Source organism: Meles meles, chromosome X, assembly GCF_922984935.1.
Source record: "Meles meles chromosome X, mMelMel3.1 paternal haplotype, whole genome shotgun sequence".
In the NCBI taxonomy this organism is placed as follows: domain Eukaryota; kingdom Metazoa; phylum Chordata; class Mammalia; order Carnivora; family Mustelidae; genus Meles; species Meles meles.
The window spans coordinates 11,340,215-11,412,303 of record NC_060087.1 but is presented as its reverse complement, the minus strand read 5'-3'; positions in this window follow the sequence as shown (position 1 = coordinate 11,412,303).

The window sequence follows — 72,089 nt, the reverse complement described above, 5'->3', positions numbered from 1 at the left end:
CTTTTCTGAGAATTAGAGAGACCCATATGTTGGGAGAGGATGAAGTCGGGGAGAGCAGGCCTCTCTGGGGAAAGCTTTGGTTTTGCAATTCACAAAGGGTAAAGGAGCCTTGCTACAATGTTAGCTCCGACGTTAGAATTTAAGCACATTCCACTGGCAGAAAGTATAACTCTTACAAGGGCCATTTAGAGCAGTCTACTCAGAGCAATCATGTTTAATTCATTTTAAATATTAATAATGTCTGATTTTGCTAAGGCCTTCTGCCCAAGTTTCCTTGCCTGATGAAACTACCCAATTTTAGGGTCCACAGGGACAACTAAAATACAGTGTGTTGAATGCTGCAAGAAGGTTACATGTAGAGAGCAGGAAGTACAGAAACCATGATGCAGCAGAGAAGATTGAAATATACATATATTTTTATTCTGGACTATCTTAATGTTATCATATAACTTGCTTATAATTTATATTACATTTAAAAAAAGATTTTATTCACGTATTTATTTGAGAGACAGAGAGGGAGCATGAGCCAAGAGAGGGGCAGAAGGGGAGGGCAAAGGAGGAGGAAGAATCTCAAGCAGATTCCTCGCTGAGCACAGAACCCAGTGCGGGGCTCGATCTCAGGACCTGAGATCATGACCAGAGCTGAAATCAAGAGCTGGATGCTTAACTGACTGAGCCACCCCGGCGCTCCTATATTGCAATTTTAAAGAGACATTGGTTTTAATATTTACTCTTTTGTGTATGTGCTACAAAATTTTTTATTAAGTTTCTCATTTTAATTCCGGTATTGTTAACATGCGATGTTATATTAGTTTCAGGCATATAAGACAGTGATTCAGCAATTCAATACATTTCTCAGTGCTCATCATGACAGGTGTACCCTTTAATCCCCATCACCTATTAGACTTTAGGTTTTTTTTTTTAGACTTTACTTTTAGAGCAATTTTAGGTTCACAGAAAAATTGAGCAGTGGGTACAGAGATTTCCCATAAACCCCTGGCCCACACATGCACAGCCTCCCCCATTAGCAACACCCCCCACCAGAGTGGGACATTTGTTAGGGCTGATGAACCTACACTGACACATCATTATTGCCCAGAGTCCATAATTTACATCACAGTTCAACTTTGCTTTTGGACATACGCCTAATGAAATATGTCCATCATCACAGTATCATACAGAGTATTTTCAACGCTGTAAAAATCCTCTGTGCTCTACCTAGTCATCCCTCTTTCCCTTCTAACCCCTAGCAACCGCTGATCTTTTCATGGTCTCCATAGTTTTGCCTTTCCCAGAACATCAGGTAGTTGGAATCATCCAGTATGCAGTCTTTTCAGATTGGCTTCTTTCACTTAGTAATGTGCATTGAGGGTTCACCATGCCTTTTCACAGCTTGATAGTTCATTTCCTTTAGTGCTGATGTCTAACTCAAAAGGTCGTTATGAGGATGAAATGACATAATCCAAATGTGCCAAGCATATGGAGAATGTTCGGTAAAAGTTGTTATAATTATAGTTCACACGGAAGATTTTAGTGGGCTGGGATATATATATATACTCTGGGGGTTGAGGGATTCTGTATTTTATTTATACACTGCATATATATACATATACTAATTTTGCTTATTAAAAAAGGAAAATCTGTATTTTATCTCCTTGGCTCAGCTCAGGCTCTGGGGTTCATTTTAACGACAGCGACTTCTCTTTAATCAGATGATTTGGAATCTTCACAATAGAAAAGAGGCTCTTTTACTGATGTGGGCATCTTAAAATACATGTGCATATACCTATAAAATCAAGATTCATAAGTGACAACGAACCCCTGAATTTTCTTTGAGATTTTGAGTAGCAGTGAGAGTTCATCAAGCATCTGTTGCTGAGAGGGCATGGCAGGACGCCTGGACAACTGTGGGAAGGAGGAGAGTACGTGGGAAAACCAGTCAGTTCTTATAAAGAAATGTTTCATGGGTTGTATAAGCAAAGTAGCTCATATTAGAGGCAGAAACTACTGTCTTTCAAGATAAATGAGGATCAATGACACCCCACATTTACCTTCAGTGTGTATTTTGCCTCACATGAATATCCTCCCTGGTTTCTGGAATATTCTTTTGAAAAAACCCAGAATACTGGCTGCAGTCCAAACTGAGAAATTTGGATATGAATCCTGGCTCCACCACTTACTCCGTGAGTGACCTTGGGAGACTCATTTGACTTCTCACTACTCATTTTTTTTTTCAACACCATTTGTCAGCAAAAGGGAGTAAATGGTCTTTATTGGCTAGTATTATACATTAAAGGGCAAACGAACCCAATTTCTAGTTTTGCCCATTGTTTTTGCTTTTGTTTTGGAAGGACTTTTTGGGTAACCAAGTCCACTGAATGCCTTCCTCAGTTAACTACTGTTGGAAATTCTATTAGTATTCAGGAAGGATAGCACGATTCACCAATTCCTTCAATTACTCTCAGTTATTTTCCTAAATGTAATAAGGGAGAATAGAGGCCATCCGGGAAGTTACCCAGTATTTCTTAAAAATGATTTGACCAAAGTGTTCATTTCTTGTAGAGCACATCTGAGATGAATCTGGGGGGAGACACACGCTTGCGCGTTTATCAACGTTCACCAGGCAGGTGCTCACAATGAAGATGACAGATGTGAGCTGAGTCACTTAGCCAACTCTTGCCACTCTTTCTTTGTTATGAATGAGATAACGCATGCAGAACCCTTTGGAAATTCTAATACCCTTTGTATAAAGGAAACATAGGAGAAATTTTATTATTGTGGAGTGGATAAAATAAAGCACGTGGATTTTGTTTTTTGAAAAAATCCTGTATATCAAAAAATACCACAAATATAAGGCAAACAAGAAAAAAATTAGTTGCAACACACATCAGAAGAACTCATTTATTTCCCTGCTCTATAAATTGGTCATGTAAATTAGCATGAAAAGACCAACAATTCAATAGAAAACTGGTGAAAGGTCAAGGTCACAGAGTTAGCTCATAGAAGATGAAGAACAAATGTCTTATAAATAAACAAAAGGACAAGGTTTTGCTCCTAGTTAAGAAAATAAAAAGAAAACAACAATTACCATTTTTGACCTCTTATACTGGCACACAATTTTAGATCACTGGGAAAAGAGATAGGCCCTACGGGCATTCTCTTTGGAAGTCAGTGTGTTAGTTTCTCCCCAACCAACAATTCCTTGTATAGGAATTTGTTTTCTACACACACACACACACACACACACACACACACACACACACACACACAGAAAACTGGATATTTGAGATTATTTACTGCAGCATGGTTTATAACAATATGTGGCTGGAAATAAGCCTCACCATCCATCGGGGGGACTAGTTGAAATCTGTTATAGGACAGCTATACAATGGCAAATTCTGTAGTTGATTACATGTCTGACTCTTGCTTTTGCTCAGGTCAGGATCTCCTTATCTCAGGGTGGTGAGATGAGCCCCGTGTCGGGCTCCGTGCTCAGTGCAGAGTTGGCTTGGGATTCTCTCTCTCCCTTTCCCTCTGCCTCCTCCCCCTGCTCACGTGTTCTCTCTCTGTGTCTCTCAAAATAAAATAAAATCTTTAAAAACAAAACAAGACAGCATATAGGGACTAATGGAACTAAGACATTTCAACTAAATGCAGTGTGTGGACTTTGAATCCTTATGATGGATCAACTTTAAAAGTTCATTTATGGAAAGGGGAACCCTCCTACCCGGTTGGTGGGAATGCAAGCTGGTGCAGCCACTGTGGAAAACAGCAGTTTTTGAAAACAGAGCTACCCTATGACCCAGCAATCGCACTACTGGATATTTACCCCAAAGATACAAATGTAGTGATCCGATGGGGCACATGCGCCCCAATGTTTTTAGCAGCAATGTCCACAATAGCCAAACTATGGAAAGAACCTAGATGTCCATCAACAGATGAGTGGATAAAGAAGATGTGGTTTATATATACAATGGAATACTATGCAGCCATCAAAAGAAATGAAATCTTGCCATTTGCAACGATGTGGATGGAACTAGAGGGTATTATGCTAAGCGAAATAAGTCAATGAGAGAAAGACAATTATATGATCTCACTGATATGAGGAATTTGAGAAACAAGACAGAGGATCAAAAGGTAAGGGAGGGAAAAATGAAACAAGATGAAGCTAGAGAGGGAGACAAACCATAAGAAACTCTTAATTTTAGGAAACAAACTGAGGGTTGCTGGGGGGAGGGTGGAAGGGAAAGGGGGGCCGGTTGATGACAAGACCTGCAACTATGAAAGACAAAACAAAACGAAACACCCCCATCAAAGCGGAAACGCGTTTAAATTCTTAGAATGGTTTCTTACATTACATTGACCATCAATTTAATGTTTTCTCCTAAAAATGATACATTAGAGTGCTGTGAATTGTGTAAGTCTGATGAATCACAGACCTCTACCCCTGAAACAAATAATACATTATATGTTACTAACAAAAAGTGCATTTATAAGTTATTGGGGGACGTTTGAACACTGACTGGAAATTCTGATAATACTAAATAATAATTATTTTTTTAAGTTTGGTAATGATGTTCAAGTTATATTTAAAGAAGAGTCTTTATATTTCAGAGTAGCCTAATAAACATTCTGAGGGAAGTAATGTGGTGTTTGGGATTTCCTTCATAATCATCTATAGATTATGAAGGTAATAATAGATTCATCTCTGGGCAGGAAGGAGACCACAGATGAGACAAGATTGGCCCTGAGTTTAAGACAAATGTATGTGTTGATGGGTACACGGGGTTTCAATATACTCTTGTTTTGCTACTTGAGTGCTTCCCTAATACAAGTCAAAACTGAAAGGTAAAACCTAAAGCCAAAAATGTTCAAATCAAAAGCTAAAAATTAAACAGAAACTAAAAATGAAAAAACAAGGTGGATAATTGTCAGTGTAGTAATCTAACAAGTAATCTGCCCAGAAAAATTTTGGAAAGAAAGCCTGTTGCTGTTTTCCTTCTCGGGAAGGCTAATGGAGGCCTAAGATATTTACTTTTCAGTATTTCGATAACGTTTTAAAACAGAGCTATAAAAACACAGTGCTGTACAAATATTCAATCTCCTATTAGAAATAATGTATGCTGCAGTTAAGTCCAAACGAGCGAAGGTTCTCAGCAGGGCTCTCCAATTAGCACATTTATTAATTTCAGGTCCTGCCCAGACTCCTACTGACGCTGTTTTAATTAAAGTCTTCAGCCTACTTGCAGTCATTTAGTATTTGGTAGAAAATGTTAATGTAGTTAACTCTATTCTTTTATATTTATGTATCATTAAATATAAATATAATTAAAATATATATTGATGTATCTTTAATTAAAATATAATTAAATCTGAAGGCTTATTCTCATTCATTAAACATTTATTGAAATACATATACCATTTTCAAATAAACAGAAAAATAGAAAGAAATATAATGGACATCCATCATTTGATTTTTTCCCATATTTGCTTCATCTATTTGTCTAAAGTATTTTCAAGTAGCTGAAAGACATTTTGACAGCTCACCCTTAAATAGCTCAGTATGCATCTCTCAGCTGTGTCCAGTCTCCTAATAAGCCCATTAAAGGCATTCTTCATTTCTGTTACAGTGTTTTTGAGTTGCAGCATTTCTTTTTGGTTCTTAGGATTTCCATCTCTCTGCTTACATTGCCCATCTGTTCGAGCATGATGTCTGTCCATTAGAGCCCTTAGCATATTAATCACAGTTGTTTTGAATTCCCGGTCTGATAATTTCAATATCCCAGCCATGTCTGTTTCTGTTCCTTGCTCTGTCTCTTCAGACTGTGTTTTTTGTCCTTTAGTATGCGTTCTTAGGTTTTCTCAATAGCCAGACACAATGTATCGGGTAAAAGAAACTGATAAAAACAAGCCTTTAGTAATTTGGTGATACAGTGTGGTGGTGGCGAAGTATTTTATAGTCCTAGGATTAGGGTTTTTTCCCCCCCTCAAATGGCTTTATTTGCTTGATCAATAATGGTCCTGGCAAAAATTAGTTCTAGGATTAGGTCTTAATATTTAGGGAGCCTCTGCCTCTAGACTGTGAATTTCACAAGTCTTTCTCAAGGAAGTTTCCCCTTCCTCCCCAGGTGGAACAGGATGCCTAGAGTGGGCTGGATATAGTCGGGTGTTTCCCTCCCCCCAGGCCATTTGGGTTCCTGTTAAGTGACTTCTCCCGAGGGTAGACTTTTGTTAAGAAAAACAGAGCACTCCTGTGTATTTCAAAATGGTTCCTTTCCTCCTCTCTCTGTTGGAAGCACGATGGGATTTCTCTCCAGAATTTCCTGTGGGATCCTGGTCTAGCTCCTGGAGTTAAACCTCACGAGTGTGAGGGCCCCTTTGTGACTGGGTCCCCCTGGACTTGGAAACTCTCGGATTTGTGCGCTCTGACCTCTAGCAGCTGGTCAATTACAGTTGGTCAATTACAGTTCTGCTTTTCCTGCTCCGACCCTGGTTCCCGAGGCGCAGCTCCTGTTTCTGCTCCGGTGAGTGGTGACTCTCTTTATTGGCCTGTTTCTCCATTGGGGATTTGCCCTGTGACCTTTCTTTCTCACAGATCTAAGAAGAGTTGGTTTCGCAGTTTGTTCACTTTTTCACTTGTTAGGATGGATTGGTGACTTTCAGGCTCCTGATAAACGGGACCAGAAACTGTCAAGTCCCATTTCTCTCTGTCTCTCTCTCTCCTTTTTCCTCCATTGACTTGAAGAAGGCCCCGTTGGGGATTTAGGGATTATTCCCCTAAGGAGACAGAAAGAATTGCCCACTGACCGCACTTACTGGTTCTTTCCAGGTTTCCTGCCGCCTGGAACTGGCGGCTCTCCCTCCCCTTAGCAGATGATGCTTCACATGGTCTCAGTGGCCCACAAGCCTGTCGGGTGCTCTCAGCAGAGGCATCCAATGATTCAGTACTTATTGACCACTTGGTCTGAGTCCAGGATTCCCAGATTCCCTCTGCTCGCCAGGCCACTCATGAAAGGGAGTCCTTTTTTTGTAATTTCACCCATGATGCTTTCTGCTGTGCACACATCCTACTGTAGAACTCTCGGCTTATGCGTTACAGCCTATATTATGAGAAGATTGTTGGTGTTTGACCAAAGCCTGGGCTGATTCATAGGGTCCAACCTGAAGCTGCGCTTCAAATGATAGTTGCGTAATAGTTCCACTTACAGGACTTGTTCACGTTTTACCTCGTGGAGTCATTTTGCTTGTCCCGCTGTGCCCTGTACTTGCTCTAATATGGAAGTTGGAGCTTCCGGCTTGGTTCACTGCACATTAGACATTTATTGGGCAGAATACTTCATAAGTGATGGTGTGTGTTTCCCACCGCATCACCTCAGGGGGCTCATAAGTTCTGATTGTCCCATTATTATTTGAAAATGCTGATTGATCACTGGGTTAAAGTGGTGACAGCCCGATCCCTTGTAAAGTTACATTTTCCCCCTGGCAAGCGGCTTGTAATCTCTGGGGTGATACTTTGATACCATGTGATTTTCCAATTCCCCATTAACATTTTACCTAATGGCTTTAACATCTGTGGTTAATCCTTGCCCTAACGAAGGACTACGTAAGAGGCTACCGATTGGTGGTTTTTTACATCAATCATTCCTTCTACATTCTTCAGCTGTTACTCTCCTTTGAGAAAGAGCTTTCTCGCCAGCTGTGTCAATTTGATTACACTGAGACATAGTTCCTTTTGCAAACCAGGATAAATGTTTTCTTAAATACAAATTCCAAAGTAAGAAGGAGGTGTAGTAATCTTTGTCAGTGATGGCAAATGTGTGTTTTGTTGTTGTTTTCTTCAGGCACACTCGTGGATTTTAATACAGTTAATGCATTTCAGTCAGCGATAGTCACTTATTTTTCGGAAGGCATGTGATTTTCATTTATTGCAGGAGAGATTGATAAATATGCCAGCTAATTTTGATTAGAATATTATGAAAATTAGTTTGCATTCAAGTATATATCTTTATTCTATTGTTCGATTTTTAGCACCAAATCTGGTTAGTTTTTGAGTACTTCCTTACTTTCTAGCTCAACGGGCCATCCCGTGTTCACCTAGCATTTCCCATATCCCATATCTAGACACCACTCTTTCTCTAAAAAGTATACTGCTTCTTTTTAGTATTTAATGGCCTTGAGGAATCATTTTCTGGTATGTCATTGTTTCCAGGAGCTATCAGCAGACAGCCTTAGCACACACACACACGCAATGAGTTTACATCGATTTTTACAGCATTCAGTTATTTGGTTTTCTTTTAATCTTTCTTTCCTTTTTTTAAAAAATTTATTTATTTATTTTTTCAGCGTAACAGTATTCATTGTGTTATTTGGTTTTATACTTAGGACTCTTTTCTCTTACACTGAAAGATCTTGGATTCTATCATTTATTTATTTTATTCTTTAATATACAAAAATGGCTTCAAAATAGTAATACGGTATGACCACAAACCATAAAGCTTCTGAATACAATTTAAGATTTTTTTTTATTATGATGTATCACCGAGGATGCAAAACAAGATACTATGTTTTAGAGACACTTGAAATAACTATTTCCTATGGTTATAATGACAGTTTGATATATAGGTGGGTTCATTTGTTTTAGTTTGTTTTCAACTTGAGGAATTATCATTTTTTTTGACATTCTGAAATGTTTATTAGCTTTTTTTAAATGACAGAGGAACCCATTAGTTTTTATGGGCATTAGTACCTAGTCTCCTCTTAATGTCCCTGTGGATATCTACACAGAACCTCTAATCTTTGAATTTTTGGTTGGTTCTCCCAGCTCTTGATAATGGCCTCTGTGTCAACTTTTCTAGTAATTAGGCTCTTATAAATATTCAATTATAGATAATTACTGAATTTGGATAAGTGCCTGAAATTATTTCATCTATAGGCACCTCTTTTAATTCCCCCCTCCCCCAAATTCCAATTCTTTTTCTTTTTTTTTTTTTTTAGAGTACACCTGCGTAGGGGAGCAGGCCCTTGAGTAGGGGAGGGGCAAAGGAAGCGGGAGAGAGAGCGCCCCTGCAGGAGGCACCACACCCATCCTGGAGCCCCAAGTGGGGCTCCATCTTAGGACCCTGAGGTCATGACCTGGGACCAAATCAAGAGCGGGACGCTTAACCGACCAAGCCCCCCAGGTGTTCCCAGTTATTTTTCTTTCAGTAGGGTTGGGTTTTTTTTTAATTTAAGATTATTTATATATTTATTTGACAGACAGAGATCACAAGCAGGCATAGAGGCAGGCAGAGAGAGAGGAAGAAGCAGTCTCCCTGCTGAGCAGAGAGCCCGATGCGGGGCTCGATCCCAGGACCCCGAGATCATGACCTGAGCCGAAGGCAGAGGCTTTAACCCACTGCGCCACCCAGGCGCCCCGGGTTGGGGGTTTTAAACTGATGGTAGAATCGCAACTGAAAGAAGACTCACAGGCTCTAAAGAAAGAGGAAGTAGGGGCACCTGGGTGGCTCAGTGGGTTAAAGCCTCTGCCTTTAGCTTGGGTCATGATCCTGGGGTCCTGGGATCTAGCCCTGCATCGGGCTGTCTGCAAGGCGGGGAGCCTGCTTCCTCCTCTCTCTCTGCCTGCCTCTCTCTGCCTACTTGTGATCTCTCTCTCTGTCAAATAAATAAATAAAATCTTAAAAAAAAAAAAAGAAAGGAAGTAACCAAAGTCCCCTGGCTAGGTCTCCTCCAGAGGAGGCTTTTCACCGGGGGACTTTGCAGGGGCTGCACACCCACGTGGCTGAAGGAAACATTGTTTACAGCTGGCATCCTCTTGATTGGTTGGTTTCCGGGCCTGACTAGTCATAACATATTTTTAATAACGTTCCTGTTTGGAGGCCTTAGGATTTCATTTCCCAAATCAATTCCTGTCCTTGTCGGGATCTCTTTCAAATAAAGATAAGCAAGAACAAACTTCTTATGTGATTAGAAACTTCATAAGGAGTCTGCTGAGCAAATCTGAAGCAATTGAGTTTTCTTCATATCCTTTTATCCAAGAAGATTAAATACAGTCGTTTTCTAGTGCAAGCTAATTAGTGTCTCTCTTGTGTCCGGGGATGGAACACACATTTTGCTTTCATAAAGACAACACGCTTTTCATGGTAATGTGCCTCTGGCTCCAGAGGAGAATGAGAAAAGTTGCTGTTGAAAAATTGATTGCCTTCTTTCCCCTCTCTAGATTATAGAATCAAATACTGAAGGTTTTCTGGCAACATGTAATTTGGATGTCCTTTACCTTTGAAGAGTGAGGGTGGAAAAGAGCAAAAAAAAAAAAAAAAAAAAAAGACTCAATGAGACATTAAAATCCCTTTTGAAAAATATGGGCCCTAGAAACAAAACTCAGAAAATAAGAAATACAAGTGGAAAACATGTACCTCATTAGTGGTTAAGGGCTGTACCTGTGATTTTTAAAATAAGGATTTTTTTTTCTTTTGCCTATCCAAAAATGTGATTCCCCAACACAAAATACTTGGTAGCAGTAAGAGCGTAGTTAAATAGCTACTTATAAATAGATGTTGGGAGTCCAAATTCGTCAGCCTGTCTCGAAGACAGACTGGAAATGTGCCTCAGAAAGCTAGATATTCATTTCCCAGGAATATATTCTAAGGACATGATAGGAATGTAAGCATCAATTTATGGAAAACAATAGTCATTGTAATACTATTATGGCAGAGAATTAGAAATAAAAGACATGTAAAGACAAAAATGGTTATAGAAATTTGGTATACCTATATAGTAAAATCTTAGGGAGCTTTCAACTATTTTGAAAGAACGAGGATGTCATAGGAAGTGTTTATAGTGAAATAAGTGAAAAAGGAAGATATTATAAGGGTTACAATTTTGTAAACAAAACAAAAAGCAGAAAACATTCTGTCCCCACTTTTTGCCTCACACTTCCATACCCATAAATGAAATACTGGAAAGAAACACACCAACACATAAAAATAACTTGATTTATTTCTTTATGACTTGAGTATTTTCCAAATTTTTAACAATAATGATATATTACTTTATACAAAGTAAATGGAGGATGATTTCTAGAATATTCATTAGAACAGGCATGTATACCTTCATCTTCCAATCAATATCCACCAAAATGTACACAAGAAAATTTTAACTCCAGTCCTTACTTGGAAACTAGGAAAAGACCCTAACTCTTTACCAAGTGTCTGGAGAACAGTGACCAGGTACAATGAAATTAGTCAAAGTTGAGAAGACTTTGGAGCCAACAACACTTTTTCCTGCATGTGAGGCTGGCGCTAGAGGTCTAAAGGTGAGAGAGAAGGTTCTAAGGACCAGTCCAAGGAAGAGCTGAGGTGTAAGCCGTCTTTAGCAAGAGTGACTGAGAGAATTACTTGTTTAAGCCTTTAAAGTCTCTAGTTTGCATCTGAGTCTAAATTTTCTTGATACAATGACATAAACAATTTTAATATGAGTAATCGGGTTAAAAATCACAGAGGCAGTCACACAACTTGGGGGGTGAGGGGAGTTCGAATTTTCCTTCGTCTCCCCAAAAATTGTTAGGAGATATCATTCCATTTCCATTTAACATTTAAAAAATTAATATATTTTATACAGGTGATGTGTGTTTGTTAAAATTGTAATTTAAAATAAAATATATACCTATAAACTTACCAGAGAGGGACTAAGAGCTAACAAAAGAATTATGCATGTTATTGCCCCCCCCCCCCAATGGGTCCGTGATTCAAGGAGCAAGACTGATATAAAGCGAAGGTCAAGCAAAGATTTATTTTGTGCCAAGCATCTGAGAATCAAACTGACTGGCCAGGACCGCGCCTCTTACAGAGAGGGTGACCTTTCTCTTTTTCCCAGACTAGCTTTTAAGGGCAAAGGCCATGTGGTGGGGCCTGGCCACGCATAGGTGGCCAATGAGATTGTAATACACAGAAGAAACTCCACAGTCATTTTAGGTCACACATAAGTGACCAATTGAATTACAGTTTACCCTATAGTAGACATTTGACCTAGCCTATCACACTTTGGTTAGAATTGGCACCCAAAAGGCTCCCAAAGGGCGGGGCCCATACTCCTTGGTAGCTAGGGGGACAGTACCCCCCCCCCCCCCACCGATCGACTGATCGGATGTCTCCACCTGGCCTGACCCACCCTTGTAATCTGGGCTTTGTTACCTGGGGCTGGTTTCTGGGACTTGTTTTTAAGCAAATCCCCTGGGGAAGGGGAGCAGGGACAGTTTAAGGGTTAAACAACAAGGTTATTGTTTAACCTTAATGGAAGCCTCTTGCTAAATAGGTCCTTACATGCAAAAAGGAAAAAATAAAAGGAAATGTCAAAAAGCACTTAAAAAGTAAATACCGTGGAAAATTTATAATCAAGCATTTGTTTTCTTATAATATACAAACTCTTTTCCATTTAATAAGATAAAGTTCCAAGATGGGTGTTTAAAAAACAAAAGTACATGCTCTGGGTAAGAAAAAACTGTAATACAATTATATGCCGAATGTAAGAGAGAAATGTATACAAGCGAATCGGATTAAATGATTTAAAAATAAAAGGATGTGGGAAATACATTAGGCTGATACAAAGCAAATCGAACTTCATTAGCGATTAAAGAACATTTAGCAGGACAAAAGGATCATTTTAAAACAATGAAGGGCAAAATCCACAACAAAGATGCATCTGTCAGAAGCCATTATAGCCCAATTCACATAATAAGAAATAAGACAAAAAAAAGTTTTGCAAGAAACGGGATAATAGTGGAAGAGTATAACCTCTCTGTGTGACAGATCAAGTACGGAAAAAGAAATTGAGTTCAGATGCCTCTCCTTGCCTATTCCTGCCTTTCTTAGTATCAGAAGCCCCTGATAATTGGTAACACCAATGTGCCAAGACTACAAATACATGGCATTGTTCAGCATTCTTTGAAGAATAAGAGGTAAGCAGAAATTGTTGGGTCAGCTTTCCTGGAAAGTTGTTTTTTTTTTTAATTGCAGTAAGAACACTTAACATGACATCTGTCCTCTTAACATGTAAGTGTACACTGTTGTTGACTAGAGAGACCGTGTGTGCAGCAGATCTCCAGGGTTTATTCATCTCTCTTAACTGAAACTTTATGTCTATTGATGAATAACTCCCCATTCCCTTCAATTCCTGGCAACTGTCATTCCAGTCTTTGAGGTTATGAAATTGACTGTTTTAGATTCCTCCTATAAATGGAATTGCTCTGTACTTGTCTTTCCACGCCTGGCTTCTTTTCACTTAACATAATGTTTTCATTATGTAGCACGGTGCAGAATTTCCTTCTTTTTGAAGGCTGTTTGAGCAAACATTGATTTGAGGAGGGCAGTGTCGCAGTGGAATTGTTCAGGGAGCTCCAGCAACAGGAGCTAAGGGAAGCGTTTTTACAGAGCAGATGCAGAAGCAAAGCCTATGTATGTATATGTATATGCGTACTTTTTTTTTTTTAAGTAAACTGTACCTGCAGTGTGGGGCCCGAGCTCGCAACCCCAATATCAAGAGTCATAGGCTCTACCTCCTGAGCCAGCTAGGTACCCCAAGCAAGGAGATTATTTGATTGGCTGTAGCTTAAGTGGTTACCTCATTTGGGAAAGCCTAGTTGGCTGTTTATAACTGGCGGTTCTTCACTTTTGATTTCTGTTTTTTTTTTTTAAGGTTTTATTTATTCGACAGAGCAAGAGAGGGAGAGAGAGTACAAGTAGAGGAAGCAGCAGAGGGAGAGGGAGAAGCAGGCTCCTGCTGAGCAGGGAGCCCATCATGGGGCTTGATCCCAGGACCCCGAGATCATGAACTGAGCTAGAGGCAGCTGCTTAACCAGCTGAGCGCCCCCCCCACCAGGCGCCCCTAGTTTTAATTTCTTAACCTTGAAACATTGATAGGAATTGACTCTGGATTTGGATTCATTCTGCTTACGTAGGCTGTCAGAGCATTAGTGCTAGGTCTGTCTAATGGCCTCCCTGTTTAATCACATTTTATTTTTTATTTTTAAAAATAATGTGTACACCTGAACTGGGGCTCAAATTTACAACCCCAAGATCAAGAGTCATACGCTCCACTGACTGAGCCAACCAGGCGCCCCTCCTGGATTAATTACTTTAACAAGGCCGAATAGTTTTCTTTTGTGTGTACATATCACATTTTCCTTATCAACAGTCACCTGTTGATGGACATTTAGGTTGTTTCTACATGTTAGAAACATCTTTTTTTTTTTTTTAAAGATTTTATTTATTTATTGACAGAGAGAGAGAGAGATCACAAGTAGGTAGAGAGGCAGGCAGAGAGAGAGCGGAAGCAGGCTCCCCGCCGAGCAGAGAGCCGGATGCGGGGCTCGATCCCAGGACCCTGAGATCATGACCCGAGCCGAAGGCAGAGGCTTTAACCCATTGAGCCACCCAGGCGCCCCGTGTTAGAAACATCTTATTACAAATAGTGCTACAATGAACGTGGGAGTATTCAATCTCTTTGAGAGCCTGATGTCAGTTCTTTTGAATATGTACTCGGAAGTATGGATCCTATGGTAGTTTTATTTTTAATTATTTGAGGAGCCTCTGTGTTGTTTACCATAGTGGTGGCACCATTGTGTATCCGCACCAACAGTGTGCATGGGTTCCAAACGGAGGGGCGCCTGGATGACTCCATTGGTTGAGTGGTTGCCTTCGGCTCAGGTCATGATCCTAGGGTCCCAGGATCGAATCCCAGGATTGAGTCCCACATCGAGTCCTGCATCCTGTCCACATCTGGTTCCCTGCTTGGCAGGGGGTCTGCTTCCCTCTCCACCTGCCCCTTCCCACTCTTGTGCTCCTCTCTTTCTCAAATAAATAAATAAGATCTTACAAACGAAAGTTTTGAAGGAGACTGACTCAGATGAGAAGTCAGTGGCCTTTTTCTATCCTGTATTTCTATTCTTTCTTGACCTGATAGGTATTTTTTCTTTGACCTTTCACTATAGTAACTGTAATTTATAATTGTTGATACCCTAGAATGAAAACTAGTTAAGATGTCCTAGTCACATATTGGTAGATTTTTTAGGATACTTAATATTTTTACATCACATTTGAAGGGATTTAGCTACCGTTTTCTAGTGCTTGCTTTATCAGCTTTTGGTATTGTTATTTTATATTTATCTGATAAATACAGTCTGATCTTACCCTGAGGAATTCCCTTCCCCCATACCTTAAGATTCTTAGAAAGTGTCTCTGACAGGGCTCTCTACCTTTTTCTTCCTTAGCAGCATGGGAGAAGAGATAGTAAATCCAGAAGGCAAAGAGAAGCAGAGATGAGTACAGTGAGAGATCATTAGAGATCAATCCTGGATGATATTTCAGCCTGAGGATCCAGTCATTCTTGATCTACCCATTAGATTTTCAGTTACATTATCTGGCAAATTCCCCATTTTGCATAATTAATTTGAATTTGTTTTTATCACTTGTGGTCAAAGAATCCTGATCTACAGCCTCAACATACATTGATTGGAACTGATTAAAAATATCATGGCAAATAAATGCAGTAAAGAATTGTTTAGCCTTTAGAAAAAAATGTTATAAATTACTGATATGGAAAGATGTTCATGACACATTACTGAGTGAGAATAATTAGTACTTGTAGTATGATTCCATTTAAGTAAAATAACAGATACATATGTGTGTGTGTGTGTGTGTGTGTGTAATTTTTAATAACACAGTGTTAAAAGAACTCAGAAAAAAGAGAAAGCTGAGAAGTTTGGTGAAGCAAGTCAGAAATGGGCTGTTGAGTTGTTTGTTCTTCCAAGTGGCTTTATTTAAGACTGAGTAATGGGAATTTTAGGAATTGAACTTATGTGATAAATGGTTAAAAAAAATCAGAGTAGTCCCATAACTGAATTTGTTGTTTGCCTCTGAAAGGAGAGCTAGGTTGCTCAGGTGTGAGTTCAGCGCACCCCTCTGCCTCTCTGAACAGAAATTAAAAGGGTGAGATACAGAGCAGAAAGGAGGGAATCTACCAAATGAGACAGGTCATGAGTATAGTTCTCTGGTTGGGACGAGGGCAGGCTGGCTGTGATAGGATGCCTTTAAGCTGATTCCAGGAAGCTGATTTCAAGCAAGTTTGAGATGGGTTTCTTGCATGTCCAGTGGGCCCAGGGTCACTCACTGGATGTGCTCACATTCTCCTGCTTGATGCTGAATAGACTTTTCCATTAGTAGATGTCCCCTGACTTCTGTTGAGGCCATATGGTTGGAACACATCTTTGTAGTGGAGTAAGTGTTTGTATCTACATGGCATGTCAGTTTGCCTTGTGATCAGCCTGTGAAGAGGCTCATTTGGCTTGTTAAATGAGGATGGGCGAGATGGCCACTATGACGGAGTAAGGAATTCTTCTGTTCCTGGAACCAAGGGTCGAAATTAGACATGCTCCTCGTGGTGGGAAGTGTCATATGCCATGTGGAGGCTGGGAGCAAGGCTGAGAACTCCCCTCCTGAGGGACTCTAAAGATGGGTCTTCATTTGGGTACTGCTATCAAGTGATTCTCTTTTTTTTATTGTGTTATGTTAGTCACCATACAGTACATCATTAGTTTTTGATGTAGCGTCTTTTGATTATCACCAGCTTTACAGAAGAGTCTTGGGAAAAGGCATAGCCTGGTTTGTGATATGCTGATAAGAGATCTGGAACAGGGTATGTTCCTAGTGTGATGAGGATGGTGATGGGATGATAGCATTCCATTGTGGAAAGTTAGGAAGAAGCAGTGGTCACCCAGCAAGGATAGCCGTTCCCTGCAGAGCCAAGACCCAGCTCACAGTACTCTGTAATGGGGCGGCAGCAGGTTGGCCATGTAACAGGGATGCTGGAGTGGAGTGCACTCCCCATCACATGTGAGGTGCTCCCTGAACTTCTGATAAGAGTGGTGGAGGACCTTTGGCAATCAAGATATATAGGTGCATGACCCCAACAATTCCACTTAGGGGTGTGTGTGTGTGTGTGTGTGTGTAGACCATGAGAGACAAAGTGGAGGGGAAATTGAGAGTGAGCAAGGATGTCTAAATGTTCCAAATTAACTGTGTGGTGTGACTTCAACTGATTTGTAATTTCCTTGTGCTTTTCTGATTCTTTGACTTCTCTTTTCGAATAATGAGAAGAGGTCACTAAAATAATGTAGACATGGGCTGAAAAAGGAGCCAAATTCCTGGGTTGCCAGATTTATAGCAGCACTTAGTAGGAATTACATTTGCTATTTTGTGTCTAATTTTGGAATAGATGCCACTTTGGAAAATATTCCTCACAATGTGGAAAAGCCAGTGGGTTCTTTTATAAGACAAGGGCTCAGATTTTCTCCTTCCTAGTCAATAGCTAACATGCATAACCTCAGATGAGTTTCTTTACTTCCTGAAACAATTTCAGTTACCAGTGAATCAGAAAGGTAATTTCTACCCTATGGAGTGGTATTAAGGTGTAGTTGAGTTGTATGTAACTGCTATGAATTATTACAAAAATTTGGGGTTTTATTAGTGTTATTATTATTGTTGTTACTCATATTGGAATTATGATGATGTCAAATTTCAGGGAAATAATTTGCTTTCCCATTTGGACATCTGGCTGCTAAAAATGATGAAAAGGCTTAATACAGGCTGTCAAAAGAACACAAATAAAACTTGGGTCAAAAAAGAGGAATTGAATTTGTGAACTGGAATTTAATATGTAATGCATGAAATGCCTTACAGAGATGACTTAGAGCACTCAATAAAGGCCTGTTGGTTGATTTGATTTAGAACAGCAAAATCCATGAAAATAAACACTGACCCATCTACCCAGGAAGGGCTTTGCAAATCAAATAGCTTTTGGTCAACAGGCCTGATGACAATATGAGAAATTCAATATAGTTCACATCTACTTTCATATATTGGATTGGAATATTGAGGCTTTTTTTTTATAGGACTCTGTGGCAGAAATTGAGTGTTTCAGCTGCAAGTTGAAAGTATGAGTCAGTTTAGTGAGCAAAGAAATATATGTTGTATCACTGCTTAGGAATATGATGTGGGGTGTAAATTGTGTATGTGGGTGAGGTGTTAATAAAATACCATGAGCCAAAATACATTTATTCTGGTCAAATGTTCTAAAAACTATTTGCAAGACTCTTTTTAAAATATGGCGGATTCCAGAACCCCTATAGCCCAATAAAAGGACAGAGCTCAATAAAAAGTGGGCAAAAGGGGCGCCTGGGTGTCTCAGTAGGTTAAAGCCTCTGCCTTCTGCTCAGGTCATGATCCCAGTGTCCTGGGATCGAGTCCCGTATCGGGCGCTCTGCTTGGCAGGGAGCCTGCTTCCTCCTCTCTCTCTGCCTGCCTCTCTGTCTACTTGTTCTCTACATGCCAAATAAATAAATAAAATCTTTAAAAAAAAAAAAGTGGGCAAAAGACTTAAGCAGACGCTTTACTAAGGATACTGTATGAGCAGTCAGTAAGCACATGAAAAAGTTCTCAACATCATTAGTCAACAGGAAAATTCAAATTAAATGCAAATTAAAAATGTGCAAGATGTTCACTGGGACCTCTGCTATGGTTCCAGGGAATACCACTACCCACCAGAATGGCTAATGGTAAAAACAATGACCAGACCATGTGTGGCAAGGGTGCAGAGGTTGAATTCCCTCATACATTACTGGTGGAAATGTGAAATGGTACAGATGCTTGGGAAAAAAGTTTCATTTTCTTATGCAGTTAAACACCCATTGGGGTGCCTGGGTGGCTCAGTAGGTTAAGCGTCCAACTCTTGATTTCCATTCAGGTCAGGATCTCAGGGTCATGAGATTGACCCCTGCATCAGGCTCCGTGCTGGGCATGGAGCCTACTTAAGATTCTCCTTCTCCCTCTGCCTCCCCCCCACCATGCACGTGTTCTCTCTCTCTCTCTATCTCTCTCTCTCAAACAAAATAATACAATGCCCTCCTCTCCAACACACACCTACTTTTGTCTTAGCAATTCTCCTTCTAGATATTTACCTGTAAGCGTGAAAATGTATTTTCAACAAAGTGGAATTGAACAAGCTGTGGCTCAGAGTTATGTCCTAGGGAGTGTAGCTAGTGGGTTCAGTCTTCTTTCTGAGCTCTACCTCATTTCACAAGGATTTGTGGGATTAGGTGATTTATAACGTTCCTTAAAGCTCTGCTTTCTAGGAAATACTCCCTTGTGACGTGACTCGTATCGCAGAAGCCATGCAAGCTCGGCCTACTTGCTGCCACCATAAGGGCTCAGATGGCAAGTTGTTCCAAATGTTTGGTAGCTCTTCAGGTGTTGTCTCCTTTTCAGAGGAAAGCTCTTCTGATCTTCTCCCCATCAGGACTTAAGGAGAATAAGGATAAAGGTGTGTTAGCATATTTTAGAGTGGCTCTGATCATGTGTCTGAATATGTTAATAAACCCATTCATTAACAAGTATTTATTGAACATCTGCTCCATGTAAGGCAATATGTTAAGAAATGGCTCTGAGGGGATATACAGTCATGAATAAAACACATTTTCTTTCCCCACAAAGATGACCAGATGACCATCTGATTAGAATATAGACAAAAATATCATGATACAGGACACTAACACTTGTCACAGGTGAGGTACATACAAAAGGCACACATGAACCTGAAGGACATGAAGGATTTGTCCTCACTAGGGAAGGAATACATCAAGGAATTTTTCATGGAGAACATGGTATGGGAGCCATACATGAAGACATGAATGAGATTTTACCATGTAGAACTGGCAGGGAAAGAACAGGCATGGTGATATGACAGTCCATGGTATATTCTGGAATAATGAAAAACCAAATAGACTTAGATGGAAGATGGCCAGAGCATGGTAGTGGGAGAAGAGATTTGGGTCAGATAATGAAAGGCTTGGTACATTGACTAAGATGTTTGGGTTTTATTTTGTGGACATTTAGGACATCTCTTGGTATTGACAAGATTCCAAAGGACAGTTTACCTAGGTCAGGGGTCAGCAAGCTATAGCTTGCAGGTTGGATCTGGCCTGTGGCCTATTTTCGTACAGCCTGTGGGCTAAGAATGATTTTTTACCTTTTTAAATGTTTGAAAAAAAAATCAAAAGATTATTTTGTGGCAAGTGAAAATTATTTGAAATTCACATTTCAGTGTCCATAAGTGAAGTGCCCATAAGTACAACCACACTAATTTATTTATGTATTGTCTCTGACCACTTTCATGCTACAACAGCAGAGCTGAATAGTTGTGACAGAGGCATTGTAACCTGCAAGCCTTAAATATTTGCTATCTGGTTCTCCACAAAACCAATTTGCCAGCCCCTGGCCTAGATAATCAAAATCTTCAACCTGTTTAAGAACTTTGTTTTTAATGGGGTGCCTGGGTGGTTCAGTTGGTTAAGCATCCAACTCTTGATTTTGGCTCAGGTCATGATCTCAGGGTCCTGAGATCGAGCCCCACATTAGGCTCCACACTGGGCATGGAGCCTGCTTAAGGTTCTCTCTCTTCTCCTCACACAGCCCCTGAGCATGCTCTTTCTCCCTTTCCTTCTCAAAAAAAAAAAAAAGATTTTGTTTTTATTGATCACTTAAGGTAAAAAAAAAAAAATAAACAACCACTCTTTAGCCGTCTGACGCTTTTTACTTTCTACTCCTTCAGATTCCATGAGAACCCAGTACACCGTATTAAAAATTCTCCAGAGCCCAACTCATGATAATTCCATGACAAGTTTCATGGAATTTCAAAAATTCAAAGATGAAAATTTCAAAAAGAAGGCCCTAAAAATAATCTACCCTGGAGTAACTCCAATACATGGCATTATAATCTGTGACTTGCCAGTTGTAAAACACAGAGGTTGCATGACAGTTAACATGTATGAACATGAAGATAAATTTATCCAAGGATGGAGCGGGTGATGTGTGGTATAGAGTATCTCTCTCCTGGCTTTTGAACACAGACTATCTCTTTCATAGCCAATGCCTATAAAATTTAGGGGCAGTCAGGTGCATGTTATTATTTGAGAATATATTTGGCTTCTGGGAAATGAAGAGTTTGGAATAAGAGGTTGTGGGCTCATCATTTAAATGAGCCTGTTATGAAAGAAGGGACAAAGTTTGCCACTTAGGCGGGCTTGCTACAGCATCTCAAGAAAAAGTGGAGGGTTTTTTTTTACCTTCTAGGTAGAAACAGATCTGAGAAAAACCTAAATATCACTAAAAGACTCTTAGGTCTGGACATTCTCTTTTATTGGTTTCCCTCCCTCTACCACCTTGCAACCAACATCATTGTTATCATTACTGCTGTTGTTTTTTGAACCTACTAGAAGCTTTGTATTCATGATTACTTTTAATCTGATTAATGGTCTCACAAGGTGAGCATATTCTACATGAGGAAACTGAAGCTTAGAACCTGAACTTGACAGACACAAAAAAGCTGGTAAATGGCAGGGCTGAATTTGAATTTGAACCTTGGACTACCGATGTCGGAGTCCCTGCAGTCTTCTCATGATAGCACCGCTTCTTCATCCACGGTGACACACATACAGATTAGTGAGTATTTTTAAAATTAATTTAAAAAATGGTGATAGAACACAGTTTGCCAACTTAACAGTTTCTAAGTATATAGTTCAGTGTTGTTAACTATATTGGCATTGTTGTGCAACAGACCCCTAGATCTTTTCAATCTCATATGATTGAAACTATACCCATCAAAAAGCAACTCCCCATTTTTCTCTTCTCCCAACCCCTGGCAACCACTATTCTACTTTCTGTGAGTTTGACTACTTTACATACATCAAATGGAATACTGTTCAGGCTTAAAAAAAAGAAAGAGATCTTGTTACAGGCAACATGGATGAACGTTGAGGATATTACACTAAGTGAAATAAGCCAGTTACAAAAAGACAAATAGTGTATTATTCCACTTCTATGTACTGTCTCCATATTGTTTTCCATATATACAATGCATTTTACATTCCCTGTTGGAGAGAATTTTTTTAAAAGATTTTATTTGAGAGAGCGAGAACATGAGTGCTCATAAGCAGGGAGGACGGGCAGAGAGAGAGGAGGAAGCAGGCTCCCCACTGAGCAGGGAGCCCGATATGGGGCTCAATCCCAGGACCCTGAGATCATGACCTGAGCCAAAGGCAGATGCTTAAGTTTAACTGACTGAGCCACCCAGGTGTCCCTCTCAGTGACAATTTTTGAGTGAATGTAAGCGTGGATGATTTCGTTTCCCTAGATACAGCAACAATACAATGATTCTAGAAGTCCTAGTTGACACCAATCTGGATCATCAAAACCATGTAAACATATGAACTAGATGATGCCTTTTGTTTCATGAAGATATTTAGAAGGAAAGTAAGTTTGTCATGTCACCTAGCAAAGCTTCTTGATGGTTCTATCTAAGGAGCAGAGAAAAATGGTATAAAACTAGAAGTAAGTCTATCAGTATGAGTCAAGTCCATTTAAAGTGTGTGATATTAACTGTCTCCAGTCTATGTGGAGTTTATTCAACAGAAGCAAACTCAAGTCATTCACTGATGACGATAAATCAATGGAATCTGAAATTGAGACTCTTAGGCATTTAATGTCCTCTAAATAAAATTCAACCAGATGTTTCTAAAACTGACCCTTGATCTACCACGGTGTGGCCATTTTACCCTGCCAGCTGAATCATGTTAGCAGGAGTCATCATCTTTTTCATTTCCGAATCAATATTTTCCATTAATTTTTAAGTAACCGTTCTTTAAGCTGCTATTGCTACCACGGTCAATGAATCTTTGGCATCACTTAGATTTGTAGGCCTTAAAGAGCCCTCCACAAATTATATCAGCTTCTCCTTCTTCCACTGACCTTGCACTTGCCCCTCATTACTCACTGTATTGTTAATAGCTATCCAGACTGTCTTTGCATACATAAATAGCTATTTTTTTCCTTATATAGGTGAGGGTTGAAAATCACCGAGGTTGATGGTAGGGAATAGAAGAGGGCAGAATATTGGGAATAATGTGGCTTTTTGTTCCGTTGAGATACATGAGTGGGGCTGAAAAGAGATCCTAGAATTAATTTGTGTTTTCTCACAGCTGTTTGGCCTGGAAGTTAAAGAATCTTAATTAAATAACTGAGAGAGGCAGACTGGTTTGGAGCAATAGCCTGAACCCAGGTAGCATTAGATACAGAATGAGAAGTTCAGAAGCTGAACGGTTTTATTCTCTTCCTTGACAGAAAATCATTTGGCATGTGATCATCGAACCTTTAGAGCAGTCAAAGGGCTCAGAGCTATAGCTGTGGCCTTGTGAAAAGATGTTAAGGCATAAAGTCATTAACATAGACTTTGTACCATACGGAGAATTTTTGTGACATTTGTATGAGATGGGGGAACATCACTAGACTAGGAATCAGGAAACCTGGTTCATATTTTGGCTCTTCCCCTATCTGGCTGGGTGACACTGAACAGCTCCATTCTTGGAGTCTCACTCCCTGTCTGGAAAATGAGGATGAGCTTGGAATTTAGAGTCTTGCTTCTCCAGCCGTATTGCTGAAGCATCAGCATCAGCATTGTATTTCCAATTCATCATTGCCTGATGCTTTTGTGAAATACAGCAAGAATGAATTACTATAAAAATCATGTGCTTGGCTGTTAACAATAATGGCAGTGCAAGTTTCTAAATGCTTACTGTCAATTTCTGTACCTATCTCATTGTGGACTCTTGAGAATCACTTGTTTTAGATGGGCGCTGGTCCACGACTGCATTTTAATAGGACCTGGTTCAGTGTGAACAGGTGTGGCTGTGTGCAAAGAAAACTTACACATTGTCTATGGCTGCCTCCAGTGTTATGACGGCAACCTTGAATTACTGTGACTGAGACCCTGTGGCAGCCAAAGTATTGACTTGCCCTTTGTAAAAACAAAACAAAACAAAACAAAACTTTGTCCACTCTGGTTTAGAGGGAACAGAAAATAAGGGAGCTAAATTAATTTTCTAAGGCCCTTTCAAGCACAAAGAGATATTAATTCTGCCAAGATGCTTGGTAACAGGGAAAATTGGCTGTCTGACCCCAAAAGAGAAATAGCCAGAAAATGCTGTCCCTTCTGGTAAATTGGATCAGTATGTCCTATAAAGATGTTCTGTTCTGAAAGGAAATATTTCCTTTTTTTCTATCCCTTTATATTTCCAGTGTTTCAGTGTATTCTATCTATGCACTCTGATTGCATATATAATTGTATATTTAATCAGTTGGGGCCATTCAGGGTTAAAGCTCTGTCTAGATTTCTGGCTTAGCCCATTGTTAAATTCCTGGAAATGTGTGCTCTTATTTCATTTCTGAAACCTAGCGTCTTCCTAAGTAATCATTAAGTCTCTATTTACTGCAAAGACCTTTCTGGAATAAACTGCAAATTCTGGGCAGGACTTTGGAGGTTCTTTCTGGTTAAATGGCCTTCATTTGTAGGTGTTCAAGGAGTCCTACTAACATCCCTTTTTACTCTCTGGGCTCTAAACTCACAGGGAAAAACCAATATTTAGGATATTGGAGAATGTGGTTTATATTTATGGACAACTGGATTTCCAGAATCAATCAGATTTACTGTATCAAGTGACCAGTGTCCCTGCAAAACCACAAGTCCCTGATAAAAGGGTGGGCTGAGAAGTCATTCTCAGATGGAGAGGCCAGAAGGACAACACTAATGGATATCCCTCCATACTGAAATATCAGACGTGGAGAGAATTAAATACTCCCAACCCCAGCATCACTTAATATGAAACCTACTCATTGATTTATCTTACTGTTTGTTACAGAAAGGGAAGCTGCACTAATTTCCCACTTACTGTCCTAGGTTGAGAATGCCATTGCCACAAAGGAATTAGAGTTCTAGAATCACATCATAATGATAAAATATTTGCCTTTCTTAGCATTGTGGAAACTGGAAAGTGAATGGATTCCTTATCCTCAATACAGATTCCTTATGCCTCATACAGATCTCTTCATTTTTCTTCAACAAAACTGACCTAGCACCATACTCCTATCTTAGTGACCAACTTAGTTATCTATCTAGGCTTTTATGCTAGAAGTATCAAGTTCATTCTGGAGTTTCTATTTGGTTAGTCATGAGCCTTGTCATTTCTATCTCAGATGTCTCTTGAAATCTTCCTCCCCACCCCCACTACAACTGCCTTATTAGTTCAGGCTATGAATAAAAAGCATTTGAAGTCTATTTCCTGTAACAGACACCTTCCCCCCCCCCCCCATGTCGTAGCCTTCTAGTTTCAGCACCTCTGAGGTGGACAGTTCCACGTACCTTAAAAACATCTGACCTCAAGCATTGCTTTTTTTTTTTTCCTGCCCTAGGGCCCCAGAGGTTCTGTTAACCTCTGGAAGGCACAACTAGAGGAGCTAGGGAGTTAATATCTGGTAGCAGCCTTCAACAAGTGAAGAGTCTCTGGATAAATGCATTAGTCACTGCCCTCTGCTTCCTTTAGAGAAACAACTCTGAGAATCTTTCTACATGGATGCTTAGAGAATGCCCAGTGGGTGTGAGTTCGAGTTATTCATGGTGGTAACAAGGTCATTCATGAAGTCTTTTTATTGTATTTTTCTCATTCTTCCTGTTCCCTCATTCCTGCTTTATAGGACAACCTCCCAAGTAAACCATCTGCTCTCCAGTCCTTGTCTCAGGCTCTGTTTTGTAGGGAACACAAACTAATATCTTTGCTCATTATTTATGAAGTTGGAAGTTTTATTACTATTGATTTAACGATGAGAAATCCAAAGAATTATTAGATGAAGTAACTTCTTGAACGTTTTATTTCTAGGACATGTCATAGTTAGAATATACCCCAGTCCACTGTTTCCACACCAGTGTCTCCTTTCCACCCAAGATCCAAAGCATTTTCCATGCAATACCTCATTTACCTGTATAAAAATTCAGTGGCAGAGCCTAGGGTATTTTATAGCTCATTTGTAAAAAGTGGTCCCTTTGCAATTAGGCAAAATGGTAAATACTCATTAGATGAGCTTTGTTCAAGTGCTAGGACACATTCATAGTCAATCAAAGAATGGAAATTTATTAGCTCTTTATCTGTTTGTTTTCGGAACCATTCATATTACAAGTATTGTTTGCCATGTTGCATTTCTTGAAATACAGCCAAATGAAGCACTTTATAAGCAAAATAGTCCACTCAAATGATTTATTTTCATTCACAAATCAGTGAAAATGCTCTAAAGCTGAACAATTAAGCTTTCAAATATAAGTGCTCAAGGTCGGCGTCATCGTTTAAAAAAATTCAAATTAGCTTTAAAGTCTTAGCTCTAATTTCTGCTAAGCAGGGAAGAGAATCCCTATCAAATTGTGAACACTTTTGCCTTTCTCAGTCTTAAAAAACATGAGAAGTATGAAGACAAGAAATTTTGCTTAACATCCTGAATGGTCATATATAATGACTGGGATCTGAAGATAGCCTAGGAATGTCCCCTCTTGTACTCTTGTAATCAAACAAACGAAGTGGGAAGTTGGGCTAAGGAAAATGAGTAACAGGTCAGAGTCCCAGAAGAAAGCAGTACATTTAGTTGGGAGTTTCAAACATATCTTTTTAGTGAAGAAATTATTTAGAGGAAATGGTAGAGTTGAGAGGGATGCTGGGGTACCCCCCTCCTTCTGCCATAGGAATTGTTATCACAGAAGAATGGTATGGAACTAGGAGAAAGCCGCAGCGATAATTATTTCAACCTTTTTTTTTTATCTCCTGTGCTCTGATTACTCTCCAGGTGACCCCCATTAGCTAAACCTGACCAGAAGCCCAAGGTTACAGAGGTCTGAGTGATGCAGTCCATAGAAGTCAGCCTCCTGGGTCACACAGAAAAACAGAGAAAGATGGAGAAGAGATCTAGGGGCTGGTGAAGGAAGAGGGAGGTTCTCATTTTGTTTACCCACTTGTGAGTCAAATCTGAAGTATATACAAGCAAAATCCGTTTTAGGGGTGCTTTGGCTCCCCAAAGGATAGGGCTTAGACATAGCACTTACAGTAACCAATTGAGGCACACCTGAATTAGTTTTTAGCATACACTTTAGATTATCTACTAACAGTTGTGAAAGTCTATACACATTTGGGTACATATTTAATAGAGAACTGTGATAATGACTGTTCTAGGGAGAGAGAGTGATAAGTACTGATGAAACATTAATGGTTTCTCTCTTCATTAATATTTGAAATACTAAGGTTACACATGTATTGGGTGACTGACTATTGCATCCATATCTCTAAAGTTTGTTTGCTCAAATTAGAAAAAAATACTTCATTCTCCCCCTACATATTCTTGTTGAGAAAATGGGGAGATCACCAGTTGAGCTTCTAGGTTTTGCCTTAGGGGACTTTGGCTTTTATTGGAGTGTGATACTATGCTTATGAGTTTCCTGCCCTTCATTCATTTATTCACTCATTTATTCAGTGAACACTTTTTGAATATCAAGCAGTGTGCTCAGTATAAGCAATAAATTGCAAGATGGTCCTTGCCTTGTTCAATATTACATGCTAGTTTGGGAGATAGATAAGAAACAAGGAAATTCTTTAATAAAATATGTGCAGATTATGATCAGCATGGTACAGGAAATGAAACTGTGAGGGGCTGAAATATAACTAGACAGAAGAACCAATCTCAAGTAGTCAGGCTGGTATTTTGAGATCCTTTCTGAGAAGAGAACATGACAGACAACTAAAGCCTGAGGGATGGGGAGGAGCTGGACCTGTGAAGAGCAGGAGGAGGAGTAACCCAGGCAGAGCAAACAGCAAATACAAATGCGTAGTGGTAGTAAAGGGCCAAAGTCTCCAGGCAATCTTCGTCTTTCAAGGTATCTTCATCTTTTTAAAAAATATTTATTTGATAGAGAGAGATATCACAAGTAGGCAGAGAGGCAGGCAGAGAGAGAGGGAAGAAGCAGGCTCCCCGCTGAGCAGAGAGCCCGATGCGGGGCTCGATCCCAGGACCCTGGGATCATGACCTGAGCCGAAGGCAGAGGCTTTAACCTACTGAGCCACCCAGGCGCCCCAAGGTATCTTCATCTTTTAAGCTATCTTCATCTTTCCTTAAGATAGGTTGACCTGTGGGGTACTTCTTAAGTATGAATTTCAGTGAATCCCACATTCACTGAATCAGGACCCAGAAAGGAGAGTCCTAGGAAGTAGGTGAATATTATCATTAGGAACATTTGGGAGACCCTGCCCGTAAAGAACTATCAGTGATATTTGGACCAGAGAATAGTCAAGGAGATGCGGACTGAGTGTAAAGAATCCTGGGTAGTCTCGTCGGTTTTTCATAGTGCTCATTTCTGTGGTGTTCAACATCTCAGAAGCAGTGATCAAAATTAGCAAGTTCAAGTGTATCAGACAAGAGCCTACTCCCTGGGCCCTGAGTCTGCCATCTGTTTTAGATACGTAAGTCTTAAATGTGGTAGAGGAAATTCCAAAGCTGTCTCCTCAAGTTTCCAATCCCCTAGTTCAATCAAACACTACTCTAGACATCTTAGTGAAGGGATTTTGCCAATGTAGTTTTGGTTATTGAACCTTAAAATGGGGAGGTTAACCTGGATTACTTAGATTGGATTACTCAATCTAATCACATGAGCCTTTATAAGCAAAGAAATTTCTCTGGCCCGAATCAGAAGAGAAATGCAACAGAAGAGGATGGCGGAAGACACATTCAGAGAGATGCAGCAGAAACAAAGTTGTGCAGATTCAAGGCATGAGAAGGACATGACCTGCTGGTGCTGGGGTTGGAGGGCATGCAGAAAGCATAAGAAAAAAATGGGGGCAGCCCCTAGGAGCAAAGGCCAGTCCCTGACTGATAGCGGGCAAAGAAATTAGGACTTCAGTCCTACAACCATAAGGAACTAGATTGGACCAATAACTTGAATGAGCTTGAAAATTAACTTTTCCTAGAGTCTTACAACAAGAACCCAGTCAAGTCAACACCTTTGTTTCGCCCTTGTCAAATACGAAGCCGGGGAACCAACTAAGCTTACCAGGATTTCTGACCTACAGAACTGTGAGATGATACATTTGTGCTGTCTTAAGACACTGGGTTTGCGATGGTTTGTTATGGCAGCAAAGGACAACTAATACAGGAGATACCAGTCAAACTTAACTTCCAACCTTAAGGTCACCTTTTACACCACCGGCCACCTTTTACACCACCATCATTAGGATTCTCACTAATGGTTTAGTGAATTGAGCCATGCAGCAGTCACTTAACTTCTCTGAGACTCATGCTTCTGATTTGTAAAATGGCGATAAAATCATCCCTAAGTCATAGGATGGACTTGACACTCTGAGAAGGTGAGAGTGCTGTATAAACTTTGCAACAGCACGCAAGCATCTGGAGATGGCTTCTGTTGATTTGGAGGCATCAGGATGCCTTTTAGCAAGGTGCTTGCCCTTAGCCTCCTCATTTAATACAAGCAGGGTTGCCTGGGCAAGTGGTCTAGTATGGTACTTGGAGTTAAGGGCTGAGGCATTTATTAGGGAGTTTTGGGGATCAGCACCTAGAGCAGGGAGGGGAAGGAAGCAGGATTGAGCTAGAGAGAAATTGAACTGGGATGCACTCTAAACAAAGGGGTTAGCCCATCCCTTGGGGGACATTAGAGCTGGGATGGCCCTTCAGACTTGTCCAGGCATGACCCAGAATATAGGCCTTTATGCCTCCTGCATTATTCATCATTGGATGAAGTTGCCCTGAAAAGGGAATGTGAGGTCGGTCCAGTCTATTAGATTCAGCTGACATAGTCCCTCGCAGAGAGCTCCCAGGATCTGGAAATAAAAGTCCTTCATTCCTGAGGGGACATCTGGGAAGTCCACCATAGTGTTCACCACAACCTTTCTGACCTATATAGATCGATAATAACGTGTTTTTCCATAACAAAGGAGAGCATATCTTCTCCAGGAACAATTTTAACTTCTAAATCTTTCCTATGGGTCAGCATTTCCAACTCTCAATGGTCTCTTGAATCAGCCCATTCTGTAGGGCTTGCTAACACCCGTATATTTCTTGGCCAGATTGAAGCCTGCTTAAACTCTCTAGCATATATGTCTGCCAACACTGTGTCAAGGAAATAACAGTGGGAAGGAACTAAGGAGAATCCCTCAGGAACCAACTTAAAATGTCTGTGGACTAAATGCTTAAATGAAAACTGCTGGGGTCCCCAAGGCTCCGATTTCCTGTAGTAAAAGGAAACATTTGCAGTGACAGCCATAGGATTCCAGGAAAAATTTCAGGAGAGGCCTTTTAATATTTCATTTTCTCAAGCCTCTCCTCTATTTCAAGTGGCATAATCAACTGGAAATGTCTTGTGACCTTGGAGTGTTTTTTATATCCTACTGCAAGTCTTACAACTTACCCTGGAATATGAGAGCTGAAATGTTTTCTTAATATGTGATTAAAAAGGAAGGAACTGGAGAAAGAAAGGAAAAGGATAGAAGAGACATGATTTTTAAATTTCTTTTCAGTGTTCCGGAACTCATTGTTTATGCACCACACCCAGCACTCCATGCAATAAGAGACATGATTTTTAAACATCTTGTTCAGTTCTACTTCCTTGGCTGCCAGTTTTATGCCTTTGGAATCAGCATCAATTCTTCCCCGTCTATCCTGAATGGTATTGTTTGGCTATTTCAGGGAGTGGGAAAATGTTGAGTTGCACTGAAACCTTTGGCATAATTGAAAAACCATATTTTGACAGATGGAATTTTTGGTAAATATACTTTCCCCCCAAATTTTCCCAAGTGAATGTTTTCCCCCCAATGATACTTCAAACAAAGACATATTCCTCATTCTTAGAAAATAATAGACAAAGGGAGAGGAAACCATTCTGACTAGAGAGCATATAATCTTGATCTCTACCTAGATGTCCCACCAGCAAAGCATTTTCCAAAATTGACTTCTTCACTGTATCTGCTTGTATGTAAATATTGAATGTATTTATTTTTTTGGTAAGTGGTTCTAATACCCTCTCGGTCACCTAAACTAGAAACTTAAGAATTAAAGAAAGGGAGGTAAGAGAAAATGGATAGGAAGTTTTCCATGAAATTTGGAAACACAATTTTCTTTTTTAAAATATTTTTTATTTATTCATTTGAGAGAGAAAAAGAGAAACGGAAGGAGTATAAGCAGGAAGAGAGGGAGGAGCAGAGAGAGAGGGAGAAGCAGACTCTCCACTGAGCTGGGAGCCTGACATGGAGCTCAATCCCAGGACCTGAAGATCATGACCTGAGCCGAAGGTGACCACTTAACCATCTGACCCACCCAGGTGCCCTGGAAATATAATTTCTATAGCTGAATAATAAAATACCTTCAAGTTGAAAGGGACAACTAAGTAGCCATCACAATAAAATAAAAAAAATACCTACACATCCTATGATTTTTTTTAAAAAATATTGAGGATAAAAATAAAAGTCTATATACTTTCAAGAAGAAAATATGTTACCTAGAGTGGAATAGTAATTACATGACTCTTTTTATTTATCAACAACACCAATGCTGAGAGCTTCAAGGACCATGTAATTTATTGTCCAACCCAGGATGTCCCAACCAGGATAGCAGATATAAACCATGACTATCAGAAGCACACTGGGACACACGATCATTCTACTAAGTGCTGTTAAAGGAAGAATCTCAAAGTTGTTTTATTTAAACAAGATTGTATTTATTGTAGAGAGAGAGAGTTGGTGGCAGGGGCAGAAAGGGACAGAGAGGGAGAGAATCTCAAGCAGACTCTGTGCTGAGCATGGAGCCCTACGTGGGATTCCATCTCACAATCCTGAGATCATGACCTGCTCTGAAACCAGGAGTCGGATGCTTAACTGACTGAGCCACCCAGGTGCCTCAGAATTTCAAAGTTCTAAGGGAAAATGATTTTAACCTACAATTCCATGGAGAATACATAAAAATCATGTGAAGACAGAATAAAAACTTTGAGAAAGTTTGGCACTCATTGCATTTTTTCTTAAGAAGTTACTTGAGAATACATTTTATTTTTAAAAAATGACAAAATAGAGCATCTGGTGGCTCAGTTGGTTAAGCGACTGTCTTCGGCTCGGGTCATGATCCTGGAGTCCCGGGATTGAGTCCCACATTGGGCTTCCTGCTCATCAGGGAGTCTGCTTCTCCCACTGACCTCTCTCCTCTCATGCTCTCTCTCATTTTCTCTCTTAAATAAATAAATACAATCTTTTTAAAATGATGCAATAGAACCAACTATATCAAATTTTTAGAAACTAAGAATTAATGACTGCTGGCCAAATTGCTTGTGTGATTTCACATGCCAGATTTGGGTAGGGATGAAGATGTCTGTATTAGATGGAGAAAATGATAAACCAGGAGCTCAGAAGACAAGCAACAGAGGACATAGGGGGTCTAAAAAATGAGAGATGTGAAAAAGAGTTCCATGGTGTTGGGGAAGGAAAGCTGAGGCTAACAAAGATGTGAGCCGACTTAAAGAACATCCAGCTTGGGGGCGCCTGGGTGGCTCAGTGGGTTAAAGCCTCTGCCTTCGGCTCAGGTCATGATCTCAGGGTCCTGGGATCGAGCCCCGCATCGGGCTCTCTGCTCCACGGGGAGCCTGCTTCCTCCTCTCTCTCTGCCTGCCTCTCTGCCTGCTTGTGATTTCTCTCTGTCAAATAAATAAAACAAAACAAAACAAAACAAAAAAAAAACATCCAGCTCAGCCAAAGGAGGAAGGACACAAGAGGATGCGGGTGTCCCAGGAGAAAGTGTCCAGATAAGGGGGATCAGTAAAACAGACAAAAGGAACAATTTGGAGATGAAATAGGATAAGGAAAAAGCTATTGGCCAAATATATAAAAGAAGATAACAAATTTGAACCTGACGCTGGGGACATTCTCCTCTGACAGCCGTAGGAAGGAAATGTAATAGAAGCTAGTAATTATTGAGTAGTTACTATGTATACACAGTATATATTTTACGTGCACTAATTCACTGAACTACAGCAACCCTATGAGGTAGGTAAAATTATTATCTCCTATTTTTTTAGATGAAATAACAAGGCACAATGAGATTGTTCACTCAAGTTTGCGTAGGTGATACCACCAGAGCTGGGATTTCAACAGTCTGCCCCTGGAGAGAATCATTTTGTTCTTTTTTTTTAAGATTTTATTTATTTGACAGAGATCACAAGCAGGCAGAGAGGCAGGCAGAGAGAGAGGAGAGAGCAGGCTCCCCACTGAGCAGAGAGCCCGATGCGGGGCTCGATCCCAGGACCCTGAGATCATGACCTGAGCCGAAGGCAGAGGCTTTAACCCACTGAGCCTCCCAGGCGCCCAGAGAATCATTTTGTTCTAAAGTGTATAACATTTGGTCAAACCAATGTTAACAAAGCTTATAGGTTTTTAACCTTTAGGATCAATCTATGGGCAAATCACAGGTAACTTAACCATGGTTATAATTCAGGATAGAAATATTATCATGCAAGGAAAGGGATAGCTGACACTAGTTGGGAGATGAAATGGAAGGAGGGGACATTGAAGGAAGGTTTTGGGGTAGTACTGTCTTTGTCTAATAAAATGAGAGAAAAGAAAAACAGCTTGTGTTTGATAGCTCCAGACATGGAAATTTAAAATGCTGTTGAACGTTCGTAGGTGACCACACTTGTCACTCAATTGGGTGGAATACAGAGGGGAAGTGAGTCGTTGATAAGAGTGTGAAGTCTACGTCTAAAAATCAATAAATTGGTACAAAATGCTTAAGGTTGATACGTACAAAATATCAGCATAAGCAAATTGAGAAATACAGCAGTACCTACCAGACAAAATCAGAAACAGTGGTTTCTTCAAAGGAAGACAATTGCAATGTTACATCATAAGCTCTTTTGTCCTATTGTATGTTTAAGTGTATTACTTTGTACAGATTAGTTTGATAAGCCAGAGAAACAGAAGACACAACATCAACAACATCACCAGTTTGGTTTCAGGAATATAACATCATCCCTTACATTAACTGAAAGGTGGCTAACTGGAGCCCATTGATATTGTCACTTTGATCTTACTGATTTTGTAAATTTGTTTTGATTTTATAATAGAAAAAAAAGCATGAGGACTTTATACCTAGTTTTATGTATGTGCATTTCGAAATATCACTGGAATTAAAAAAAACACTGTAAGTCAACTCCGAGAGGCCAAACCATTCCTTTTGCTATCGTTTTATCACTCAAGTTCGAAAAATACCACTTCACTCTAAGGGGGTTAAGCTACCTTGGTACCAACATTACTCAAGGCTTGGTTCAATTTCATGTCTTCCGTGAAGCCTTTCCTCAATCTTCTAGGCAGAATTGATGATGGTTTCCTTTGGGTCTCACTGTACACTGTACATGCATTTATCACAGCTCATGTCTCTCTTTACAGCATTGTTTACCCAATGTTTGTTTAGGATTCCTAGACTAGAAGTGCTCGTGAGAAGGGCCTGTTAGCTTATTCAGCTGTATCCTTGGCACCCAGCTCGCAACCAGTCACATTCAAGGAGCCCAGCGTATGTTTGCTGAATCCAGTGGGTGGAAGCAGCAATGATATTCTGTTGGCTTTTAGAACCTCCTTCAAAGGTTAGCCATCAAATTGAAAAAGCACAAGGCACTTTATTCACTATAGCCCTATAGCCTAAAAGCTTTTTGGAAGTAGGAAAACATCAAAATGAACTTTAAGTCTTATAGTCGATTTATGGTACATTAAGGGCATCATAAAAAGAGTTGTCTTAAACTCCTCTCCTGAGTCTCTGTACATCTGTAGCAATAAGGTAATGGTGTCATTATATTCAGGTATAGTGAATATTGCTACAGTGGTAGGATATCCTAATATATAATGACATACCATTGTTAGATACACATGATCAACTTTGTTGCGATAACTTGGCAACACTGAGATTTGTGCTGTTATTGCAGGAAGGGGGCTGAACAGATTTCCTGGCCCCTTTCTTTCTTTCTTTCTTTTTTTAAGATTTTATTCATTTATTTGACAGAGATCACAAGTAGGCAGAGAGGCAGGCAGAGAGAGAGAGGAAAGAAGGCTCCCTGCTGAGCAGAGAGCCCGATGCGGGGCTCGATCCCAGGACCCTGAGACCATGACCCGAGCCAAAGGCAGAGGCCCAACCCCCTGAGTCACCCAGGTGCCCCTCCTAGCCCCTTTCTTAGGTCCTGTACAATTTATCCTTCCCCCAGGTGAAGATGAATTTGCCTTATTGGTATATTTACTGAAGAAAGCAGACAATAAATCTGCGTTACTAGAAAGCAAAGAGGTGAAATTGTTGAATTTTTCTGAAAAGGCCCGATTCAAAGGAGGAAGTAGTAAGTTCATGGAGCAGCAGGTTCCTATGGGTTTTCATGGGTGGGATTGTCATTCATTGCCTCCTCTGTCCCCACACCCCCCCCACTGTGTATCACCAGGGCAATCACCCATTCATTCATTCATTTGGCAAGTTATCGATTATAACACACCAGTTAGGATCTGCATGGTGCCCAAGGCACTATGCTTGATTTGCAACTGAGACGTGACCCTAATAAGCCAGTTACGTGACCCTAATAAGCCAGTTAGAGCTTCGTGCAATTTGTCTCCTGACCAACCAGTCCATATTACTTCCGGTTTTAGGACCCGGCTCTGCCAAAAGGGAACATGTCTCTATTGATTACAGTTTTTTAAATGGAACTAAGTAACTCACAGGCAGGTATTTAAACAAAGGCCTGAAACCTCCTTGGGAGCCATTAAAGCGGGCTTAGTTGCTTTATTCTCAAGAAGAAGAAAAAACTTACTGTGCTCTCAATTATAGTACTTCCTCAAAGGCTGGTACCTGACAGGAGCCACTGTGTATTATAGTAAAACCATTATGTGATACTTAACCCTCTGCACTATTTAAACATCTCATTTTATTCCCGCTCCTGAAAAAAAAAGTTGATTTCTTTAAAGAATGAGGGTAAGCCTCTTTTCTCAAATCTACATTTTTTTTTTAAGCTTGGAATTTCTAGATAGTGATCTAGTTGGCAACATCAACATTTGAAAAAAATAAGGTTGATATAGTTCCTCCTGAATGTTATTTTTCACAGAAATTGCTTCAAAACATTCTTAAAGATCTGTGTTCGGCATTTATGGAAACTTCTTACTCTCTAAATTATATCTATGATAATAAACTATAACTTCTTATCCAGGTGGCAAACAAGACTACCTGAAGATTACTAAATTAATAATAATAATAATAATAATAATAATTCTAAAGTCTAAACATGGCACCTTTTAGTATAACAGCACCTTTCTGTGAGCAGTGGGGAACACTATTAACCCAACACACATGTTCCATGTTTCACCAGGCCTGGTCATAAAATAGTGCCTCAGTAGTAATGATAAAGGAGTGTATCTTCATCCCTTACTCAGACTTGACAAAGCCAATTCTTCCCTCAAGTCCCTCCTGCTACTCCAGGAAAAACTCAGAATATTCCTGAAGCTTCCCCATGTGCTAGCAGACATTGTTCTCAAGTTCCCTGTTCACCTCTTATGTGAGGGTCCAGGCTCATGGAGCTGTGAGTTCTTCTCAAGCTGGGGGCCGGGAACACCAGTGGTCACGCCACTGAGAGAAGGAGGAGGAGGTTGGGGGGTGGGGGCAGTGATTCTCCTCCAGGTTGGGCACAGGACCAAACTAACCTCAGTGATATGACTCTTTTTTTGTTCCCATTAAAGGTTCTGGGGGAACTTGTTGGGGGCTTTCCATGTCTGAGAATTAGTTCAGTGAAAGGAGAGATGATAGGGAGTTGTTTCAGGCTGAGAACTGAACCATTTGTAAGAGGTGAGGGAAGCATTAAGTTGGAGAGGATGGCTCATCTTTGTGCCAACTGATCTTTCTAGTAACAGCGACCTCTCCGAAGTCACCATATTGGGTAACCTGGAGGTTCGGTTAGGGAGGAGCACATTTCTGCCCCCCACCCCAAATTACATTTTGGGAAAAGTGGTCCTTTTCTGGCTGGACCTCAATTTTCTCAGGTGTTATTTCACTGGTTTTCTGGAAGGGTAGTGCCCACTTTGCTGCTCTTTTTGATAGAGAAGATCACATGAACGTGGCAACTAGAGGGTGTGTCTGACCGTATCACAGAAGAAGGGTCTTAATAGGAACTGAGGGACGGCCCCCGGATGGGCCTTGAGGTATTTAAACAAAGGCCTGAAACCTCCTTGGGAGCCATTAAAGCAGGCTTAGTTGCTTTATTCTCAAGTCCACTGGTCTTCTCTACTTTGCCTCCCTGCTGCCGTTGGGTGACTTCACAGGGCTTTGAGCTCTGAAATGTACACTGGATACCCAAGAATTTTTTACCAAATTGATCACCTATTGGTTTGGTCATCTTGGCTAATTAATTAAAGTTTCAAACCTTACTCATTTTTAAAAGATTTTTAATTTATTTATTTGACAGAGAGATTACAAGTAGGCAGAGAGGCAGGCAGAGAGAGTGGGGGGGAAGCAGGCTTCCCGCTGAGCAGAGAGCCGGATGCGGGGCTCGATCCCAGGACGCTGGGATCATGACCTGAGCCACCCAGGTGCCCCTTGGAATTTACTCTTTTAATGTAGAGATTAGGACAGCTCCTTTGTAAGGTCTTTGTAGGGTATAAACAGGGAGCTATCTGGTGGACCCTCATTATCTGTAAATGGATATTTGTGACTTTGCCTACTTGGTAAAATGTATTTGTCACCTAATAGCAATACTTGAGTTTCTTTCGCCATCGTTCACAGAAATGCATGGAGTGGCAAAAAGTTCGAGTCCCCCAAAGTGCACGTGCCCAACTGAGGCCAGATAAGATGATGATCTGCCCTCTAGTTTCAGCTCTCAGGCTAAACAAATGTCCTTTTTTTTGATCTCTTAAGTACACGGGTTTTATGTTTTTGCAAATTTTTTTTGGTGATTTCACTGTTGAAAATGGCCTGCAGGCATAGAGCTAAAGCACCATGTGTTGTTTTTAAGTGTAAAGGAGCTGGGACACCCCGTATGGAGAAAATACGCGTGTCAGATCAGCTTGGTTCAGGCCCGAGTTACAGTGCTGTCGGCTGTGAGTTCAGTGTGAATGAATCAGGAATGTATACTCAAAAAGTGTCTTTACACAGAAACACACAAAACAAAGTTATGTATTAATTAGGTGATGAAAATAGGACCTTTATTTTTTTTTGTATAAATTATGGAAAAAAAATATTGTGACCAATCACTGTGTTTCCCCTGGGGTAGGGATTTAGTGTTTGCTAATACAGTGCTTATGGTGGTTTTATAGAATGTAACTACTGTGGGTAAGGAGAATTCACCAAACTCTGAATGCCTGGTACTTAGTTGGGGCTAAACATACACTTACTCCTTTGACTTCTCTCCTAATCATAGGAGGAAAATAATGAATTTTCTTTGAAGTGGGAGGACTGGCTGCTTCTATACCTTCCTTTCCTTCGAGTGCTTCCTTGAAAACTGAAGAGGGCCAATAAGAGGTCTGACCTTTTTAGTCTGCAGTGAGAGCTCAGGAGCCTTCTGATCCTTGACACTGTGTAGTCTTACCTCCAAAATTAGCTTTCTCGTGAGGTTTACAGGAGGCTGTCACAAAGTGAATGCATTTATTGCTCAAGGAGATAAGAGAAGACTGAATTATTCTTTCCTCGATTTCACTGTAGAAACGTATATAAAATTCTGTCTGAACTTTGTAGATACTTTCGAGCTTGTAAATCTGGTCATGCTTACTCTTTAATAAAGTGTCCTCCTTCTCTCTTGTATGTTGATACAGAGAGGTAGTGTTGTTTTCTTTCTCCAACATATGTTTGGGTTTTATTTTGGGAAAGCTGTTCTTTGTCAGTTTTTTTTTTTTAAGATTTTATTTGTTTAATTGTCAGAGAGAGGAGAGAGAGAAAAGAGAGAGAGAAAGAGAGAGCCAGCACAAGCAGGGGGAGCGGCAGGCAGAGGGAGAAGGAGAACCAGGCTCCCTGCTCAACAGGGATGCGGGGCTCGATCCCAGGACCCTGAGATCATGACCTGAGCCAAAGGCAGACGCTTAACCCACTGAGCCACCCAGGGGTCCCTGTAAGTTTCTTGGGCTTGTTTGTATCTGGCAGTTACCAAGTAGCTTTTTGGCTTTGCTGTAATGCAGTTCAAATTATTCTAATACATCTATTAAGTTCAAGTGGCTATGCTTGTGGGCTCTCAGGGAATCAGTTTCATTGCCGAATAATGAAGCACCTCAGGTTTTCCATATTTCTTTGTCCACTTAGAAAAATGGATGTCCAGGCATTTGATAAGGTACCAAATGATCCTAATTGTGGACTGAGGGTGTTGCAGGCGTGGGGAGAAAGATCCCATAGACTACATTTCAGGGCCTGATTCTCAACGGAGAATAGCTCCAGCTATGAACCAGGTATCCGATTTTTTCTAGGAGATACAGAACACTAATAATTTAAGACAGAAAACGAGTGAGGGCTCCACTGCTCATCTTGTCGGCTGTTTTGAGGAGCCCATTTCATCAAAGGATGAGACAAGCGGGGCTCGATTTTATTCTCATTAATCTGTTGCCTCCTCCATGCTCTTTTTTCCCCTGCAGATGTTCAGAGTGATGTCTGAGTCAGTGACTCAGCACACTACTTCTTGGGCAAGATTTCCCAGTCGTGTGTGTGTGTGTGTGTGTGCGCGTGCGCGCGTGCGTGCACACATATGTCTTGCAGGGGAAGATTGCCCCATTGAGAAGCACAGCTTTCGAGAGAGAACGTGCATTCTGTGACAAGTGGGGGTTCCTAGCGTTTTCCTATCTCTGAGCCTCCAGGCCAGTAACAGAAACTCACTGGTACTTGCCACTAAGGAGGCTCACCTGTCTGTTCCCGGGAGAAATGTGGCCACCACAGGACAGGGGTTCTTCTTAGTGGGCTGTCCTCAGCTTGCCCACATCTTGGGAACAGCATTTGCTTGCTGCCACAGTTTTCCTGTCCAGAGAACGAAGAAAACACTGCCCCTCACAGTGGCTTCATTTCGTTTTGATTTCCAGTTCTTTATTCCTCCACGGAGGACAACAAACGGAAGAGCTTCTTCAAGGTGCATAACCACTCAGTCATTTGATTTCCAGCCTTCCTCCCTTCTCCAGAGCTCCTGACCATAAACGTCAACAACTTCCCTTTTTCCATCGTTCCTTCCTCAGGACCTTTGTCCAGCCAAGCTCCTTGGCTCGGTGCACAGAGGCGGAGGGCTGTGGAGGCTATGTGTTCAAAGCCCGGCTCTGCCATTCGTGTTGTGTGACTTGGAATGGCTCAGCTTACCTTCTCGGTACCTTACATTTCTTCTTTACAAAAGGCTGCTAATGATACCACCACCCTTACATTGTTTCTGTGACTCTTAAATGAGTTAATACCTGCACAGCGCTTGGCATGGCAGGGTAAGGAACATCTGTGTTTTGGTGTGGGTCTCCACACCTTTCCCCCTTTCCCTGCTTCTGGCGATACAGGGGCTCTTGTACAGCTCAAGCCTGTGGGTAATGGAGAGTGATGCCACACAAACCTTGTCCACAGTCGTGAAATTGTCCCGTCATTGATGCTGCCATTGGCTAGCTGCTTTTTTAAAAAATATTTTATTTATTTATTTGACAGACAGAGATCACACGTAGGCAGAAAGGCAGGCAGAGAGAGAGAGAGAGAGAGAGAGGAGGAAGCAGGCTCCCCGCGGAGCAGAGAGCCCGATGCGGGACTCGATCCCAGGACCCTGAGATCATGACTTGAGCCGAAGGCAGAGGCTTAACCACTGAGCCACCCAGGTGCCCCTAACTAGCTGCTTTTATCTCGGGGTCTCCCTGGGTAAGGACCACAGGGAGCCAACATCTTGACTCTTCTTCCTTTCAGCGTCTATGTAACAAATCGAGTGTACAAAGGGTTCATGAGTGTGCAAACATCTGTGGCCTCCCAGACTGTGTCATCCCAGCCCGTTTGAGTCAACTACCACTGCGTAACATGCTACCCCCAAACTTCATAGCTTACGACAACACACATTGGTTACCTCAGAGCTGACGTGGGTCAGGAATTCACGCATAGCTTAGATGTGTGCATAGAGTTTTACAACTCTGTGATCAAGGTATTGACCAAGGCTATGGTGTCATATCAAACTCAGCTGGAGAAGGAGCCCCACTCGCATGGTGGTTGTCAGGATTCAGTTCCTCAGGGGTGTTGGATAGAGGGGTTGGTTCCTTGAGGTTATTGGCTGGAGGCTGCCCTCAGTTCCTTGCAATGTGGGCTTTCCTACATTTGCTTGATCAAAGAATACAAGCTACAAAGGCAAGAAAGACAGTCGCCCAGCAAGATGGAGTCACTGAAGAGATGTCCCATGACTTTACCATATTCTGTTCATTAGGATCAAATCACTAGGTCCAGTTCATGCTTGAGAGGAAAGGAGTATGCGGGCTTGTGGTTATTAGGAGGATGGGAATCATCAGGAGCCATCTTGGAAGCCTGCCTGTCCCACAGACAAATGTGAAGCCAATCTAATGGGGGAGACAAAATACAAGTAACGTTATTACAGTGTCCAAATACAGTCAACCTTGTTTATTTCTGAGAGTGCACCAAGAGTACCTACATGGTCTCATACAGTCTCCACCCACCCTGGTCTTTTGCTACAGCTTTTAAGAACAGCACCCAGGCACTGACATCAGTACCTGCACTCTCCCGCAGAAGAATTCCCGGAGATGGAGTTTCTTTTAGTCCTTCTTGCACTCTTGAAGCATCAACAAAACAAACACTTGACAAAATGCTCCCTGCCTGCTCGAGTCACAACTTAGATACCCAAATGGTGCTGCTTGTTTCCTGATGTTCCTGCGGAGCATTGCCCCTGAATTTGGTCAAACCCCCTCATGCAGGTCAGTTTGGGAAATGGGTATAACAGCGTCCTTGTCGCCTTTTGAATCTGTCATATTAATTTCCAGATGCTCAAAATGCCCTCATAGGTCCCTCACAACTTCCCATGTCTGTTAATACCTAGAGGCAGTTGTAAATGTTTAACAATTAGCTCTTTAGGAAAAAAAAAAAACAAAACCAAGCCCTGATTTGGAGCATTTGCCAGTTTCCATGGTATAAGTCTCCCACCATGGATGATTAGGAATGACCAATGTGACGTCAGTGAGCATGGAGTTGGGAGGATATGTGTGCAGTCCGCTCTTTGTAAGCCAATATAAGCTGGCTTCGGGGAACCATTGTTTAGGGGCCAATAGCCCAGAAGACCGAGCCACGATATGAATTTGAACCTGGACTAGCTGGAGCCTCACTACATACCCCACGTTGGTATTCACCTCCATCTGATAAGGCGTGGGATTAAATCACTCTACTGATACTCTAGCCATGACCCCAGAACTCTTGTGCATTTCTTTCACAGAAGTTGCTTCCACAGCAAACTGGGCCTAGACCTCTATATCCTTAGAGAAAAGTCTGAAGTCCTCAAAAGGAACCCAAAGTTATAGCCCCTTTAAGATCTTGTTTCCTGAGACCCTCATGGACTCCGGGTTATTTCAGAGACTTGGGTTGTTTCTCTGGGTCTTTGATCTATCCGCTCTCTCTCCCCACCATGTTGGCCCAGCCTGAAGGACTGAGTTTCTACTGAGGTTCTTCTTCCTTGATTCTAGCTAAGATCCCATTTTACTATTAAGGGACACTACTACCCCACATAAATTGATCCAATTTAATTTCTTGAGGCTTCGTTTTGCCCCCTTTACAATGAATATAATCATAGTCTCAGAGCTTCTTGACACACAAACCTAGTAGAGATTTTGGAAAGAGTCAGACAGATAGGCCCTTATAATTCAATAGAAATGTGACCCTGGGTAGATCACTTAGTTTTCCTGAGTCTGAGTATCTCTCCGTGTTTAGTGGAGATGAAAATACCTAGTTCCTAGATTTGTTATGGGGTTACAAATCAGAGGATGGATATAAAGTTCTAGGCACAGAGTATGTGCATTACAAAAATATCTCCAAACACCCCATTATTACTTTTATTGATTGCATACACATGTTCTCTCTCGCTCGCGCACGCTCTCTCTCTCACGCATGCTCTCTCTCTCACCCTCCGTCTTTAAGTACAAGTGAATCTCTGTCTACAGACACAAGGTTAGGGTTGGGTTGGGAGGGGCTGAGTTGACCTCTCTTGGGCTGAGGGTCAAGCAGGAGACGGAAAGAGCTCTTACCCTTATAAGGAGGCTCAGGGCCTGGTACCATGTTTACTTGTGTGTGTTTTCTTTTTAATACGTGTTTGTATTAATTTTTCAAAATACAAAGGTATAACCTCATCTTTAGACTTGAAAAATAGGCACTCATGTATTGGAAAAAGCTAATTATCCCCTCCTCCCCCTTTCCTACTCTTCTGTTGAGAGCAACGTGTTCATCCTTCTGTAATTTACACATGCTGCCCAAACATAAATGCATATATTAGGGCTTTCCTTGATGCTTATTTTTATAAAATGGGTCCTTAAGATATGCATTACTCTGCAACTTGCGTTTCTCACTTAATAATTCTTCATATGGACAGAGTTACTGAAATATTCATTTGTGAAGTAAGACTATAAAATGCTTTTGTTGTAACAACTTTATTGAAATATAATTCACATACTGTATAATTCGCCCATTTAATATGTGGAATTCAGTGGCTTTTAGTACATACACAGAGTTGTACAACAATCACCACAGTCAATTTTAGAACATTTTATCACTCCCCAAAGCAACCCCATAACTTCTGCAGTTGCCTTCTGTTTCTCTCCACCAGCGCTCTACCCTCTCCACCCCTAGGTACCCACTAATCTGCTTTCAGTCTTTGGAGACTTGCCTGTTCTGCGCATACCCTATACATGGAATCATATATATATATATATTTTTTGTAACTGGCTTCCTTCCCTTGGCATGTTTTCAATGTTCCTCTATACTGTAACATACATCAGGGCTTCATTCCTTTTTATTGCTTAATACTATTACATTGTAGGGATAGACTTTATTCTATTCATCCCTTCATCATTTGATGGTTATTTGGACTGTTTCCGCTTTTTGGTGATCATGAATAGTGTTTCTGTGAATATTTACATATATCATTTGCTTTTTTTTTTTTTTTTTTTTTTTGAGGGGGGTGGCGCAGAGGGAGAGGAAGAGAGAAATTCTTAAGCAGGCTTCGTGCCCACTGCAGGGCCCAAGATGGGGCTGGATCTTACAACCCTGAGATTATGACCTGAGCCGAAATTAAGAGTCGGACGCTTAACTTCACTGCCCAGGAGCCCCTGTCCTTTGCTTTTGACTCCCAATTTTCTGGTCACTGTTGACCTCTTTCTCATTCCACACTCCATGTTCTAGGAATGCCTAGTGCTCAGCAGAATGGCAGAGTCCCTAATTTAGGGGTGTGGAAAGATGACAAGCTTCCGTTATACGCTAAGTCTGTGTGTTTTGTGGCAGATCATGATACTGGACACTAATTTTGAAAATAACTTTTTTTTCTCCAACAACAAAAATAAATCCGTACCTCTCTTGACAAGTTGGTCTCGCGATATAATCAGAAGATACCCTGCGGTGAAATGATAACGATCCCAGCTCTGGATCTTCAGTACAGGTCTCTTTCCATGTCAAGTATCTGGCTGCCTGGGCCATGTGGATTTCCTGTAGGCTTCTCTAGAGAGCCTATAGGCTTCCAAGATGGTGCTTGTCCCGGTCCCTGACACTCCATCCCCCACAAACACATGCCCTACACGGGTGGAAGGCACCCCCCTTTCATACTGCCACCGAGTCAGACATCTGTCCATCCATTCCGCGTATGATCAGTTACCCCAGGCACGTCCAGCTCTCTGAAGGAGTTCTCTGATTCATCCTCTTCTCTTCATCCTCGCTGCCACGACATCAATTCAAGCTTTCACAATATCCCCTTGTGCACCGTGACCTCCTGAAACACATGGTGTTCTGTGTTGCCGCATTTTCTTTGCCCACGGTATTCTTCCACCTCTCACGTGCCTGATTAGTGTCAAGTCAACTTGAAGGCTCAACTCAAACGTCACCTTGTCTCCAATGTCTTTTTCTGCCTCCAAGTCAAGTGAGTTGCCCTTTTTCGCTCCTTGGCACGCTGCTCTTACCTCTATTTTAGCACTTACCGTGTTGCAGCGTGGTAACTGGTTTGTCTATTTCGGCTTTCATTTGATTCTGAAATTCTTCTGTTTTTTTTTTTTTTTAATTTAAAATTTTTAAAAAGATCTTATTTATTTGACAGAGAGAGTGAGCACAAGTGGAGGGGGAGGGGCAGACGGAGAAGCAGACTCCCCTGCTGAGCAGGAAGCCTGATGGCCGGATGCAGGCCTGGATCTCAGGACCCTGGGATCATGACCTGAGCCGAAGGCAGACGCTTAACTGAATGAGTTACCCAGGCGCCCTTCTTCTGTTTTTTAAATCACTGCAGCTCACACATTATTAGTAGTAGACAAATACATGTTTAATAAAGGAGTGAATAAATAAGCTTGTATATAAGGAAAAATTTGGATAAATGATCAAGTTTTCAAATATATTTGAGGAACTCCCCTCCTTATTGGATCTCAGCTGTTCATTTGTTACATGTCTTAAATTCAAGGGTACTTACATAAATATGTAACTGTTTTCATCTATGCTTTCTCCATCTGATTTGAATTTTAATGATTAAATTCTGAATAATTGGAGAGACTCCTTGAAATGTGCATAATAGAACCATTAATAGTAATATCTAATTAAAGAATATTTTTTAAATGAGCAAAGTAATAGAATAAATCCATTAAGTTCCCATTAAATCCCTCCATAGACGTGAAAACTTTGCATTTGTTAAGGGTTCCTTAATGAAACATCATTAACCCAAGTACTTCAGAAATTAATATGAAGCCCTTTGCACAGAGTAATGTCTTTCAGCAGCATATGCCTTGTTAGGTGGCCCCACAGTCAGAGCTCATCAATTCCATAAGTTTATCACACTGAGACTCAATTTAATGCTTTGCTAAATATTAATAGAAAAATATCATTAGAGTTGTATACATTATTTATTAATCTGAAGAGGTAACATCTCTTCCTAGCAAAAAGAACCTCAGAATTCAAATATTAGAGCAGATTTTGAAATTTTCATAGAGGAGAAAACAAAAAGGCTAAGAAATCAATGAATAAGGGGGAGATACTAAGTATTTAAATGTGTGTGGGGGATGTTTCGCATATCTCCGTAGGTTGATGGGGGGCAGGAAAGAACAATGGACTTGGTCTCTTCTGTGAAAGGGAACTGTAAGCAAAATACTAATTTGTCACTTCTCTACCAGGAGAGCAACGTTCACTGCTGTTTGCCCTCCAAGATTCCACTAATGTGTCAGAAGAATTTTTAAAATTCCAATAAACTCATGGCAGCTCTGGAAAGAGGCTCGGGTGCCACCCACCGATCATGCGTTTTGAGGTCTATGTGGAGAACTGAAAAATACAGGTGGATTGATAGAAAAAGCAAATGTGAAAACCCCGAAATCTCTGGGGCAGATGAAGAGACTGTAGAGAAGCGAGCACATGGGATCTCACAGGAAAGTTCCATGGTGCAGAGGCAGTGTGGTGGTGGAGGGGGGAAGTGGCCCGTTGCATCATGGGAGCGGAAGTGGAGAGTTGGAGTCTGTCCCGACCTAGGTAGCCTTTCAACCATGGCACCAAACGAGATCCCCTGTGCTAGTTTTTATTCAAGGTAGCTACTCTTAGTAACAACAATCTACTCTGGGCTAGCTATTTTGTGACTCACTTTTGAATGATTCAGAGTTGTTTCTGGTATTAAATAACAGAACTTACTGAAGGAGGGCCCTCTGCAATTAATCCCCAGTTGCTTGTACAAAGAGCACGAAATTCAGCAGAATATAGCTGTTTCGGTTTGAACATAACTGGAGTTTTTGTCTAATCTCCCTTCATCCAATAACCTAAGCTCCCATCATTTCCAAGAAGGCCTCTTCCGCATTCAACGTTTCTAGTTTAGTGATATCTCTTCTTTAAGTAGTATCCTGTTATCTAATTTGTGTTTAAATCCTGGATCTGACGCCCTCCCTACCCTATTTCCTCTAGACTCTCAGGCCTGCAAGAGAAACTCCCCTCTCTGAGACTTGCCACAGCTGCATTAAGAGAAAAAGAGTGAAATCTGTTTGATCTCAGAGACATGCTGTTTTGTGGATAATGAAAACAAATGAAGCATAACAGTTAATTTTGTTCTTTCTATCACAGATGGGGTCTTCTGTTAAAGAAAGTTCTCGATCAAATAGATTCATTCATTTGCCACTGAAGGCCCAGAGAATTAGACAGCTAACGTGCTCACCCTCTCCATTTTCATTTAGAAATAGATCAGCAAGGACAAGTTGTATTTGCTGCCCGACCTCCATCATTCTCTGAGCTTGAGGCATTTTCAAATTCTGAGAACTCTGATCATCATTGCCTATTTTTTTAAAAGATTTTATTTATTTATTTGACAGAGAGAAATCACAACTAGGCAGAGAGGCAGGCAGAGAGAGAGGAGGAAACAGGCTCTCTGCAGAGAGCCTGATGCGGGGCTCGATCCCAGGACCCTGAGATCATGACCTGAGCCGAAGGCAGCGGCTTAACCCACTGAGCCACCCAGGTGCCCCGATCATTGCCTATTTTTAAACAACAAAAGCCAAGAAAATTATTCTCCTTTATAGTCTGTAACATAGATACCAGCACAGGATAAAACAAACACTAGAGACCTTCATGTTTTCAGTGGTTTTTCTGTCCTAAGTTCCAAGGTCACATTTTCTTTTCTTTTCTGTAAAGTCAGTGCAGAAATAAAGGAATTGCCACAAAGAGAAACACCAAGTGTCTTCAGCAGCAGCACGCACAAATAATCGTGCAAAAGTATATGTATTTGTGGGGGCGTCTGGGTGGCTCAGTGGGTTAAGCCTCTGCCTTCGGCTCAGGTCATGATCTCGGGGTCCTGGGATGGAGCTCCACATCGGGCTCTCTGTTCAGCAGGGAGCCTGCTTCCCCATCTTTCTCTGCCTGCCTCTCTGCCTACTTGTGATTTCTCTGTCAAATAAATAAATTATTCTTTTTTAAAAAATTATATGTATTTGTGATCATCCCTGTTGACCATGACTTTACCAGGGCTCTCCCTGATGTTTTCCTGGGGACCCAGCAGCATGCACAAATAATCGTGCAAAAGTATAACGTGCCACAGTCTCTCATCTGATTTAACTGTATCCCATGCTTGCCTTTCCGCATCAGGGCGAGTGGCTCTGATAACATTGTTGCTAAAGTCTGCCTCCTATTCGCTTACATAAGTGATTCCTGAGTGGGGGGTTGATTTCGCTCCCCAGGTGACAGCGGGCAATGTATGGAGAAATTTTTGTGGGTTGTAACTGGGTACCAGGTGCTGGTGGCATGGAATGGTGGGGGGCAGGGAGGGAGCTCAGCCTCCGAGAGGGCAGGACTCCTCGTTTCCCCAAGAATGATCTGGCCTGCATGGCAAAAACAGTGCTAAATTCTCTATTGGTGGGCACTGAAAGTATTCCCAATTCTTTTTTTTTTTAGATAGTGCTTTCATTTTTATTTTCATGATTTTAATATTGGTTTTAAACTTCTAATTTAACTATCTTATTTTGTCTCAAAGTATTCCCAATTTTATCTACTATAGTAGCAGTGAATAAATATTCACGAATCTCTACGTTTGCATTGTCATTCCGAATATTACTTCAGGATAAATCCCTAGAAGGACCATTTCTTAGTCAAAGATTATGCCACTAACTTGAATTACTACAGGTTATGTGAACTGACATTTCTTCCAAGAGTATGTGAAGCTGTGTGGCTTTCTACCCCTTCGCCTCCGTGGGGCATTATCCACCTTTTAAAGCTTTGCCAAGTCTTTTGATAAATGGCTCTCTATTTCTTTATTGTCATTTCAAATTTATTGTTAGCCATCTCTTCAAATGTTATTGGACTTGGAGTTTTCTTCATACTTGTGAATTGTCTCTTCACGTCCTTAATGATTTTTCTATTGAGCTTGTTATCAAATCTTATTGATTTGAAAAGCTTTGTCTCTTACACGTGTCGCACAGATTTTTATCCCCCACTTTTTCATTTCTCTTTTACCAACAGTGGTTTGTGGACATGTGAATGGGTAACATTTTTATAAAGGTGAATTTATCCTCATTCAAATATTTCCTCCTGGAATTTGTCATGTTTAGAGACATTTTCCCCACCCAAAGAACAGGAAAATATATGCCTATGTTTTCTTCTACTCCTTTCCCAGTTCCTTTGGGGTCTGTCAGTTTGTCTTACATTTCATCCTCTCCACCTCGTTGGAACTCACTTCCGTGTAAATGTTAACCCACTGACTCTCCTAATAAAGTCACTGTGGCTTTATGGGAACCAGCCAAGTAGAGATGCTCTTTGCAGAGAATAAACCCCTAACCTTGCCATCTGTAATCCATTCAGGAACACCAGCCAAGTTTGTTCCTAACATCACTCACAGGCAGGAATGAGGATACCCAACGCTGTTAGGTATTAAGCTTGTGAAGCCAAAGAATTTGCAGGATTTCATGTTAGTTTTCTGTTTCATCTTGTTTGGTTTATTTATACTAGCTCATTTAGCTACATTTCACATTTCCTTTTCATCTGTGATTGGAGTAGAGTGATCTATTAGTCTCAGGTGTATAACCTACCGACTGAACAATGACAGAGTTACCACCTGTGACCATATAAAGTTAATACAATGTTCTACTCTCAGTGCTGTACTTTTCATCCCTGTGACTTATTCATTTTGTAACTGGAAGTTTGTATGCCGTTGTTTTCTTTTATCTTCATATGACACCTTTAAAGCAAGCTGTATTATCCCCCACTTCATGGATGAGGCACGGTGAAGGCTACCTGCTTGGCTGTTCATTTCTTGAGAACAGCAGCTGTGTTTCTTCCTCCCTCTCCAGTGCCAGGAATATATCATCTCTTGGATAAATTCCTGCTTGGCCCAAGGGCACACTTTACTATGTAAAGGAGATGAGCAGATTAATCGGATAGCGACACTTCTATCTCCTTGATTGAGCAACAGCTTAGCCCCAAAATACCATCCCTGAGAGAAATTGTCTGCAAAATACAAGGTGATTTTGTTCTCTTCCAGTTGATCTTTGTATTATCTGTCTTTGCTCTGCTTTTATGTATGTATAAATTGAAGATAGAAAAATTTGAACCTGCCCCAAATTGAGGTGAGCATACGATATGGATGTTTAAGGGTCAATAAATAAGGTTTCTGAGACGTTTAGAGCCCATCAGCTCACATGTTTTGGCAGGGCTGAAATCCTAAATTTACTGCTAGCGCTCTAAACAAGATACCTTGGTTAGAGAGAAGGAAGATGGGATTTTTACCCTAATGGGCAACACTAGTAATTTTATCGGAAAGCATTTCTACTTCAAGAAACACTGCTCAGTACCTTGGCAAGTGACTTGATATGATCTCCTGATCAAAAAACCCCTCTTAAATGTCATGTTCCAAGAAAGCAAATTATTTCTTGACTGCCAGCCCACCTGTAGGCAAGTTCCTAGGTGTTTGAAAAATACTTACAACTGCTTTCCCCCTCAACAGACCAAGATCAGGGCCACCATTGAGCGTGACTCTGGAAATAGACAATGGTGTCAGTGTCCTTAGGAGAGCGGGCGCGTTCAGGGTGGTATGGCCATAGACGGTGTCAGTGTCCTTAGGAGCAATTCTATCCACTTGGTCGAAAGGATCCTGTGTCAGACCAGCAAGCATCACTGCACACATGATGTGCAGAGATTTTCGGAAGCATGCTCCTTTGACTTGAGGTCGAATGGCCATGACCATGACTGGATGGATTCTAACTTGGTCAGTGGTTGGTGCTACAGCTGTTAAAAAAAAAAAAAAAAAAAAAAAATCGTTCCGTGAGAACATGCCAGGAGCACCTCCAAGCAGAAGCCTTTTTGTATTCATGGCTAGTTGCATCCATAACCACCAGATGAGAGATAAAAATTGATAAAACTACAGCCTTGGGGATATAACTTTATTCCTGAGGTCTCCTCGGGGCCCCAGCTTTATATAAATTTTCCATCACACTCTCAGCCAGCTGTTGAAAGTACAAGAATCTATTTCCCTGATGGGTAAGGAATCTCAGGGTGGAAAACATATTCAGAACAAAATTACAGAATTGTACTTCTTCCTCAATAAAAATTCATTTCTTTCCTTACTTTCACAGAACATCGATAGTGGAGTCTCAAAAGGTTTCCAGACTGGTGTCCTTAAGAAAACAAGGTCTCTGAGGTAGATTTGGGACGGACCGTGAGACTCTGTCTGAAACTCTCTTTCCCATGTCCGTTGTTTCAGTCGGTCCTTTTGTCTTCCGCATCCTCGAGACTCAAGCCTTTCAGATGTGCGTTTTCTTTGGATTTGCTGCTGACTTCATTCCCAGTTCCCAACGTTAGGCATTCTGCTGGTTTGTTGTTGCCACGTATGGCCTTTGCGCTGATCCCGAGTGTTGGTCTGCGCTTAGCCCTGGACGGCAGCAGACAGGGAGGGTGGGTGGAGATGGCTGAAAATTAGACCGGGGGCATCGGGTTGCAGTCATGTTGGTGGTACTTACATCTTCAAGCAAGAGAATTCTAGCCCAAACTGGCAAAGAAAGGAGATTTGCTAGTTATTGTAACCTGAAAGTAGTAATCAACACTTTACAAAACAATGCCACATGTATTATTTCCCTTTATTCTCAAATAATCCTCTTAGGCAAACTGCGCCATCCCTAGATTTCAATGCCAAGTGCGATTCCGAAGGTGGGTTGCCAATGACCGCACGGCCACTAGGTGGCGCGGTGGGATTCGGATCGAGGCTTAGGCTCCCCTGCGCTACTACACCTCCTTGCCACTCCCAGGATTGTTTTCTGTGAGGGCTGAAGTGGGAAGGAGTAAGCAGAACGTGCGGACTAAGATGGGAGGGAGGGAGGAGGACCCTGGTGCATTTCAATTAAGGACAAATTTACAGAACTGGGTTAAAAAAAAAATTGAAAGGAAATCCCAAAGAGCAGAGGGGGGAAGTTTGCGGTGGGGATCTGGCTTTCCAGAGAGGGTTGGCACTTGGAGATAAAGGAAATGGTGCCAGTAGGGGAGAATGTTCCAAAGAGTCAATCCCCCCTCTTCGCAGTGATCTGAGACTCTGCCTGTCCCAATGTGCGTCCTACATATGGGGTTCTGTTTGCTTACATCGACACAGGTCTCTGTGGGTTCCAGTGCAAAAATATGGTCTCATATTTGCAAAGACAATTGTCTGAAGTCACACAAACCGTTTTCAGAGCCCAAGGGCTCTGGTCTCACCTCTCATAATAGAAACACTTTCATTCAGAAGCAAAGAATCCAAGTGAGAAAGGGCAGAAAGGAGTCACTCTTTATACTGAATTGTATAAAACGAGATTGGCTAGTCTCCTGAACTTTCCGGGGGCTGCCTTCACAGCTGAGAACAGCTTTTGGTTTTCAAGTTTTATTTGGCTTGAAAGATTAAACACAAAAACAAAGCCCCTTTCCTCCCAGAGTTGTAGTCGATTCCGGTTTCTGTTTTTCTGCCTGGTGATACAATTTGTGGTCAGACGCTTGATTAAATGATGGAGGCTCATCGTGAAGATCTGTAGCTACAAGGAGGTTGTGGGAAGGAGGAGGAACAGAAAGAACCGGGAAGGGGGCTGTGCAAGCCGCCCCTGTGATGTAGCGTGACTAGGTGAATGGTGTGGCATCGTTGATGAAAACCCTTTCCAAAATGACCATTTCTCTACTCACTTACACTGTGCATCTTTCCGAACCAGAGCTAGAAGGCTTGATAGGAAGGGACAAGCCTTAAGAACTCCTTCGGAGGGTGATTAACTTGAGAAGCATGCACAGACCCCTGGGGCAGCATTTGGAAAGCATTGAGGAGAGAGGAAATCACAACAAAAAAAATCTTGAGGGCCAACTGGACTGTGTGTGTGTGTGTGTGTGTGTTTGGGGACACAGAGAGGACACTTCCTTAATCTCTACCTTGCTCTTGAGTGACAAAAACTGGTAATCCAGAGGTGTTACCAAACATACGCATACCCTATAATTTCAGTTTAGAGGGACTCAACTCTTACGAAACTCTTTTAGGGATCCTAGCACATAGATTTACTTTAATATACACACATTGTCCCATCTGCCTGTCTGTCTGGACATCTTTACTTATTTTTCTTAACGTATCTGCAATGTGGATTTGATGGTGAGGGTTTCAGAAGTATTTTGTGAGAAGAATTTTTATATATTTGTCTAACTGAAACTTAGAAAGCTGGTCAAGAGAAAAATCTATAAAAGGATGATAGGTCCCTTTATACTATTTTTTGAGGCACTTTTGGAAACGATTTCTGATTTTTTTTTGAAATTATATCCAGTCATTGGACTATGACATTTTCTGTTAATGGTTGCCATCTTAGGTTTCCAATTTTAAAACAAAGCTAGTGAGTTCAGAGAGACTGAGAACCTTTCCTTGCAACAAAAACGTATGATCCCTTCTCTGTGCCTAACCCTGGGACTTACGTTGCCAATAGCAAACTAGTTTTCTCATTTAGAGCGATAGTTTTCAAATTCCATGAGAAGATTACCACATGAGATGCTAAAGGCTAAAAAAGTTACGCCTTGTGGCTTTCTTTAAACATAGCTTTGTAGATTGCAATTCTTTCCAATTCCTTTCTATGAAAGGCTTTTGGACCCAGAGCAGAGGTCAGAGGGAGGAGGTCATGCTGAGAGGCCCCGAAGGGCAGAAGTCATGATTCTATCTTGATTTTCACATCAGTAGAGCTCAGGATGACCTGGCACTTGGAAGACTTCCTCCTCTGGGCCTCTATGAATTAAAGAAAAGGCATTACTGTGCAAAGATTGCTCATTTTCTGTTCTGTTTTTGTGCCGTGGCCTTTATGTTTCTCAGCTACCTCTTTGTAAGTATCGGACATTTGTTTTCCTTCTGCCACCTTCTGGGATCCTTTGTCTCCAGCTTCTGTTATAATTACCAGGAAGATAGTGCCACGAAAATGCTCGATAATGAGCCACCCAAACCTCAGTGACTTTAAGCAGCAATCATTTATTCTATGTGGTTTGGGTGCACCTAGACTCGGCAAGGCTGGTATCCAGGCTCCTGGTTCTGAGCTCTAGGTTCCAGACTTGAGGTCCGAGGCTCCAGGTTGAATCTGGTTCTGCCTGGAAGGCCTCTTCTCTCCCATGGACCAGAAGTTACCCAGGGCGTGTGGCGAGCTCAATACGTCTCATTCATGGACCCAAGATGAAGAGGCCGTGTCTATGTGGGCATGTACTTCTCGTGTCCGGGCACCAGACTGAAGAAGGAGAGCCTGGCCCAGCAAACACACGCCGAGCCTCTGGATGAATCAGGTTCACATCCTTTTGTCCCAAAGTCTGGGGTGTTGGTGGGGAGGGCAACAAAGCAACTCTGGCCTTGAAGAGGATTTGGTAAGGATGTGGAGATAATAACGTACCCTCAGATGAGCGAAGAATTGGGGACAAAGAATTCAATCCTCTATGGACAGGAAGTGTCATAGTGCACTGCCTTTTATTGCTTGCCTATATCTATTTAGCGTGGACGGATGAGCTTGAAGACAGAGCGCCGTTTGTGCTCACCTCTGAATTTCTGCATCTAGCATAAGACTTGTATTGATCTGAGGTACCGAATAGATTATTCTGGAAATAAGTTGCTCAATAAATTATTCCAGAGCCAAATCAGATAGAAAGGATGGGAATAATTCTCTCCAGCTCCGTTTAAAAAGAAGGAAAGAGAAAGAACAGCAAGAAACAGCTATCCCTTTTTGTTGGCGAATCTTAGAGCGCTTTTTTTTTTTTTTGTTTCTCCTTTATTCATACGTATTCTTTTTGGCAAATGTTAAGTTTTCTTCGTTTCAGAGCTGTTGGTTACTCTTGCAAAAGCCCCTCATGGCAGGCAAAGTCCTCACTATGACTTTCATCTCTCTATATTACCCAACACCTGTGTGGACACTTGCTGTTTTTGTTTTCATAAACAGAGCAGCAGTGTTCCCCAGGAAAACACATTTTTAACTTCTGGTGAAACTTCTTGAAAATTGGATGGTCCCCGAAAATAAGATGTGATTGTCTTGAGGCTTTCTGTTCCCCCATGAAACTGACAAGAAGTGGAAATTCAGGCATTTAATTTTCCTTTGCGACCCTGGGCCTCGTAACGTGTTAACGCTGAGGCCAAAATAACAATTAGATATCCCCCTTGATATTATGTGTATTAGGGCTCTTGCAATGAAGGATGTCAGTTGGATAAAAGGGACAGTTAGCTATGCACCGCCTACTTTTCCTTTCCACAAAGTATTCGAAAGCTAATTAACCACATTCATCTTGCAAAGTCCTACCTTCGTCTGGGAGGAAACATCAGTGCCCCACATTATCCCCTGAGCATTCAATATTCTTGGGTCATCTGTGGAAGGTATAGAACCGTTGGTCCTCAAAGTCCATGTGCTAATTCCCAGAGCCTGTGAATGTGTTAACTTATGTGGAACAAGGACTTTGCAGACATGGGTTGGTGAAGGACCTGGAGAGGAGGTGATCATCCTAGGTTATCTACGTGGGCCTGATGTCATCACAACGGTCCTTACTAGGGAGAGTAGAGAGGCTCAGAAACAGAGCAGGAGATCTGGTGACAGAAACAGAGGCTGGAGATGTTCTACTATTGGTTTGGAAGATGGAAGAAGAGGCCATGGGCCAAGGGATCCAGATGGCTTCTTGAAGCCGCAAAGGCAAGAAAGTGGATTCTTCCCTCGTGTTTCCAGGAAGAATGCAGCCCTGCCAATGACTTTGAAACTTCTGATCTCCAAAATTATAAATGATAAATTTGCATTGTTGTAAGGCACGAAGTACATGGCAATAGGAAACGAATACACCCTCCCCGCAAAGGCTTTCTTCTGCAAATACCAAACTCTCTAAAACCTGAGGACGTTTTCTGGTTATGGAAGCAGATTCATCCATGCACTGGGCCGGCCACGTGTGCCCAGCTTTTGAGCCTCCAAGAATGCCCTCAACCATTGACTGATAAAATGAACATGCTAGCTCCCTTGGCCCTCAGGTGGGACAACTCCGAGACATGTTGCAGCTGTTCTCCCGCCGTCTCAAACTGGAGCGAGGCTGCTACGCCCATGGCAGTGATCTACCGAATGACCGCATCCGCTGCCTCCCTTTCCTGTCTCATTTCTCTACTCTCATACCAGTGCTTCTGGGCATCCCCTCCCTACTATAGTACGGGCCTCAGGGTCCATTTATTGGGGATCACAGCCTAAGACACCCACACACATGCCTGGAGAGCCGTAGGGTAGGGAGGAAAGCATAGTTGGGACAGAGCTTGATATGACTTCTCCGAGAGCCTGGATAGTGGTATGCTTGGGACCCTCTTGGATAGGGATGAAGGGATTTCAGAAAAAGTCTTCCTGGTATTTTTGGGAGAAGACAGAATAAGTTTTTAATCTGTAAAATGTTCGATAAATAGGAAGCTAGAGAACGATCATATAAGATTAATTGGAGTGCTTGAAAAGGAAGCAATTAACTTACTTTAAAATTTGCTCATTAATCTTATGCTAGTAACTTACCCCTAAGATTTCTACGAGCCTTGACAAATAAAAAAATAAAAACCACCATGCGTAGGTGTCGTTCTCTTCATAGGTCAATGGGAAAACAAAAGATAATCACAAGCTAAGTGAAATAAATAGGCAAAAGAACTGTAATATTCTGGGTTTTGTGAACATCACGTTGCAAGTGGGTAAAATGGAGTTCATGTGTATATTCTGAAGTTGGCTTGTTAATAACAGTATAGGGTTCGTGGCCTTTCCTGTCTCTTATCTCAGGCAATCCAAATGCTACAGTCAAAAGTACGATTCCTTGAACACCCACCATGCAGGAGTGCTGCTACTACAGAGCGAGGGGTGTGGTGTGTTCCAGCACCGCCCCGAGAAAGCAACCTTAACCACCATTCTTTCAACTGCCCTCTCTATCTTACCAGCAGAAGCAGCGGGCAGCTTTGCTCTTAGCAGTACAACTGCTGTAGCTGTAAAGGGATTTTCCCTATTTTCTTAAAATTTCAGAAGGAGGCCCATTGCTTACTTCAGGGCTAGAATACTTTAGCTGCAAAATGTCAGTACTTTGACATTTAAATATGAAATGACCAAAACCTGATCGTTGTAAAGCATGAGAAAATAATATTTCTGTTACTGCACTTGAGAACCATCTAGAAATCTCTCCTGTTCAAATGGCTGATGTAAATATTTGAGAATCTTTATCTGCAGGTTGCTTCAAAGAGTTAGAAACTAAGAATTAGAACTCTCAATGTAAGTTATTTTAATATTCGCTGTAGAGAAAAAGGCACATTGATGTAAATAATTCCAAAAAATAGAAACCACTCTTTTGCAGAGAGAGAGAGATTTTTTACGGAGATCAATATTTTTCATGTGTTGATTTGGAGAAATCAGTACAAGTAGAATTAAATCTCTTTCCCTCTCTCTCATCCTTTTCTCCATCTTCTTTCCTCTCAAGATGGTGTATCTGCTTCCTATAAATGCTTGTAGGCTTCTGCTTCCATGTATAGATCCTTGACATAATAGATCAGTGTATATGTTTTTTTTTTAGATTTATTCATTTATTTATTTGACAGACAGAGATCACAAGTAGGCAGAGGCAGGCAGAGAGAGAAAGGGGGAAGTAGGCTCCCTGCCGAGCAGAGAGCCTGATGCAGGGCTCGATCCCAGGACCCTGGGATCATGACCTGAGCCGAAGGCAGAGGCTTTAACCCACTGAGCCACCCAGGCGCCCCAGAATATATGTTTTAAACTGTCTGCCAACTGTAGTTTATTTTTGCAATGAAGTCCTTTATTGTAGTTAAAGTGAATAAACTTAATCAGTATTTATTTGAAATATATTTGGAAAACAATATGAAGTAAAGATAGGCCTTTAGTAACGTCGCTCAGTGAGACTTCCTGTGACGACGGAAAAGCTCTATACAGGCACTGTCCAATACACCATGTGTGACTAATGAGCACTTGAAATATAGCCAGGCGGATGGGAAAATTGAATTTTTGTTAGAGAGCTAGACAGTGAGAGCACCTGCGTGCATACACCAGCGGAGGGGGGAGGCGGCGCAGAGGGAGAGGGAAAGAGAGAATTTTTTAAAAGATTTATTTATTTATTTGAGAGGCAGAGAGAGAGTGAGAGCACAAGCACGAGTGGGGGAAGGGGCAGAGAGAGAGAGAAGCAGACTCCCAAGAAACAGATTCCACACTGAGTGCGGAGCTCAAAATGGGACTTGATCCCACAACCCTGAGATCATGACCCGAGCCAAAATTGAGAGTTGGATGCTTAAATGACTGAGCCACCCAGGCACCTCTGAAGAATTGAACTTTTATGTCAATTGATTTAAATTTATTTATTATTTTTAAAGATTTTATTTATTTATTTGACAGAGATGACAAGTAGGCAGAGAGGCAGGCAGAGAGAGGGGGTGGGGAGGAAGCAGACTCCCTGCTGAGCAGAGAGCCCGATGCGGGACTCGATCCCAGGACCCTGAGATCATGACCTGAGCCGAAGGCAGAGGCTTAACCCACTGAGCCACCCAGGCGCCCCTCAATTGATTTAAATTTAAATAGTCACATGTGGCTAGTGGCTACTTTAGTGGACAGTCTGGCTCTACAGTCTTGTGCTTTTCCTTCAAGCTGCTTTTCTGTGGTACTTAGTTGTTTACCTGGGTGGGTGGTTGCTTCATGTCTGTCTCCTTAAAACTCTAAGCCTCACGAAGTGAGGATTGTGTTGGCCTCTTTCCTCACCAGCATTTAGCAGAGCGCCTGGCATAAAAGAGCCACTCGATCACTACTCATTGAATACATGAATGAGTCATTTTGTACATTCCTCTAAGGAATTTGGAGTCTAATTATGAGACAAAGCAGAGCCCTTTCAGAGTTGTGAGCATGGAGGCTGACAAGGTAAAATTTGCATTTTATTTTATTTATTTATTTTTAAAAAAGATTTTATTTATTTATTTGACAGACAGAGATCACAAGTAGGCAGAGCAGCAGGCAGAGAGGAGGAAGCAGGCTCCCCGCTGAGCAGAGAGCCTGATGCAGGGCTCGATCCCAGGACCCTGGGATCATGACCTGAGCTGAAGGCAGTGGCTTTAACCCTCAGAGCCACCCAGGTGTCCTTAAATTTTGCATTTTAGAATGTGCATGCAGGCAGTCAAAGGAAGGATGGATGCAAGTGCCCGAGAGATCAGAAGATTGGAAGATCAGTATGTTCATCCGACCAGTAAACGGTGCAGACTTAAATTATGAAAACGTTGTTGGGGATGCAAGAAATACTTAGGAGCTTGAGCATTCATTAAATGTGAGGCATAAGGCAGGGAAAGGGAGTCTCAGTGTATCTCCTCTTTCCCTAAAGCAAGCAAAGGCTTGGGTGATAGCAGTTCTATGGGGAATTGTTCCAGGATATACAAGTGAGGAAGGAGACATGTAAGGCTGAGAAGGAAGACGAGCCAGTAAAGGGTGAACTAGTGATCAGGCCATGCTGAGGGGCAGCTGGGACTCAGTGCCACTGGGACCTTCTGAGAAACTGTGAAATCCACATCATAGTTAGACAATGAGAAGGCAGGGGGCATTTACTCCTTTTCATCCCTTCTGTTTGACACAGAGAGATCACAAGTAGGCAGAGGAGCGGGCGGGGGCGGCGGGGGGGGGAACAGGCTCCCCGCTGAGCAGAGAACCCAATGCGGGGCTCTATCCCAGGACCCTGAGATCATGACCTGAGCTGAATACAGAGGCTTTAACCCACTGAGCTGCCCAGGTGCCCCTTTTTCATCCCTTCTAGAAGGTTTTCCCTGAGGCTTCCCCTGCCCATCTGTATTAGGCACTTGTGGCCCAGTGAGCTCCTCTGCCATCAGAGAAAGTGCTCAGACAGAGAAGTAAGATGCGGGTGCTCCAGGAGGGAAGCTGTCAGCCAGCCAGGAACCATGTCCTTCCACGGCAGCCCCTAGGGATGCAGAAAAGGGCATTGGCCGCATCTGTCCCAGATGGTTCGAAAGACACTTTCACGACTCTGGAATGGTGTACGAGTCCTGAGATGGGAGAGATATTAAAGAACGTGGGGAGAACTCGGAAGCAGGTGCCATGCTTCACTTCTTTTGCATTTTCACGCATGTCTCCCCGGCTTCACAATGGGCATGGCAGGGCCACGTGGACAATGTCGCCATCCTGGCCCTTCACCCAAACTCTCCCTATGGGAGGTGATTTCAGGGTGAATTAGTATTGGACATTCCCACATCCTCTCTCCTGACATCCAACATGCTTGTATTTAAACAGGGAGATATGGTACATGGAACTCTAAGATGGTCCCTAAGAGCCACACCTCTTGGTGTCATGTCCTATATAATTCTCCCCACCTTTTGAGTGTGGGCAGAATTTATGAATATGATGGGATCTCACTTCCACGATTAGCATACATTTTATGGCAAAGGTAAAGAGCTTGTGCAGATATTAAAAAGACCCTTAATCAGTTAACTTTGAATGAATTAAAATTCAGATGACCTCAGATGGGCCAGAACTAATCGGTGAACCTTCTAAGAGAGGGTCTAGAAATTAGAGAAGTTCTAGTGCTTGCTTTGAGGACACAGACTGCCATGTTGTGAGAGGGTCAAGGAGATGGCCACTTGGCAAGGAACTTAGGGCAGCCTCGAGGAGCTGAGAGTGGGCCCCACTTTACAGCTACCAAAAAATGGGAGCCTCAGTCATACAACGTCAAGAAAATAAATTCTTCTAAAAACCACTAAGAGCTTAGAAGTGGATGCTTCCTCAGTCAAGTCTCCAGATAGGAATGTAGCCTGGCTAACACCTCGACTGTATTCTTTTAAGACCCCAAATGCAGCACCCAACTAGGTCATGCCTGGACTCGTGACCCATAGAAACTGTGGGATAATAAATGTATGTTCTTTTAAGCCACTAAGTTTGTGGTAATTTATTATGCAACAATAAAACAATATAGGTAGTAATTAAAAGAAAGAGTTCTCGGGGTGCCTGGGTGGCTCAGTGTGTTAAGCCTCTGCCTTTGGCTCGGGTCATGATCCCAGGGTCCCGGGATCGAGCCCCGCATCCGGCTCTCTGCTCGGCAGGGGGCCTGCTTCCTCCTCTCTCTCTCTGCCTGCCTCTCTGCCTACTTGTGATTTCTCTCTGTCAAATAAATAAAATCTTTAAAAAAAATAGAAGGAGTTCTGGAATTTAACCCACTTTGTTTTAATCAAGGGCCTTGGGCTGAGTATTTGTGTGCCTCAGTTTCCTCATCTATACAATGAGAATAAAAATACAACTTAGAACACAATTGTGGTATTAAATTCAGTGCTTGGCATTAAGCCAATCCTCAACTAAGTCAACTATTACTGTGATATTTATTATGACATCATTTTTATTATCTAATTTCTTGCTAGGTTGTAGGTTATCTGACAGCTTAACAATTAGATATTGAATTAAATGAAATTGAATCTAATTGATTTTTTTTAGTTGTAAGCTATGATGGGCTGACCCAAGCAGAATGGAATAATTTTTATGTTCAATTTTATGGAAATTAATTAGGCGTCTACTGTGTGCTTGGGAGAGGAAAATGAGTAAAACTACATCCTTGTGCTTAAGGAACATATGGTGAAGATTTATTGAAGAAAAATGTTAAGCAAGGTAGCTTTTAATTGCTTATGGAAACATAGCATACCTGCATAAAATGGCACAAATCCTAAGCATACAGCTGAAAACACATTTAAATAAACTTCCTTGTAACTGACACCCAGATGAAGAAAACAACATGACCAGCATCTGGCTGTCCCGCCTTGTTCCTCGATCAAGTGATTACCCAAAGGCCAACGCTCCTTCTGATTTCTCATGCCATAGACGAGTCTCACATGTTTTGAACTTTGTATACATGGAATCACACAACAAGCTCTCTCTTTTTTTTAATATTTATTTGACAGACAGAGATCACAAGTAGGCAGAGAGGCAGGCAGAGAGAGAGGAGGAAGCAGGCTCCCTGGGATCATGAACTGAGCTGAAGGCAGAGGCCTTAACCCACTGAGCCACCCACGTACCCCACAAGTTCTCTTTTTTGTCTGGATTCTTCTGTTCAACACTGTGGTGGTAAGATGCAGCCGTACCATTGTGCACATTTGTAGATCATTTATTCTCATTGCCATATAGAATTCCATTGTGCAAATATTCCACAATTTATCCATTTGACTGATGGGCATTTGCATAGTTCTGTTTTTGCTGATTACAAATACTGTTCTATGAACGTGCTAAGGGACATGTTTTAGTCAGTCTATATTCACATTTCTGTTGGAGAATACACATAGAAATGGAATCATATTTTGAATTTTGAAACAATAGTCAACACGAACAGCAATAAAATGACCTGGGTGAGAGAAAATGGGACATTCAGCAGCATGTCAGCAGGTAGGTGGAAATACGGGTGATTCTACATCCTGGAGTAGTACCAGAAGACTCAGTCAATACAGACTGAACTGGGGGTACTTGGGAGGCTCAGTCAGTTAAGTGTCTGACCCTTGATTTCAGCTCAGTTTTTGATCTCGGGGTTGTGAGTTCAAGCCACACTGGGTGTGGAGCCTACTTTAAATAGATAGATAGGCTAGATCCAAAAAAAAAAAAAAAAGTTACTGAACTGAATGGCGTAGATTACCCCTTGCAGTATGGAAAGAATGGAGACCACGCACTGAGCTTATAGGGACAGACACATCATTAGCGATTGAAAGAGCATTCTCAAAATGGAAGGACATTGAGACCTACATGTCATGTGACATTTGGGTGGAACCTTTACAAACTAGGGAGAAAAACAAGGTAAACTTACTGAGCCAAAGCACAAAACTCATCAGTTTCTAGTAGTAGGTGTGTGCACCGTGGCAGAGGAAAATCCTTTCTTGACCAAGTACTGTTTCACTTCCTGGGTACACAGGAAACTATACTTCCCAGCCTCCCTTGCAGCTATCTGAGTCCACATGACTGGGTTCTGGCCAATGGAATGTAGCCTTAAAAGTGCATGTTACTTACTGGCTTGGATATAAAACTTGATATTGTGATCTTCCACTCAGTCTCGTTTCCTGGGACAAGAGCCATGAAGACAGTCCCTCCCAACTGTTGTTAGACTGTGATGACAGGAAAAAATAAACCCTTGTTGGAATAGACCACTGAGATTTTAGTTTATTGCTCTTGTGTAGCTTAACCTACCATGATTCTAACTGTAGGCAATAAGAGGTTATAGAGAAATTTCATAGCTTGGAGCTCTCCAAAACCTGGGAGTATTCAAACTATGCCTAGACTGCCTTTGACAAGGAGTGTTAAAAATCATCGCTTGCTAGCATGCGCAGGCCTTTCTTATCAGCTGTCATTCTAACAACTCTGCAAGACAGTCCGGTAACGTGAGGAAAGTCAGGCTCAGAAAGTCCGTACCGAAGTGGCTGGTTGAGATCTGAGCCAGGATTGTCCAATACCAGAACCCTTTGGACTTGTTTCTTCACCTGCCTTTTCAGGTATCTTTGTTTGGGTCCCCTCTGAGACAAGGATTCCAGTACAAGTAGTTTGTTTGGGAGGTGACCCAAGGAAGTATCCATGGAGAAGTAAAAAAGAGAAGGTACTCAACAAAGAGGATGTTTATCAAGCCAGTTACCATTAGAGACAGCTGGGCCTCATTTGGTGAGAGAATCTCTGGGATTAAGTGTCAAACACATTCCTCAGGTCTTCTCTCCCCAGGGGTGAGAGAGCTGGGGTATTTATATAGCACCATTCTTCAGACTTTTGTTTAGATCAGAATCATCAGAGGGCTTATGAAAACATTGCTGGCTCCCACCCCAGCTTTCTGATTCAGTAGATCTGAGGTGGAACTTGATAATTTGCATTTCTAACAAATTTCCAGGCGATACTGATGATGCTTGCCCAGGGACCCCATTTTGAGAACCACTGTTATTACTGTTTCAACGTGGAATGTCTTCCCTGGAATCTCCTTAGGGAACATATCTGTTTTTCTGAATTCCAAATTTTAAGATGAACCCCTTGGGAAAATGGGGCTAAGTATTATAATTCTCCTGTAAGAATTAAAACTTAACTCTCAATCCAGAGACTTTATGATTTCAAAGGAATCTACTGATGTTCAGTCAAAAGCTAGAGCAGAATTATGAGCAAAAGCTTACTCATGAAGTGAAAGTTTAAGGTCAGAATTTCCAGGAGCAAAGACAGCAGCACGTGGAAGAGAACTGGTTATGATCTAATCGGTCAGTCTCATATCTATTTCTGTGTTAAAAAGGTGTGATGTGTTCATACCCCTGTCAGTTGTTAATGGTGTAACATTCTTGCAAATAAAATATTCCTAAGTTTATACCAGTGACCACACTTTGTGTGAATCCTATGATTTGTACATTAAAATAACATGTTTTAGGAGCAAAATAAGTCCTTAAATTGTCAATAAAATATGTGATTTGGGTAGTGCTCTTAACTTTGTTAAGCAGTCAGAATATTCAGATAATATACAAGAAATATGTAATAATTTTTTTGACATTTCTAATCTTTGAATATCCGCTGTAGGCTACTATTCTATGTAAGTACTACTAAACTTAATATTTATCATTCATTAAAATTTTTAAATATCTGTAATAATGAGTAGAGAGTGTGAAAAACATTAATGTATTTAAAGAATAATTTATAATATGGGGAACTCCTGAGAAATCCCTAGTATTTCAATTTATTGCTTCAAATGTTGAAGAGGGGCTCCTGGGTGGCTCAGTCAGTGAAGCGTCTGCCTTCAGTTCAGGTCATGATCTCAGCGTCCTGACATCAAGCCCTGTGTCTCCCTCTCCTTCCCACTGGGGCGCTCTCTTACTATCTCTGTCACTTTCTCTCTCTCTCAGATAAATAAACAAAAATCTTTAAAAAAATGTTGATGAATTTGGGAACACCGTTGTGCACAAACTCCTATCCCTTTTTATCAGAGACTGTACATAGAGCTAATTATCTGACTTTCCCTCTTGTGGACAGCATGGGCAAACCCAGTTCTATCAACGAAAACCAGAGGAGATATGGTGAGGCAACAGACAAAAGAGGGGGGCGCCTGGGTGGCTCAGTGGGTTAAGCTTCTGCCTTTGGCTCAGATCATGATCTCAGGGTCCTGGGATCGAGCCCCGCATCAGGCTCTCTGCTCAGTGGGGAGCCTGCTTCTTCCTCCTCTCATTCTCTGCCTGCCTCTCTGCCTACTTATGATCTCTGTCTGTCAAATAAATAAATAAAGTCTTTTAAAAAAGCAGATAAAAGAGGATACAAATATTGGGGGAAGGGTTGGACTGAATTACCTTAAAAAATAACTTAATGGTTAAGCATTCAACCCTTGGCTTTGACTCAGGTCATGATCTCATGGGTTGTGAGATTGAGCCCCGCATCAGGCTGTACTCTCAGAGGGGAGTCTGCTTGGGATTCTCTCCCTCTTTCTCATTGCCCCTCCCCCTGCTCTCTCTCTCTCAAATAAATAAATCTTTAAAAAATAACTTTATTGAGGCATATTTGATATGCCATAAATTTCAGCCATTTAAAATGTATAATTTAATGATTTTTAGTACATTTATAGTGTTGAGCAACTATCCCCACAATTCACTTCCAGAACATTTTTATTGCCCTCAAAATATCTGCCATGCCTATTTGCCGTCAATCCCAGTCACCCAGCCTAAGTGCCAAATGACCCTTAATCTACTTGAATTACTTTTAAGGAATCTGTCAACCCTAAGATTCTATTGAAGCTAAAATTCTGAGTCTTGGGCACAGTTATGCTGCAGAAAATGCGAGCTCACTCCAGGGAATTCCAAAGGAATTTGCTTTTCTGACAACACATGCCTTCAGTGAACTTGCCGTTTTGACAGCTTTCCTCATTAGCACAACCTTTCACACTGAGCAGATTCAGAGACACCTGTTGATTGTTTTGCTGTTAACTAGGACACTGGCATCCTAGGAGTACTGAGGGCAAAGGGGCTCTGTCACATGTTAAAAACAACAGCTTCTTTGTTTATGTAGACTCTTTGCTTCCAGGTCGTTCTTAAGGATAAAATCAACAGAAGAGAAATCTTATAAAACTTTGAAGTACAGATGTTTTCTTCTGGGCTTTCTTTAGAATGTGGTCTTGTCCTGACTTCATAAAAGAAATGAATTTAAAGCCATTTCTCTCCATCCCAGTAGTAGAAATCGATGGTGCAACTGGAGATAATCTGGAGTTTTGCTGCTCATCCCTAAGAATGTGCATTTCAGTTAGGCACTGAGATAAGCTCTCCAGGGCTGGGAAATTCTGTTATGGTGTTCTTTGGGTGGCTCAGTTGTTAAGTGTCTGCCTTTGGCTCAGGTCATGATCCCGGGGTCCTGCAATCGAGTCCCACATTGGGCTCCCTGCTCAGCGGGAAGCCTGCTTCTCCCTCCCCCACTCCCCCTGCTTGTGTTCCCTCTCTCCCTGTCTCTTTTTCAAATAAATAAATAAAATCTTTAAAAAATGTATTTATTTGACAGAGAAATAGCACAAGTAGGCAGAAGCGGCAGGGAGAGGGAGAAGCAGGCTCTCCACTGAGCAGGGAGCCTGATGGGGGACTTGATTTCAGGACCCTGGGATCATGACCTGAGCCGAAAGAAGACACTTAACTGACTGAGCCACCCAGGCACCCTGTTTTTGTGCTTTTTAGCTCTCTTAGAAGTCCAGGAGTCCAGTTTTGTTGAGAGATAACTACAGTTGTGGTCAGATCCTTGATCAGATCCATAGTATCAAATAATTATGACTAGAAAAGTCATAGCAATCAAAATCAAGAAATAAGGGCGCCTGGGTGGCTCCGTGGGTTAAGCCTCTGCCTTTGGCTCAGGTCATGATCTCAGGGTCCTGGGATGGAGCCCCACATCGCGCTCTCTTCTCAGCAGGGAGCCTGCTTGCCTTCCTCTCTCTCTGCCTGCCTCTCTGCCTACTTATGATCTCTCTCTCTCAGAGTCTCTGTCCAATAAATAAATAAAATCTTTAAAAAAAGTAAACAATAATCAAGAAATGAACTTAAATTTTCAAGATAATACAAGATAGCAAATTAATTCCCACATCCTATAAAGGAATACATATTTTTCATGAGCCTTGGTTTTCTCATCTGTAAAGATAGGCCCAATTGTAACACACTCTAAAGTGTAAAGGCTAAGTGTGTTGAAGAATAGGAAAGTATCTGGAATTGTCCAGAACAGTTGACGTGCAATGCATCCTATTTCCCCTTTTTTGCCTTGTTGACATTGATTAAATGAAAAGTTGTACCCTGCTATTCTATATAAGACATAAGAAATTACGGGTTCTGTTGTATATCTATGATAGCAAAGACTGAAGCTATAAATTTTTTAAAAATGCATTAGAATGTCTTCATAAAGTAGGATAAAACACTTTTGTCAAGAGACACCAAAAAGCATAGGTTTTAAAGCATTTGGTCAATTAGGAAGCATGTTTGCAACATACGTAATAGAGAAGTTAATAGTATTATTATATAAAGGGCACTAACAAAACAGTTTCAGTGAACATTGGAACAAAAAACACAAATAAGAAATTCACCAAAAGATGCACCTATAATCATATTTTAAAAGTTCACCCTTTAAAAAAATTTTTTTATTTTTTTAATTTCTTTTCAGTGCTCCAGAATTCATTGTTTATGCACCACACCCAGTGCTCCATGCGATACATGCCCTCCCTATTACCCACCACCAGGCTCACCCAACATTCCACCCCCTCCCCTCCCAAACCCTCAGTTTGTTTCTCAGAGTCCACAGTCTCTTATGGTTCGTCTCCCTCTCCAGTTTCAATTTAAAAAAAAAAAAAAGTTCACCCTTGCCAGATTAAAAAAAAATGCAAATTGCATCTACAAGAAGATATTATTTTTAACCCACAAGATTGTAAAAAATTGAAAGTGTTAGTAATTTTCAGCGTAAGGACAGTGTAGTTAAGCAGACATGCTCAAACCCTGCTGGGGGGAGTGAATATTAACCCAGCCTTTGTGTATGGGGAATTTGTTACATGCACTTAAATCTGTTGACCTCACAATTCAATTTCTAGGGCTTCTTCCTAAGGAAATAATTCTTTTTTCTTTTTTATTAAAAATTTAATTCCATTGTAATTAACATACAGTGTTATATTAGTTTCAGCTGTACAATATATTGATTCCATGATCCTATACACTACTCGGTGCTCATTATGATAAGTGCACTCTTAATTCCTTCACCTGTTTTTCCCATCCTTCCCCCCATGTTCCCTCAGGCAACCAGCAATTTTTTTCTTTATATTTAAGAGTCTGGTTTTTGGGGTGCCTGGGTGGCTCAGTCAGTTAAGTGTCTGCCTTTGGATCTGGTCATGATCTGGATTCGAGCCCTGCATCGGGCTTCTTGTGCAGGGGGGAACCTACCTCTCCCTCTCCCTCTGCTGCTCCTACTGCTTGTACTCTGTCTCTCTCTGTGTCAAATAAATAAATGGAATCTTAAAAAAAAAAGTCTGGGTTTTGGTTAGTCTCATTTTTTCTTTGCTTGTTTTTTTTTCCCCTTAAATTCCACATATGAATGAAATAATATGGTATTTGTCTTTCTCTGAATAACTTATTTCAGTTATCATTATATCCTCTAGATCCATCCATGTTGTTATAAATGGCAAGATTTCATTCTTTTTTTATGGGTGAGTAATATTCCTGTGTGTGTGTGTGTGTGTGTGTGTGTGTGTGTACATATCACTTCTTCATCCATTCCTTTATTTTTTAATTTTTAAATTTTTAATAAACATATAATGTATTATTAGCCCCAGGGGTACAGGTCTGTGAATCACCAGGTCTACACACTTCACAGCACTCACCATAGCACATACCCTCCCCAATGTCCATAACCCCACCACCATCTTCCTACCCCACTCCCCCCAGTCACCCTCAGTTTGTTTTGTGAGATTAAGAGTCTCTTATGGTTTGTCTTCCTCCCGATCCCATCTTGTTTCATTTATTCTTTTCCTACCCCCCAAACCCTCCACATTGCATCTCCACTTCCTCATATCAGGGAGATCATATGATAGTTGTCTTTCTCCGATTGACTTATTTCGCTAAGCATGATGCCCTCTAGTTCCATCCACGTCATCACAAATGGCAAGATTTCATTTCTTTTAATGGCTGCATAGTATTCCATTGTGTATATATACCACATCTTCTTTATCCATTCATCTGTTGATGGACATCTGGGTTCTTTCCATAGTTGGGCTATTGTGGACATTGCTACTATAAACATTCGGGTGCACGTGCCCCTTCAGATCACTACGTTTGTATCTTTTTTTTTTTTAATTTTATTTATTTATTTGACAGACAGAGATCACAAGTAGGCAGAGAGGCAGGCAGAGGGAGAGGAGGAAGCAGGCTCCCTGCTGAGCAGAGAGCCAGATGCAGGGCTCGATCCGAGACCCTGGGATCATGACCTGAGCTGAAAGCAGAGGCTTTAACCCACTAAGCCACCCAGGCACCCCAACTACATTTGTATCTTTAGGGTAAATACCCAGTAGTGCAATTGCTGGGTTGTAAGGTAGCTCTATTTTCAACTTTTTGAGGAACCTCCCATCTATTCCTTTATTGATGGATGCTTGGGTTGCCACCATAAGTTGGTTATTGCAAATAATGCTGCAATAAACATAGGGGTGCATATATCTTTTCAAATTAGTGTTTTATTTTTCTTTGGGTAAATATACAGTAGTAGAATTACTGGATTATATGGTAATTTCTATTTTTAATTTTTTGAGGAATCTCCATACTGTTTTCCTCAGTGGCTACACCAGTTTGCACTCCCACCAACAATTCACAGAGATTCCTTTTTCTCCACATCCTTGCCAATACTTGTTGTTTCTTGTGTTTTTATTTTAGCCATTCTGACAGGTGTGAGGTGATACTTCATTGTGATTTTGATTTGTATTTCCCTGCTGATGAGTGATGTGGAGCATCTTTTCATGTGTCTGTTGGCCATCTGGATGTCTTCTTTGGAGAAATGTCCGTTCATGTTTTCTGCCCATTTAATTTATTTGTTTCTTTGGTGTTGAGTTGTATAAATTCTTTATATATTTTGGATATTAACCCCTTATTTTCAAATATTTTCTCCCATCCAGTGGGTTGTCTTTTTGTATTATTGATGGTTTCCTTCGAGGTGCAAAAGCTTTTTATTTGGATGTAGTTCCAATAGTTTACATTGCTTTTGTTTCCCTTGGGTCAGGAGACATACCTCGAAAAATATTGCTATGACTAATGTCAGAGACATTATTGCCTATGCTCCCTCTTAGGATTTTTTTTTAAGATTTTTAAAAAATTTACTTATTTGACAGAGAGAGAGATCACAAGTAGGCAGACAGGCAGGCAGAGAGAGGGGGAAACGGTCTCCCTGCTGAGCAGAGAGCCTGATGCAGAGCTTGATCACAGGACCCTGAGATCGTGACCTGAGCCGAAGGCAGAGGCCCAAACCACTGAGCCATCAAGATTGCTTTGGCTATTCAGGGTCTTCTGTGGTTCCATAAAAATTTTAGGATTAATTGTTCTAGTTCTATGAAAAAAATGCTGTTGGTATTTATGTAGGTATTGCATTAAATTTGTAGATTGCTTTGGATAATATAGACATTTTAACAAAATTTGTTTTCTCCCAATTCATGAGCATAGAATATCTTTCTATTTGTATCATCTTCAGTTTTTTTTTTCATCAGTGTTTTATAGTTTTCAGAGCACAGGTCTTTTACTTTCTTGGTTAAGTTTATTCCTAGGTATTTTGTTCCTTTTGATGCAGTTTGTAAATGGGGCTGTTTTCTTAATTTCTCTTTCTGCTACTTCATTATTAGTGTGTAGAAATGTAACAGATTTCTGTATATTGATTTTGTATCCTATGACCTTACAGAATTCATCTATCAGTTAGAGAAGTTTTTTGGTGGAATCTTTAGGGTTTTCTATATGTAATATCATGTCATCTGGAAATAGTGAAAGTTTTACTTCTTCCTTACCCAATTTGGATGCCTTTTATTTCTTTTTTCTTGTCTGATTGCTGTGGCTAGGATTTCAGCACTAGGTCGAATGAAAGTGTTAAGAGCAGGCATCTTTGTCTTATTTGTGATCACAGAGGAAAAGCCTAAGAAAATAATTATTAGTATGCACAAAATTTAGCCATGTAATACTCAAGATGTTCTTTATGGGATTTAAAAAATTATATCTAAAACTTCAGCAAACCTAGATAGTCGATAGGTGGATAAAGTACTGCTATAGGCATTCACCTGAATATGATGTCGTAAATAAAAATTACAGAAAAATAATTAATGACATAGGATGTGTATTTCCTTAAGGCAGTAACCTAAGTCAAGGTGAGTGTTGTAGTCCGATGCACCAGAGCATCACATGTCCACATTCAAGGCAGGAAGAGTAAAGGATCTGTATCAGAGGGTACTGTTGGCATATTTATTCCTTTATAAGGAAAAAAGATCTTTTCCAGAAGTTCCCAGCAGACTTCCTTTTCCCTCTTTTTGAACAGATCTGTGTCACATGGATACTTATTTTTTTTAACCTCTTTAATAGAAAGTGGCAAAGGAGAAGATGGTTGGGATGGCTATTGTATAGCAATGGACATGATCCGTCATACTTTATTCACTGTTCTGAAACTTTATTCCAGGGCTGCATAATCCTAACTTTAGAGTCTCTCAACAGTTTTCCATAGGGCGCCTGGGTGGCTCAGTCCCTTAAGCATCTGTCTATGGCTCAGGTCATGATCTCAGGCCCTGGGATGGAGCCCCATGCTCAGCGAGGAGTCTGCCTCTCCCTCGCCCACTGCCCCTCTCCTACTTTGTGCTCTCTCATGCTCTCTCTCAAATAAATAAATAAAGTCTTTTTAAAAAAAACAGTTTTCTAAATTTCCAGGTGCCTTGAAAGAGGGGAGGGATTAATTCCTTTTCTCAGAGAAATTTTGCTTAGAACTCTTATGGGCTTATTAATTTAGTATACTTTCTTAC